The sequence below is a fragment of the Myxine glutinosa genome, chromosome 3 (assembly GCF_964187855.1).
Source record: "Myxine glutinosa chromosome 3, kmMyxGlut1.1, whole genome shotgun sequence".
NCBI classification, from domain to species: domain Eukaryota; kingdom Metazoa; phylum Chordata; class Myxini; order Myxiniformes; family Myxinidae; genus Myxine; species Myxine glutinosa.
Window position 1 is genome coordinate 33353564 of NC_136263.1, and position 72089 is coordinate 33425652.

General features: G+C 43.3%; 2 protein-coding genes across 2 annotated transcripts in view; both read right to left on the reverse strand.

Moving 5' to 3' along the window:
• Window positions 1-7978: 7978 nt before the first annotated feature.
• Window positions 7979-35364, reverse strand: LOC137416631 (uncharacterized). The gene is made up of 7 exons (XM_068102279.2): window positions 35200-35364; window positions 23901-23986; window positions 16602-16718; window positions 16337-16502; window positions 13168-13266; window positions 9848-9950; window positions 7979-8397 (listed from the first exon to the last, which is right to left on the reverse strand). Exons 1-7 carry the CDS (start codon window positions 35276-35278, stop codon window positions 8331-8333), a joined length of 717 nt encoding a protein of 238 aa, XP_067958380.2. The 5' UTR covers window positions 35279-35364; the 3' UTR covers window positions 7979-8330.
• A 24566-nt stretch (window positions 35365-59930) lies between these two features.
• LOC137416634 (fibroblast growth factor receptor 3) overlaps window positions 59931-72089 on the reverse strand; it is a 72051-nt gene continuing 59892 nt past the window's right edge. The window contains exons 10-16 of the mRNA XM_068102283.2: window positions 71416-71526; window positions 69980-70173; window positions 69640-69762; window positions 67249-67319; window positions 64130-64267; window positions 63320-63425; window positions 59931-61388 (exon numbers count right to left, since the gene is read on the reverse strand). Of these exons, the coding sequence (XP_067958384.1) occupies window positions 61212-61388; window positions 63320-63425; window positions 64130-64267; window positions 67249-67319; window positions 69640-69762; window positions 69980-70173; window positions 71416-71526 (920 nt within the window). The 3' untranslated portion in view covers window positions 59931-61211. The remainder of the gene's footprint in view (window positions 61389-63319; window positions 63426-64129; window positions 64268-67248; window positions 67320-69639; window positions 69763-69979; window positions 70174-71415; window positions 71527-72089) is intronic.

The window sequence follows — 72089 nt, forward strand, 5'->3', positions numbered from 1 at the left end:
ATGGTGTCAAAGGCAGCGCTGAGGTCGAGGAGGACGAGAATGTTGAGGTTGCCAGCGTCAGAGGAGAGGAGAAGGTCGTTGGTGATTTTGAGGAGAGCAGTTTCAGTACTGTGGTTGGAGCGGAATCCGGATTGGAATGTTTCATACAAGTTATTGGCAGAGAGATGATGTTTGAGTTGAGTGGCTACAGCGCGTTCCAAAACTTTTGACAGAAAGGGTAGGTTGGAGATGGGTCTGAAGTTGTTTAGGGTGTCAGGGTTTAGACCAGGTTTTTTTAGAATGGGGGTAACAGCAGCAATTTTGAGGGAAGGTGGGACGATGCCTGTAGACAGGGAGGAGTTTATTGTTGCAATGATAAGTGGAGAGAGAGCAGGGAGGGAGGCTTTGACAAAGCTGGAGGGGATGGGGTCAAGAGTGCAGGTGGCAGTTTTCATTCCTATGAGGAGTTCAGAGAGGTCAGTAGGAGAGATTGGGGAGAACCGAGACAGGGGATGGCAGGACAAGGGGGGGCAGGTGGTTGGAGGGGGAGCGGGTGCGGCGGTGGTCAAGCTGTTGTAGATGTTGTCAATTTTGCGTTGGAAGAAAGAGAGGAAGGAGATGCAGTTGTCTACTGTGAATGACTGGGTGGTGGTGTTCAGGGGGCGGAGGAGTTTGTTTATTGTCGAGAAGAGTGCTTTTGGGTTTCCGGAGCCAGAGTGGATAATTTGAGAGTAGTAGGCAGAGCGGGCGCGGGAGAGGGCATCTTTGTAGTGTTGTATGTGGTCCTTGTAGGCTTGGGAGTGAACTGTGAGACCCGTTTTATTGCGGAGTCTTTCAAGTTGGCGAGCACGAGTTTTCATCAGGTGGAGTTCAGGGGTAAACCAGGGAGCAGAATGGGTGAAAGAAACTGTTTTGGTTTTTACAGGCGCAAGCTGGTCAAGGCAGGAGGAGAGAGTGTGGTTGTAGTAGTCAGTGAGGTCGGAAGGGGTGTGGAGGTCAATGAAGGGAGAAGTGGACATTTTTTCAGAGAGGGTGGATGAGAATGAGGTAGGTGAAAGAGCGTTTAGCTTACGGAAGTTGATTGTGCGATAATGCCTTGGTGTTGGGGCGGGGATGTTGATGGTCAGAGTGATGGCTAAGTGGTCAGAGAGGGTGAGGTCAGAGCCATAGAGATGGTGCAAATTTAATCCAGTGGAGCAGACAAGGTCCAAAATGTGACCACGGATATGGGTAGGAAAGTCGACATGTTGAGTGAGGTTAAAGCAGGTGAGTAAATCAGTGAAGTCAGTGGTTATTGTGGAGTCAGTGGAGTCCATGTGGATATTGAAATCACCAAGGAGGAGGATTGAGGGGGAGAGGGAACATAGCTGGGTCAGAAAGTAGGAGAAGTCAGATAGGAATGATGGGTGTGGTTTGGGAGGGCGGTAGACGACAGCCATGACTGACTGCGTGTGACCAGAGAGTTTTAAAGCCAGGTGTTCAAATGATGGAGCAGATGAGATGGAGATGAGGTTGGTCTTGATGTCTTGACGGTGGATAACGGCAATTCCACCACCTCGGCCCTCCGAGCGTGGTTTATTGACGTAGGAATATCCATTGGGTGTGGTGAGGTTGAGTGTGTAGTAGTCCAGAGGTTGTTGCCAGGTTTCGGTGAGACAGAGAAAGTCCAGTTTGTTATCCAGGATGTATTCGTTCAGGATGAGGCATTTATTGTTGAGGGACCGGGTGTTGAACAGGGTGAGCTTGATGTTGTTTTGAACAGCAGGGATGAATTCAGGTGATTTAGCCAGGGTTCGTAGGCAAGAGGTGCGATCGTGTGGGTTGCTGTGACCAGGTGCGCTGGGACGAAGAGTGAGAGTGCGCTGAGCCGACCAGAGGACGGGGATGGAGTGACCTGATTGCAAATAAACAAACTTGCGACCGGAGCCACGGTGAATGTACCTGGGTCGTCGGAGGAGTCCATTTGATTTGATGGCAGAGATGCATGATGGGGTGGAGCGGGTATTGAGCAGAAGAAGCCTTGCGGCGGAGTACTTCAGAGCCATGCCAGGCAGGAGCGAAGGGACGAGTACGAGGCCAAGGTCGAGGAGGCAAAGCGGCAAACGCAGCGGCAAACGCAGCGGCAAACGACTGCAGCCGCTAATCAAGACCACAGCGGCAAACAAGGCCACAAGGCCACCGGCAAACAAGGCCACGGCCACAAACAACGGGAGCGGGCCTTTCGATTCCGTATTCCGTACCATCAAAAGCAGATTCCGTTATCCAGCCGGAGAACACGCGGCACGTGCGGGTGTGAAAAGGCAGGACAGGTGTGAGATGTCAGGTCAGAAAAGTAGAAGCAGACCCTGTACATCCATCCAGTCGGAGAAGCGGCGAATATGCAACGCCAGCGTCCTCTCGCAACCGAACCCCATATAATATACAGTAGGATGTTGCTTACTGTATTGCAAAATAGCATTTTATAAGGTAACATTTATAAGGTAAGCAGTTAAGATAGGAGAAAGTGGGATAAGTGGGAAACGAACATAATGGATTTGAAACTAGCTTGTTAATAGTAGAAAAACAGTTGTTAATGGTAGTGCATCAGATTTTAAGGAATCAAGTTCCGTAATGATCAATTTTGAAACTGTTGTTCTTCATTGTGTACGTCAGTTACTTAGATAGAAGTTTATTACATAAAAAAGAGAAGGTGAGTACAGGTAAGGTTTTGTTTTTTCACAAACAGCAGTTAAACATGTTGTTTGATTTGCCAGGTAGAATAGCAGAGACAACTAAGGTAAGTACTTGGGAGATGAAATAAAGGTGTACAGATCGATACATAGGGCTTGTGGGTGTAGGCACAAACATATTTGAATGTCCCAGGCAGTACCCTCTCATTCCTGTGGTTTTGTATTTCCACGTACATTTCACCCACTCTAGAAAGTGTGGCTTTTGTGGTCGACTGTGCTATCTCACTTGCAGAAATATCTGCAAATCTGTGAGTTTTGTCCGAGTTATTTTTCTTTTTGGGAGGCAGCTTGTGGGGTTTGGGAGTGATTGGGTCGAAGGTGGCACAGCTATTATTCTGAAGCCAGTAGTAGACCAAGTGGCATCTTCCTGCTTAAATTTTTCAGTTTATCAGTAAGGCTTGCATGCTTCTTCTTCTTCTTTCCCATAGAGCACATGGCTGTGCTGAGCATTGTTTGCAAGAGGTGCAGCTGTGCTGCTGATGCAATGCACTCCCTGTAGGTTAGCGCAGGAATTTGAAAATTGGCCAGTGTGCGGGCGATAGCTCGCCTACTCATCATGAAGGACACTGTGGGACCTTTAACGCCCAACAACTAATGATGACAGACAGGACGCCCAGTTTAACGTCCACCCGAGAATTACCCTGCTATAGAAAACTACAATGGCACTCGGTGGAGAGCATACCTGCGCCAGACTGAACAGTTTACGATTTGTACCCCACTGATAGGCCGTATCTGCATCGGACCATTCATCTTTGTCACACACCAAAATCTAATCGACTTGTTCTTGTCATCGACCCAACTCGTCCACAAATTTTTGTCATAACTCGTCCACAAAGTTTTGAAATATCGTGCTATAGATCGTTTTGGCCCCATCACTCAATGGAATGGTGAATAATCAGGGAAACAATTTTAAAATGATCATATTCGGATCTTCACCAAAATCAAATCAATCCGTCCTTGTCACACACTCAACCTCTTCACCAAATTTCGTCCAAATCCGTCCATAACTTTTTGAGATATCGTGCTATATATTCCTTTTTACCCCTTTCACTCAATGGTGAAGAGAATCACTTCAAAAACATTCTCGGATAAGGATTTGGATCTTCACCAAAATCGAATCAATTCTTTTTTGTCAAAACCCAAATCTGTCCGCAAATCTCATCCAAATCCGTCCATAACTTTTTGAGATATCATGCTATATATTCCTTTTTAGCCTCGTCACTTAATGGTGAAGAATGAATGAATGAATGAATGAATGAATGAATGAATGAACTTAATGGTGAAGAGAATCACTTAAAAACATTCTCGGATAAAGATTTGGATCTTCACCAAAATCGAATCAATTCTTCCTTGTCAAAGCCCAAATCTGTCCAGCAAATTTCGTCCAAATCTGTCCATAACTTTTTGAGATATTCTGCTCACAGACAGACAGACAACAGGCATGCAGAGGTAAAAGCATAACCTCCGTCCATCTTCGGTGGTGGTGGTAATAAAGATTACAAAAAAAAACGTTATCAATGAAAAAATTGGCAATTTCCAAGTCCATATAAAATAGGAATACCGTCTTTCTTACACTTAAAACTATAGTTTTGACTGAGTTTGTAGGAAAACTCAGGAAAAGAGTAAACTGAGTTTGTAGGGAAAAAAAGTTTTGTTGAGTAGCATGACTTTAAACGTCAAAGAAGGGCATAAAGGCGACACATGACAAAGTCGACATTGGCAGCAAGAAAATGGAATGCAATTACAAATGTACAACCACAAGCTTATGAGATGGGATAAAATGCATAGACAATCAACAGTGAATTCACCAAATATATATATACACATACAGAAAAATGAACAAGAACTCACCGATGGAATCGCAATACTGTTCCGAGAATATGAACATTTCTTTTCTGTCAAGTTTGATAACTTTTGCAGCTCAGCCCTCTTGGCAACGAAATGTAGGTCAGCATTATTATTCAAATGAAACATTGCAGGGCAGCATGAATGAAAGAAAAGTTGCTTTGCAAGCCTAATTCGAAATGCGTTGGCAATATATTGCACGTGAACATACATTGTGATTCATCATTGTCATTCTCTTATATTTAGGCATTATGTGATGTAGAGCTGCTTGCTGCAAATGTATTAATTGCCTGATGAAAATAGTACATTCCACAAATGAAAGCATATTCCATAGAGGCTATACCATTTGTACACATTCCTGATCCCCAAAACGGTGACACAAATAAAAGATGTTTTCATATTTTCTCGATAACAAGTGTGAGACAAAGAGCATTAGTAACAAAGCATTTCAAATATTGTCGTTATATATTGTTTGTTATGATTGTCCCAATATTGGTTAAATGTCCCAACGCAATGTAAATGTGTTATGAGCGTCAGAATCATGCGTTGTTATAAAATGTTGAGCCACATATTAGATACACATTGTTCAACATGGTAAACGCTCATGCTCCTGGTTGGATGTGAAAATTGGGCATTTGCAGCAAAATTTTCTTGGTTTTACCGTAAGTGATAAAATTGTATTGAATGAATGAATGAATGATCGTTTTAAGGCCATTTTTCCCCCCTAGAGCGGGGGTTAGCCTTGCGGGCCCCATGACAATCATGGTTCCCTGTTTGAGGCAATGTTTTTATGGCCGGATGCCCTTCCAGACGCCAACCCTTGGTCACGCTCTTGCGATGCGCAGGGATACGGTGCACCTATTCTAAACAGGGATCATTCATCCCAGCAAGCTGGTACTCAATTTGCCGACCTCGGAAGGATGACAGGCTGAGTCAACCCCTCTGGCGTTAATTCAGCGATCGACCGGGATTCGAACCCAGGATCCTAGGATCCCAAGCCGGCACCCTAACCGCTAAGCCAACACTAGGCTCAAGTGATAAAATTGTATTCTCCGGATTAAAATCTTTGAGTGAAAGGCTAGCTTTCCCATTGGCTGAAATCAACAGGATGTTGATTGAGATATAGTTACCGCCATGGCAAGCGAGGAGAAGCTGGCGTTGGACATTATTTGCTCCGACGAAGATGTGCTGTTTGAATCAGATGAAGGAGATAGACATCAACCTGACATCAAAATGACAAATCAGCACAGGCCTTTCTTTGTCCACTACATTGCTAAAGTTGAAAGGGTCTAATTAATGCAGCTACTGACTGATGCTAAGCTTGCCTCTCTGGTTCGTGATGACACTAAAGAAGGCACTTAGGCCCAAATAGTGAGAGATGAAGGGAGTTCAGGGGCTCCATGAAGTTCAGCTTATAGGACCAGGAGATATTTCTGCCATCGAGGTTAAGTCCATTGAAAATCTGACTGCCAGACTCCATGAGGAACCAACAACAACCAACAACGTGCATTTTAAGGCCATTTTCCCTGCTAGAGCGGGGGTTAGCCTTGCGGTCCCCATGACAATCTTCTCCATTTTGCCCTGTTTTCTGCATCTCTCCTTGTTAACCCCCTTGCCCGCATTTCTTCTTCCACCATCTTTAGCCAAGTCTTTCTCGGTCTTCCCCGTCCTCTACTTCCTTCTACATTCATTTCCATCACTCTTCTCAACCTGTCACTTTCATCCTTCCTCAACACATGACCAAACCATCTCAACCTGTTCCTCTTCACAGCATCAATCACAGGCAATATTCCCATCATCTTTCGCAATTCATCATTTGTCTTCCTCTCTCTCAACGATACTCTGCACATCCATCGAACCATTCGCATTTCCACCCTTTCCAGCCTTCGTTGCTGCTCTATGTTCATTACCCATGTCTCGCTTCCATACGATTCCATTATATCAGTCAGGCTGCAATGAATGCATATTAAGGCTGGTTTCATATGTGGCTTTTCAAGTTCCATATGTGGCTCTACAAGGACCTGATGGAAGACTTTGAGGATGTACTGTACTCATCAGTAAGCTGGTACTCATTTTGCTGACTTTGGAAGGATTAAGTTGATAACAGGCTGAGTCAACCCACCTAGTGTTATTTAAACAGCATGACAGGGGCTATAACTCAAGGCCCTAATATCTTAAGCCAGCCACCTTAACCATTCAGCCAACGCCAGGCTTACTTCAGGGATGACAATGTTGCAGAGCTAGTAAAGTACTTCAAGGCTGTCTTGGAAAACGTTGGTGTTGAGACGGACCAAGTGGCATGACAGGGAGACCTGTTGAAACACCAACCTTTATGACATTTCAACCACGGTAAAATACTTTAAATGGGAGACATACATTTACCAATAGTGACCCACAGTATTCAATATTGCCCTGATTCCTCCTGACTCTATATACAGTATTGAAAGATGTAAAGTGACTGAAAAAAATAACATAATTAGATATCTGCGATCACAAAGCAATCGCCAATGGTAAGCCTCCCCCAGCACCCACGTTCCAATGATGGCCATATATATTTTTTCAGACCATCATATGACCTTGACATTCAACATTGAGGGATAGAGTGTAAATGAAGAAATTGTGTCCCAATCTACAATATAACCATAAAACTCAACATCATGAAAATTGGAAGAAAATTATTCAAGTTATGATCACAAAGGTGTTTTTTTGTTAATTAGGTCACAATCCAAAAAAAGTAGGTCAAGGAGACTAATCAAATATGAGGTGCACAACTTCAGTCCAGGTACACTATTATGATGCAAGAACATCTTGGAAGACCAAGCAGTCTTTGAGATTTCACATCATCAAAAATCTAGCAAAAAAAATTGAGTAAAGACGAAACAAGACGTTTTTTGTTTTTTTTCAGACTGCCATTTGACCTTGACGTTTAACTCGGAGGGGTATAATGTAATATACCTGTAAATTCACCTTATTTTACTTCGGCTATGTAGAGGGCAATTTCGTTCCGATCAGACAAAAAATGGTCGGGTTATGGTAAAAAATGTAAAATTTATATAATTAAGTCATAACCTTAAAAATTATGTCAGGGCTAAAAATAATTATGTCAACCCCGTATATGTTTTATTCTCATTGTTTATGCAAAATTTAATTCCGAAAGTCACAGGTGCCTCCGAAATAGAGCTCGGACATTGGCAGAAAAAAAGGAAGAAAAACAAAAACCTAAATGGTGGTTTAGTTCTCCAAGAGGTCGAATAAACTCTAGGGAACCATTAAAATTGGGGGCAATAATTGTAGAAACAAACCCTATAACAGGTATAAGCCTCTCCTTATCTGATAGGCATAGGGGAAGGCTTAATTAAAAGTATTTTACAAAGCCATACAATTTTACACAGGTGTATGTATCTTCAGAAACAAAAGAAAGGCAATTAATTTATTATCAGTTTATTGTGAGTTAATTGGCAGCTGGTAAACATGTTGTGGATTTAAACACCATTTGTTGCTTTGTTTGATGATTTGGACATGAAATTCAAGAAACAATTCTGGCAAAACTTTTTTTTTTCTAAAGTTACATTTTGTAGTGTGGTTGTTGTTTAAAGTATCTAAACTAACTTCCATTACTGCATCAATCAAAATAATTTACATAAACATATCATTAAGTAAATAGATAAACCACTCATTTTGGTTCTTAAAGAATCAAAATTGCATTTCAAAATTTTCAACAAAAAGCCCGATTTTCAGGGTGTGAAATTGCTGAAACTACCACTTCATCATTTCTTCTCACTTAGCTGGTAACAATGCACTCGGCTGGAGTTCCTCTATGTATAGTTGCAGTTCTTCTTTTAACCTGGAAAAAAATACACATAAATTTGGTATGATCATTTCAACATGGAAGTATGTTAATCATCATCATACTAAATACACAATTTGGCATCTGTCTGTCCGCTGATTTTTTGACTGCGATACATTCCTTCATTACTTAACCAATCTCGACCAAACTTGACAGGACTAAGGGTTACACAATGAAGGTTGTAGCAAATTCATTTGCCCCCCTCCCCAAGGGGGATTTCTCCCCCAAGCAGGTTTTCCCCACCATTGCCGCCAATGGGGTTGTGTGTTGAGGTGTATATCTGTGTCAAGCTAGCTTTATCGTGGCGTTTTTCCAAGGACGCTTCTAATAAGAAAACAAATGATAATAGCATCTAGCTAGCGCTTGCCAAGCCAGCCGTTCCCTAACGGTTTTGAATGGAGTGCTTGCTCGAATGCTTAAACCACTTGGCGATCTCTCCACAAGAAACTTGGTAAATGAACACACACCCAATGTTATTGAGACCCGACCATAGATCTACGGTAATCTATGTACCCCAAAGAGGAATGACCCATCCTGCCACTCCTGTAGTACTAGTTATGAAAAAGAGAGAGTTCATAGAACACTTTACCCCACGCAGTCTTGAGAAAAATGACATGGAAGGGGTCTTTTAAACTTTTGATTTGTGTTTCCGAGCATGATCTACTTGTATATTATTTTTGGTCATGAACCTTGAATAACATGCGCGATGGTAACTATACGCTAGGCACCGCCATATTTGTCTGAATGCTGAATCTCACATTTACTCTGCCCTCGGGGTGTGACATGGCATGAATATTTTTTTTCCAAGTTCTGCTAAACTGAAGGTTTTTTAAAGTGCCAATAAGGCGATTTGTGTTCTACAGTGTTGTAGTATATAATTCAACTGAAATAAAATAAGAATTTTAAAGGCTGTAGAAAAAAAATAACTTTTTTGGAAGTTTACCACCATTTGTACAGTTTCTTTTACACCACCTTATTGAACACGACAAATCAGCTATCCCTGCATGGTGTTTGTGTCCATTATGACATCCCTAAAAACAGTAAGTTTCCTGTTTGGAATGATTTTCAATTTTGTTTGACTGCCAGACAGGCGGCCAGACTAAAACAACTACCATACTCCTCTGCGCGCATGTGCGATCGGGACGGGATTCCGTACAATTTGCCAAATTCAGAGCCAAAATACTGTTAAACTGCAGGTTCGTGTTTCGATTCATGTTCTAGTGGTCAAAATATAACATGCAATTCAAATGAAGTTGTTCCTCGATCATCGCGTGTAGACAGACAGACAGACAGACAAAATTAGTCAACTGCTTAACACCACTTTTTGCTTCACACGCATTGGGTAATGAAGTTAAGACTACAGAATCCACAAGTAATGTCATTAACTTTGCCAAGTGCAATCTTATCAAACTACGGTATGAAAAATTATACATGTAAAAATACTCACTTTAAATACTCAGGGTTTATTTCAAGCTCTTTGAAAACTTTTATCCTCTCTTTTTGAAGTGCTTCTGTATTCATATTTTCTTGTGAAAGTTCCATCTCCAATGCTGTTCATAAATTTTAAGAAATGTGAATTATGGTGAAAGTAAAATTCTTTTTTCATGTAGTAATGACATTCATAGGGCAAAAAATCCACAAAAACACATTTGTGTATGGAATTATTCAGATAATAAATGCATTTGAAAATACTGTGTGCCTGCTCAACGAAAGTCTGTATCATTGACTGGATTGCCGATGGAGATGCACAATCTTTTTAGCCGCGTCGCAAGACGCTGGTCATAGAGTGCCCTCTGCTGTTGTTCTTGTTCTTCTTGTTCTTGTTGTTCTTGCAGAGAAGACAAAACCTCAAAGCTCCACCCATTCTGGGAACCATAGCTCCACCCATTGTGGGAGAGGCTTCATATAAACAAATATCCACCATTTTATTAACTCGCATAGCTTTGAGGCCTGTTTTGTAGGCCCGTGGTGTCTTCCTCTCTCACACAGTTTTATTTCAAATCAAATTCGATATATCATTTCATTTTTCACAGTCGCTAACATAGTTTTAGACTCGGTTGAAGAAAATCCGATGAAAGTTGCCCTTTATAGAACGAAATGAATTCTCAAAGGCCTGTAACTTCAAGTCCATTGAGATTTATTTTTTTTAAATCGCGGCATGGTCAGTCATACACCGCCCGAAATAACAGACGGGAAAATGCCGAGATATATATATTTTGTTTAAATCGCGGCATGGTCAGTCATACACCGCCCGAAATAACAGACGGGAAAATGCCGAGATATATTAAAAATTCGTCCATTTGATGACAATCGTCACGATGAAATATTTAATTTATACGTCGTCACAATAATGTGGAGAGAGGAGCATAGCTTCGTTCATGTGCCGCCACACACGGGAAATTGCCGAGATATATATTTTTTTAAATCGCGGCATGGTCAGTCATACACCGCCTGAAATAACAGACGGGAAAATGCCAAGATATATTAATAAATTCGTCGCCACACACGGGAAATTGCCGAGATATATTTTCACTTTGCACAAAAATAACATCAAGTAATCGAATCAATAGGAATGTCCTGTGCCTATAACATCGACGTTATAGGCACAGCTGCATCTAGGCATTGTGTAACATCGACGCGGCTTTTGTTTTAATTAAAACTTTTTGTACTTGTTTTATTTTTTCTCAATATTATTATTATTGAGAAAAGCTATAGTGAAACAGACATGCAATGAATGGAACACAAAAAAAACTCGAACACAAAATAATTTACACCCTAGCAACTACCAGACATAAATCTGTCAAATATAAACCCAAACTAATAATTTATAAATAATAAATTCCCACTTACCATAACCTTCCTCCAATAAAAAGTATGTACAGTATAAGTCCACCAAAAAATGCTTTCATTTATGTGAGATGTAATTGGGAAAGTTGCCATTTTTGTACACAAAATATAGATTAATGGAAGAACAAGGTGATACAAAGAAAAAAGGCACTACTTATCATGAGTGTGGCAATTGGCCAACAGATGGATGCAACAAGTATGGAAGGGAATGAATGGGAAAAGAAGAAAGGCAGGTTGGGTTAGGTAGGATCAAAGGAAGTACAAAACATTCCGGGTGGGATGGGGGAAAAAAAGAAAAAAAAGGAAAGGATAGGAAATAGTTATGTATTTACAACTTGAAGCCCTGAAATGTGCAGACCCGCTTTATTAGATGGTCGGCCTAGGAGATGTCATGGCTGATTTGGAGGCCTACAAGTCCAACATGCAGTTTATACCATTGTTGTCTTGAAGTTCAAAATGCAATTATTCAAAAATAGCAAAGGATGAACTTGTATTATGATTTGACTTTAATACACATTATCTACAGTATTGAAAATAATTATGGAAAAAGGAAGACAGGGTGTAACTAGAACGGCACTCTGAAGAGCGCATACCTCCGCCAGGCTGAATAGATTACGTTTTGCATCCCACTGATAGGTCGGATCTGCATCCGGACCCTAACCAAAATCGAATCGGCTTGTTCTTGTCACACACCCAACCTGTCCACCAAGTTTCATCCAAATTCGTCCACAACTTTTTGAGATATGTTAAATATAGTTTTTGGCCCAATCTCTCAATGGTGAAGAATCACTTAAAATTTTCTAATATTCAGATTCGGATCTGGATATTCACTAAAATCTAAAAAAAATTGGCCTTGACACACACCAAACCTATCCACTAAGTTTCGTCCGAATCCGTCAATAACTTTTTAAGATATCCTTCTTACAGACAGACAAACAAACAGATAGGGGTGAAAACACAACCTCCATCCACCTTTGGTGGTGGGGGTAAAACTGCAAAATAAAACGTGATATAATCTCACCTCATGTGTAAAAATTAATTGCTCCATAGTACAGGCATGTTTTGATGAAGTACACTGTGATTGGTTGTGACGCAAGCAATCAGAAAGTGCAACACCTGTAAAAGGACTACAAAAAGTATAGGTATTGATATCATTGTGGTATGGTGAATACTATGACTCCTGGGAAGAAATGCCACATGACAACAACAACAGGCATTTTCAGGCCATTTTCCCTGCTAGAGCGGGGGTTAGCCTTGCAGTCTCCATGACAATCTTCTCCATTTTGCCCTATTTTCTGCATCTCCCCTTGTTAACCCCCTTGCCCGCATTTCTTCTTCCACCACCGTTAGCCAAGTCTTTCTCGGTCTTCCCCGTCCTCTACTTCCTTCTACATTCATTACAATCACTCTTCTCAACCAGTCACTTTCATCCTTCCTCAACACATGGCCAAACCATCTCAACCTGTTTCTCTTCACAGCATCCATCACAGACATGTGATCACAGACATTTTGCCACATGACAAACATATGGAAGTCAAAGTGTTAACTAGTGAAGGCTACTCCATGTAACAAATTGTATCCATCTCCATGCTTCAGCAGTTGCTGCATGCACGGCTCAGGATGGGCTGGAGGATGATACACAAAACTGGTGCTGTTATAAATAGAACCGTAAAGGAAGAAAACCAAGCTTTTCCAAAAATGATGCTAATACCCCCACGGTCTCTATTCTCTACGTGATCGAAGATAAAGTGGAGATGTTGCGAATGTCCAAGCCGAAAGTACAAGTGCTATCATTTCTTCAAGAACAATGAGATACATACGAGCACAAATGGTCTCAATAGATAGATAACTGCAGGAAAACCTTTGCTGGAGAGTAAGAGTCAGCAAAAATGATGCCAAGCATGACAATAAAAGGCTTACCTGTAAGTTGTTTTCTTGCATTTAAGAACTTGGCAGAATTTTCATCATGCAGCATCTTGACTGCACCCCAGTGATTGAACCGAGTCAATAGTCCATTACCTGTTTATATTTTGCAAATGGAACATTGTCAAATAATCTACCGTAATTTTAGGAATCTGGTTCATCAGATCTTAGTCATTTCCAGACATGTACATTGATAGCATAATAAATTACAATGAAAAGATTATATTTTCTTAGCCATTTTATACAGGTGTAATTCATATTAGTTTGAGCCACTGTTTGCTCCAATCGCAAACTCAACACAACATAACTAAAAATCTTTTAAGTTGCAAGTCCATTTAATAACTACATTGATAGTTCAGTAATAAACACATTATATCACCAACACCTACATGACTGGAATGTGCATGTACATGGAAAAACAAGAGGAGGATGGGGAGAGATCCCAGCATACAGTGCCTTCAGAAAGTATTCACACCCCATGACTTTTTTCACATTTTGTTGTTTCACACTCTGAATTTAAAATGGATTTGAATTGATATTTTTTGTCACTGATCCACACATGATACTGGAAAATGTCAAAGAGGAATTATATTTCCAGAAATCTTTACTAAATTATTTAAAATGCAAAGCTGAAATCTGTTGAGTCAATAAGTATTCAACCCCTTTGCTATGACACTCCAAATGGAGCTCAGATACATCCAATTTCCTTTGATCATCATTGAGATGTCTCCACAACTTGATTGGAGTCCACCTGTGGCCAATTCAATTGATTGGACATGATTTAGAAAGAAACACACCTTTCTATAAGGTCCCACAGTTGATAGTGCATATCAAAGCAGAAAGTCGACCATGAAGTTGAAGGACAGTCAGTAGAACTCCGAGATAGAATTGTGAGGAGGGATAGATCTGCAGAAGGGTATAAAACAATTTCAGAGTGTTGAAAGATCCCACGAGCACAGTGAGCTCCATCATTAGGAAATGGAAGGAATATGGAACTACCCAGACGCTTCCTAGAGCTGGCCGTCTGATCAAACTGAGCAACTGGGTAAGGACTTTGGTGAGGGAGGTGACCAAGAACCCAATAGCCACTCTGACAGAATTCCAGAGTTCCTTGGCTGAGAAAGGAGAACCTGCCAGAAGGACAGTAGTCTCTGCAGCACTTCACAAATCTAAGCTTTATGGGAGAGTGGACAGACAGATGCCACTCATGAGAAAAGGCACATTATAGCATTCCTGGAGTTTGCAAAAAGGCACGTGAAAAACTCCTACCATGATTGAGGCAAAATATTCTGTGGTCTGATGAGACAAAAATTGAATTATTTGGACTTAATGCAAATGCGACGTCAGGCAAAAACTGAGCACAGCTCATCACCAATCTAACACCATCCCTGCATGGAAGCATGGTGGTGGCAGCATCATGCTATGGGGATGCTTTTCAGTGGCAGGGACTGGGAGACTTGTAAGGTAGAAAAACAACAATGAATGGAGTCAAATACAGGCAAATCCTTGAGGAGAACCTGCTTCAGAGTGCAGAAGACCTCGGACTGTGGTGAAGATTTGCCCTCCAACAGGACAATGACCCCAAGCATACAGGCAAAGCAACACTGGAATGGCTTCAGAACAAGAACGTGAAAATCCTTGAGTGACCCAGCCAAAGCCAAGACTTAAATCCCATTGAGAATCTGTGGAAAGACTTGAAGAATGCTGTTCACCAATGCTTCCCATCCAGCTTGACATAGCTTGAGCAAATCTACATGGAAGAATGGGAGAAAGTCCCCAAATCCAGATGTGCAAAGCTGACACAGACAATAACCAAGAAGACTCAAATCTGTAATCACTGCCAAAAGCGCTTCTATGGAGTATTGACTCACAGGGTTGAAAACGTATGCAAATGAGATAATTCTCTATTTCATTTTAAATTGTTTTGTAAAAATTTCTAAAAATAAATTCCACATTGACAGAAAGGAGTGAGATTTTTTTTACTCTGTCTACCTGCCTGACAATCAAACAAAATAAAAAATCATTCAAACCAGGAAACTCACTGTTTTTAAGGATGTTATAAAGAACACAAACACCGACCTCTGAACTGTGACTCAACGACGTCTTATTACAGTGTAAGTGTAATGTATAAGACTGCTTTAGTAGAGCTAAATTTCCGGATTTCTTTTAAACAATCCTTAAAATCATTGTTTTAATTAAATAGAAGCATCTACTTGAAAACTGTGCAGGGTATGAACTCTATATGAACACTCCATGTTATATGAACTCGAGTTTTTAGATGTTTCTAATTGGTGGAGTAGACATTACTCTTAATTATTGGTTGACTTTCCATGAGTACACTTTTTACTTTTCAACAAAATAATTGATAGTGTGGTTGACAGGCAGGGTGATTCATCAATGTGTGTGCCTTCACTCAGATGGATGTTAAACTGGCATTCTGTCTGCCTGCATTAGTTGATTGACGTTAAAGACCCCAAGGTGTCCTTCGCGAAAAGTAGGCGAGCTATCTCCGGCAGCGTGAACAAATTACAAAATTCCTTGTCTAAAATCTGTTGGGAAGGTATTGGCAAACCACCCAGTATAACCGTTAACAAGAAACTGCTTCAGCAGTATTGAACCTGTCTTCGGGCAGAACACCAGAATATGTATTTATATACAAATTATTTTCTTGTCCATGTTAAAAGGATTCATATCTTAAATTTGTTTGCGTTAAAAGTAAGAAGAGGATTATTTCGTTGAAGATAAGTAATTGGTAGATTGAGTAAATGGGATGCAGATAGATGATAGACCAAATTGTCTCATGCTGTGTCTATGTTTCCTTATAATTGTATCCTTGAACCCCAAAACTGAACACATCACATCAGTTAAATTTTACCACTGGATAAAGTGGACAATGCAAGTAAAGTAAGGTGGAGCAAAATGGAACCACATCATTTGAAATTTCCTGCTGCACCATCATTAGAGAGCCCCCTGGTGCAGGGGTTGAGATGACTGACCATATAACAAAGCCGGAGGAGGTTTACGGTGAAAGGACAGAGGGCATCTTGTCTCACCTTTCCTGACTGGGCATCTTGCCCCACCTTACTCTCAACAATAAATAATAAATATGCCATGTAGGTGATTGATACATGGCAACTTACCAATTGATGCATGGCAACTTACCAACCTTTTTCAAGTTCTGCAATGATTCCCTCAAATTTCAGAAATTTCTCTTTCTGTCGTTGCTTCCGTTCCTCTCTTGCATTATTGGTCACATCATACTCTTGGAGAAACGTATTCAACTCGATGATAAACTCATCTTTTTCATCAGCCAATCTCGTTTTTTCTTCATCCTTACAAAATATATTTACAAATAAGTTTATTAGGAGAAGTGAAGTCAATTAGTTTGTGATACCTCAATGAAAATTAAAATGACTATGTGACTGTAATACCATTGTCTTCTTCAAATTCTGCACTTCTTTTTCAATTTCCTCTTCTTTGATTTCTACAGATTGTTGTCTTATTTCCAAAAGTTCGAAATCCATTTTTTCTTCACATAATACAAGTCCCTGTAGGAAAAAAAATGTATTATGGAGAAATCATATAAAACATATTTAATAGCTCTCTCTGGTTTATCGAAATATTTCAACTGTTATAAAATACACACAAACGATTTGTATTAAAATGTGAACCTTTTGAAAGTAAATTGCACCAAGACTCATGAAAGAACTGCAAACGAAAGAGCAGAAGGTGGACAACTATATATCTACTCGCGAGTTTGTTGGGAAGCCAAAAACAAACAAACAATGCAGAAACAGCGAATGCTAAACCATGAACCAATAAATTCCACATTCCTGTGCCACCTTCATTCGAACGTCAGGTATGGGCAGCCGGTTCGTGAATGACTTGGGCAAAAAACGGTGAATGGCAAACAATGAACCAATAACTTCCACTTTCCTGTGCCACCTTCAGTCGAACATCAGACATGGACGTTTGTGAAGGACATAGGCAAAAAACATGCCCAGTCTGAATGTTTCTATACCCAGTCAATGGCGAAACTGCAAATGGCGAATCCGCGGATGTCACGGGTGGAACCCCTCATGTCATTTCCTCATTCTGGCTTTGAACTATATATGACAATAAATTCATTATTATAACATTATTAAACTCAATATCTCTATATTTTCATTCCAAATAGCATCATTCCAATCACAAAATACAAAGTTAAATTGCAATTGCATTGAGATATTATCAAACCAGCTCATCATCGTCATCGTGTGTACTTCTGGATAGGGAGTAGCTTCGTGTCGTTCCAATTTCAAAATCACAATTTTATTGAGAAATTTATGAAATCTCACATCTACCTTATGACACACGCTGGGACTCCAAAACGTTCCACCGAGGGTTTGGTAGGGCTAGCCCCAAAACTGAGGGAGTAGTTTCAAGACGGATGGATGCACAGACACTCCTGTTTTATAATATGGATACTAGCATGGATCAGCTCGCTGCGTTCGCCTCACCACATATCGCTACAGAGGCACAGGCTTGCTTTTAACTGAGGATAATAACTGTACATGTGTTGCTATGTTGTCATGATTTACACCAATCATAATACAAACATTTATTTCGTCTTAAGGGTCTTAAGGGATTTTGCAGTAAGATCCCGAAGATACAAAAGACTCCGAACACCCTTAAAGATCCCAAAGAATCAAAATATCCTGACCCAAAATTTCCCGAAGACCCCGGAGACCCAAAAGACCCCAAAGACCGTTAATGACCCCAAAGACACCGAAGACCCAAAAGACCAAGAAGACCTAAAAGAACGAGAGGACCCAAAAGACCTTTAAAGACCCCAAATACCCCAAAGACCCTTAAAAACCCAAATATCCCAAAGACCCAGATGACACAAAATACCCCAAAGACCCTTAAAGACAAAAAACACCCCGAAGATCCAAAATACCCTGAAGACCTAAAATACACCAAGACCCTTAAAGACCCCGAAGATCCAAAAGACCCCGAAAATCCAAAAGACCGCGAATATCCAAAAGACCCTGAAGACCCAAAAGACTGAGAGGACCCAAAAGACCCCAAGATCTTTAAGACCCCCAAGACCCTGAAGATCCCTTTTACATTTAAGACCCTTTCAACACTTTAGACACTTTAGATCCATTCACTCTTGAGACCTTTTATACCCTTTAGACCCCAAGAACCATCAGATCTTTACACTCCTTAAGTCCCTTTCGACCCCTTAGGGCTTAGACCCACCATTTAGACCCTTACACCCTTCAGACAGATTACACAGCTTGGACCCTTGACCATTTAGAGCTTTAGACCACTTAGAACTCTTTAGATTACAAATAAATAATATCACCAAAAACACAAATACATTTGTCCAAAATAAATGTGTGTATTATGATTGGTGTGAATTATGACAACACAGCAACTCACGTACAGTCGTTATACTCAGTTAAAACAAGCCCGTGGCTCTGCAGCGACGTGTGGTGAGATGAGCCGATCCACACTAGTGTGTGTGTGTGTGTGTGTGTGTGTGTGTGTGTGTGTGTGTGTGTGTGTGTGTGTGTGTGTGTGTGTGTGTGTGTGTGTGTGTGTGTGTGTACAGTCACGTGAAAAACTTTTTCAACATATTTCAACATACAGCTATTTGATCTTCATTTCAACAATATTGACAGATAAAGGTGATATAAAATAACAAATATCATGAAACATTTACATTTTGTAGTCCATTGTATAATATAAATAAACATAAATGCAAATTTCGCATGCGGAAAACGTAAGTACACCCTTGGCTCTAATAGGTGGTATTGCCCCCTTTGGCAGAAACAACCTCAAGTAGGCGTTTCTTATAACTGTCTACCAGTCTCTGACATCGACTGGGAGAAATTTTTGCCGACACCTCCATGCAGAATTCTTTCAGCTGTGTGATGTTTGAGGGGTTTCTTGCATGCACAGCTCGTTTCAAATCCCCCCACAACATCTCAATGGGATTTAGATCCGGGCTTTGACTTGGCCATTCTAGAACCCTCCATTTCTTTCTTTTCAGCCATTTCGTGGTGGATTTACTGGGATGTTTAGGGTCATTGTCATGTTGCAAGGTCCACCTTCAGTTGAACTTCAACTTTCCGACAGATGGCCTCACATTATCCTCAAGCACCCTCTGGTACAATGAAGAATTCATAGTGGATTCTACGATGGTGAGCTGCCCAGGCCCTGATGCAGCAAAGCTGCCCCAAACCATAATATTTCCACCACCATGCTTTACAGTTCAGGTTCTTGTGGTCAAATGCTGTCTTTGGTTTTCGCCAAACATGTCTTCTGGTACTGTGGCCAAATAGCTCTACCTTTGACTCATCTGTCCAGAGCACATTGTTCCAGAAGTGCTGGTCTTTGCCGAGGTGTTCATTGGCAAACTTTTGTCTTGCCCTGATGTTCTTTCTGGACAGCAAAGGTTTCCTCCTGGCACACCTCCCATGTAGGTCAAATTTGTGCAGCCTCTTTCTAATGGTAGACTCGTGCACTTTGACATCAACAGTGGCAAGAGCTACCTGTAGGTCCCGTGATGACATTCTGGGGTTCTTAGAGACCTCTTTCAGCATCTTGCGGTCTGCTCTCGGGCTGAACTTGCTGGGGCGGCCTGGCCTGAACAAGTTGGCAGTTGTTTGGAATCTTCTCCACTTGTAGATGATCTTCCGGACAGTCGAATGATTGATTTCAAATTGTTTGGAGATCTTTTTAAATCCCTTCCCAGACTCGTAGGCATCTATAACCTTCTTTCTTAAGGCCTTAGAGAGCTCTTTTGATCTAGGCATGGTGATGCCGCACACTTCAACAACAAAGAGCAAACCAAACTAAATGTCTGAGGTTTAAATGAGACAGGTTCCTCCAAGATCCTCTCTGACGATGTTCTAATCATTTGCACCTGAGCTGGTGCACCTGATTCTAATTTTAGGTATTTGAAGTAGTGATAAATGTAGGGGTGTACTTACTTTTTCCACATGCAAAATTTGCATTTATGTTTATTTAAATTATACAATGGACTACAAAATGTAAATGTTTCATGATATTTGTTATATTATATCACCTTTATCTATCAATATTGTTGAAATGAAGATCAAATAGCTGTATGTTGAAATATGTTGAAAAAGTCAAAACTTTCATGGGGTGTACTTACTTTTTCACGTGACTGTATATTACATTATACCCCTCCGAGTTGAAGGTCAAGATCAAATGGCGGTCAAGGTCAACCGTGGTCTACTTCTTTTCCTCCTGCTTTTTTCCCCTCAACCTATCCTCTCTCTTTGCTATTCTCTCTTCCCCCTTCCGCACCAAGTGTCCAACCCATCTCAGACAGCATTTCACCAAACTCCCCGTCAAACACATCTGCATGCCAATCTCATCCTTCAGTTCATCCATTCTCCTTCACTTCACACTCTCCACTCCCACAATCCGCCTGAGCCAGGTGTTCTCGCAAACCTGCAGTCTCTGTTGTTGTTTCTCTGTCAGTGCCACCATCTCCAGACCGTAAAGGTAGGCCGGTATTACACATGATGTCAGAACCTTCCCTTTCAATCTCCTTTATATATTTATGTCTGCCATTACTCCCTCCATCCTCCTCCACACATTAGCACCCACCTGAATACTCCTTTGCACTTCTGCCTCGGACTTACCATTGCCGGTCATTGTTCTCCCAAGATACTCAAACCTCTTTCCCTGTCTGTTCTCCCTCTCCAACCTGATTTTCATTTATTTTTCTCTGCTGCCGGCCCACATAACCTCAGCTTCCTTCCACTCCTCCAGTATTTTCAGCATCTCCCACCCACTCTCCAGAACAACAGCCAGATCGTCCACATACAACATCCTCCCCAGAATACCGCTCATGTTTACCTTCCTTCTTACCAGCTCCATCACTATAATAAAGATGAGTGGACTGAGAGCGCCTCCTCAAACCGATGTTCACACTGAACTCCTCAGACATTCCAGGACCAACTAAAACGTGTCCCTTCGTTCTCTTGCACATTCCTTCCACCAACCTAACTTCTGCTACCGGCACTCCCATACATCTCAGTGTCGTCATCACCGTCTCCCTCGGGACAGTGTTGTAGGCCTTTTCCAGGTCCACAAATTCCAATGCAGTTTCACCTTGCACATCCCACCTGTTCTCCACCAACTGTCTCAGCGTGAACATCCCATCTGTCGTTCCCCTAGACTTTCTAAACCTTTGCTGCTCTTCTCCAATCTCCATCTCCACACTCTGCCTTATCCACACTCCTCCCATCGAGAATCCTCTCCAGCACCTTCATGACATGACTAAGGAGCGTAATGCCACTGCACTTCCCCAGATTTTGAACATCGCCCTACCCCGCCATATCGGTACAATTAACCCTGTCCTCCAATCCTCTGGAATCAACCCCTCTCTCATACATACCCTCAACAGCCTCTTCGTCCAAATGACTGTGACTTATCTTGCTGCAATTATCATCTCTGTACACACCTTATCAATACCTGGTGCTCTTCCCTATTTCAACCTCTTGAATGCCATCCTCATTTCCTTTTCCATGATCTCCACTTTCCCCTCCACATAACGCGGTAGCTCCAGATCACCGTTGCTTCCTTCCCGGTTAAACAGCCCTTTGAAATATCCTTTCCACGCCTTCAATACTGCCCCCCTCTCTGTCACTAGCCGACCATCACCATCTTTAATCACCACCCCTTCTTCATGTCCTTGGTATCCTCATCCCTGTCACGAGACAATATTTTGATAATGTTCTTCCCACCATCCTCTTCCAATGTGTACACCTCCTCTTCCATATCATTCCTCACATTATCCATAGCTCTTCTTGCTGCTTTCTTCTTCTGCTCAAACAGGTGCAGCAAACCCGCATCCAGCTGTATCCCCTCTATCCTTGATCTTCTCTATCCTCTTCCAAACCTCCTTCTTTTCACCAAATGCCTTTGCTACTTCCTCCGTCCACCATACCGAGCTTATATCCATCAACGATGCACCCTTTTTCTTGACGTCCTCCACACAAAACTTCTGCAATTCCCCTAAACGCTTCTCTGTAGTACTTCTTCCACTCTTACTCCAAGCCTTCCGCTTCTTCGCTAAGTTGCTCATACCTAGCCCTCATTCTCTCCTTGTACTTCATAGCCTTCAGAAAGTATTCACACCACTTGCCATTTCACATTTTGCTGTGTTACAGCCTGAATTTAAAATGGATTAAGTTGAGATTTTTTTGTCACTGATCCGGAAGGCCAACTTCACAAATCTAGGCTTTATGGGAGAGTTGCCAGCCACTCCTGAGAAAAAAGGCACATGACAGCATGCCTGGAGTTTGCAAAAATGCACATGAAAGACTCTGAAGAGACAACTTTTTGTTCTGTGAAGAGACAACTTTTTACATTTGTCTTGTTTCAATCCAAGGGTTGGTTGTTCTGCTTTTGTTTTCTTTGTGTAGCCCCCACCTTGAGTGGCCTTCTGGCTTTGTGGCAGGCAATATCCCATAAAAAAAAAAATCAAATAAAAGATTTACTTTCCAACAGGACAATGACCCCAAGCATACAGCCAAAGCAACAATGGAACAGCTTCAGAACAAGACACGAAAGTTCTTGAGTGGCCCAGACATGAATCCCATTGAGAATCTGTAGAAATATTTGAAGATTGCTGTTCACCGACGCTCCCCATCCAACTTGACAGAGCTTGCGCAAATCTGCAAGGAAGAATGGGAGAAACTCCCCAAATCCATATGTACAAAGCTGATACAGACGTACCCAATAAGACTTGGAGCTGTAATCACTGCCAAAGGCGTTTCTGCGAGGTATTGACTCGGGGGGTTGAATACTTAAATGTAGATTATATACGTCTGTTTTTTATTTATAATTATTTTTTAAACATTTCTAAAACAAAATTTCCACTTTGACATTATGGGGTATTATGTGTTGATCAGTGCCAAAAAAAAATCAATTAAACTCATTTTAAATTCAGGCTGTGACACAACAAAATGTGAAAAAAGTCAAAGGGTGTGAATACTTTCTGAAGGCACTGTATGCATAGATATACCAATAAATCAAAGCTGTCCTGTACTCTTGCCTCATATTCTTTTGATCTATTTTTTTTTAAATTTTGGAGTACCGGTATATAGCAATAATAACAAATTTGACTTCACTGTTTCAATACTTATGGAGGGCACTATATATACACATGTGTCTTCCATTTATTCACTCATCAAGTGCATAACAAAACCCCAGGTTAAATGAACTGTCTCCACAGTACATTTAACCTGGGGTTTTCCCCTTCCAGGACTGTCTCCCAAGCAATCACCAATTTGTTATGAGCAAGGTTCTATCGGCTTCTCTAATATTCGAAATAGTTCATGCCTATTATACAACTATCTGCAATTTTATAAAATCTCAGTTCTGTCTCGATTGCTGAGTTGTACTGTGACTTGGACTTGACCGAACACTGCACTTACTGGTGTTCCCATTTCTGCTTGCAGTCACATTCATATCAATATAGGATTCGATGTTAAGCCAATACCAATTAACAATGAATAGGCCTGCAATTTGACAACATTGAAAACAATAAATATTTGTTATGATAGATACAGTATCGATGATTCTTAAAGAAAAATACCCATAGTAATAATTTACCAAAATGGAATCTTTGCATAGCATTTTCGTCTGACTAGTGAAAAGAAATATCCATGACCAAAGTAAACATAATCCTCCAAATGTACCATTTTATCCAATGTTTCTTCTGATGTAGAAATGTCCTCGTAATATTTTTGAATCGTGCCTCGAATATTCTGAATCTTGTTTTTCACTGCAATGGAGGCAGAGTGGAGGATAAAACAAATAACATCCCATACTATCTACCAAAATGAGTTCACATAAACAGAAACCATTCTCAATTCGAAATTATCTTACACAATAATACATTAGAAATTTGATTCCCAACATCTTTCCTGATAATAGTGAGTGCGGCATTCAAATTTGTAAAACATAACAACAAAACAAAACACTAAACTGTAAGCATGGTTGGTGTGTATTGCTCAACCACTGTTGTGTTTCTGTGCAACAATGTAGGCTGAGGGAAGAGCACAGAGACAGATATTAAAGCAGGTAAAGTATTTACAATGGGACCACAGTTGTATTCAACATGCAAGGGAAAGAATGAAGAGGAAAAGAAGAGAGGGGAAAACACAGTAACCTGCAAGTAAGATGGTTGGGTTATGTAGGATAAAGGGGGGTGGTAAAGATCATGGGCAGGGATGGGAATAACATGAGATCACAGTGCACCACATAATTGAAGTCCTGGAGAGAGGGTATTTTGAGGTTGGTCATGTCCCATTTATTAGCTCCCATATGATTTTGATACCCAAATTGAGTTAGGGGTGGATATCACATCTTTGGGATGTAAGAAACACGAAAGCAGAAGGTGACAATTTTTGGACACTAATAAGGGCGTCAGGCGACCCCTTAGTGACCTTGAACTCTGTACAGCTACTGTATGTTGATGTGGAAATGGGCATATTACAGCAATGAATGATCTGATTGAGAATATGTAGCATCGCTTTTGGGATGCTCAATCGATTGAGACATGTTCCAAGGCCATGCAGGGTCAAGGTCATGCACTAAGGTCAAGGTCAACCCCAAAAACTAACATTGTTTACTCTCATAACATTTTTTTTCAGATCTTCAGAGAACCTGGTGGATTCCTCATCTCTAATCCTCTGTAACTGTTTACACAGTCTCGTCTGAGAAGAAATCAGAGAAATTAAGACGAATGTCTGATAATATATTTCACTAATATGTGTCATATGTAAAGAAGGAGGATATGTGAAGAAGGAGGATCTCCCGACCACCTAGTGCCTGATCGTGTTCTTGATAAGATACTCTTCCTGATCAAGAAATATGCTGAGAAACGTGTTGCATTAGGTGAACTTCATCTCAAGCCTATTGCTGACCAATAGGGCAAGCTTATTGCATGCTGAACTTAGCCTGGTTAGGTATCATGCACATTGTCGGAAACAAGTGGTGCACAGGCTTAGTTGAGCGAGGAGAAAAAAAGAGGCTCTGTTCTCCTACTGACATGACAGCTCCACCTAAAGTTGGCCGGCCATCTGTCTCTGACGATCGTGGTCGTCCACAGCGTGTTTGTGGTGTGAAACCTAAAGAAAAAATATGTATTTTTCCTTGTCCATCTGAGGACAGGCTGGTGTTGGTGTCTGGTGCCTGGTAGCCTGGTGTTGGCTTAGCGGTTAGGGTGCCGGTTGGGGATCCTTGGATCCTGGGTTCGAATCCCGGTCGATCGCTGAATTAACGCCAGGGGGGTTGACTCAGCCTGTCATCCTTCCGAGGTCGGCAAATTGAGTACCAGCTTGCTGGGATGAATGATCCCGGTGTGTACCCCGGTTTAGAATAGGTACACCATATCCCTGCGCATCGCAAGAGCGTGACCAAGGGGGCGTCAGGAAGGGCATCCGGCCATAAAAACATTGCCTCAAACAGGGAACCATGATTGTCATGGGGCCCGCAAGGCTAACCCTCGCTCTAGCGGGGAAAATGGCCTTAAAACGATCATTCATTCATTCAATTCTTGTCCATCTGAGGGTAAAGAGGACCTCCACTTGTTGAAAAGTGACAATAGAGAACAAACATTTTTAGTATAAAGCTTAGAACAACAGATGACCGTAATAGAGCATGTTTGTCTAGTTTTAATGACAGCAGTGATGCGGAAAAATAGTATCACTCTAGCTGTGTGCAACATGCGATACGTGCACTTCTTGGGGAAAATGAGACCGAAACTGATCTTGAAATCAGGCAGCGTATATCTGACATTCAGCTAATCATGTTTCAAATATTCCCTCTCTGAGGACAAAAAAAATCAAAAATTCTCCCTGAGAATTAAAAAATTGAAATTGAAAACCCATTCCACTTGGATGGCCAAACAGAGGTTTTGCGTTGGAGAAAAGGCAATCAAACTGCGGGAGGAGCGGCAGCTTCTTGCAAGATTGATCCAGCAGTTGATGTGATCCAGCAGTTTCGACCAGAGTTGGTGCCAAGGCTGCCAGTCGCCATCGGCCACTATGAGATGTCGGTGATCTCAAGATCAATGTTTACCATCGATGGATCGCTGCTCATCCCAACCGATAAAGGCAAATATCATGCATGCCGTTGAGGCTGCACCTTTTCCTCCCAAAAAACAGCTATCAACTGAGAATTCAGAGGAAATGTTAACTGTGAATATTGATTAACACATGGAAGAAGTAGGGGAGACCGAGGAGGCGATGTTTGGTGAAATTTATCTCAGCAATGAACTTGAAAAGGTGATTGTACTTGATGCGATGGTAGTTTTCCAAAGCATGAAGAAGACACCAGGAATGATGAAATTTTTTCATCTCAAGCCAACTTTCGTGAAAGGATCAATTTGATTGATTAAGGGCTATGCACAGGTGTGGGTCCTATTCAATTGATACCTGGAGATATCTCGGAAACACAAAATGCGAGCCAAGCAAGCTTTAAAAAATCTGCAATATTATTCAAGGTCCACAATGAAATGGGCATCGCAAAAATGTCACTAAAAGAACTCCTCTCAAACTCAAAAACAAAATCAGAGCTCACCGAGCTACTGAGTGAGGCTCTCCTGGAGAAATTCAGAGAATCTACGCAGGAACTGATGGCTTCATATCAGGACAAAGTCAAGTCAACCCGGCCAGGCCTCCTACTGGAAGACATGATGAACCACACCCATGGAGAGGCACAATGATTCCTCTATACATGGTCAATAATGTGCGAGAGTCAAAACTCAAGGTTATTGATGTCTGGTCTCCAGATACTGACATTCTTATTCTTCTCATTGACGTGACAGCAAATGGCCATTTGGGTCTATACACTAAACTGCATCTTTTGATTGGAGAGCAAAATATAGAGCAAATGATGCGCATGATTGAGTGATGGCATTCGGACTTGAAAACTCAAGGGGCTTAGTTGGCCTGCATCATTTCACCGACGCAGACTGGGGTGGAAAATTTGTCGGCGTGTAAAAAAAATTGGGTTTCTGCCAACCTGTCAATGCCCCACAATGGTGCAATCGTGCAAACATTTGTGAACAGGGGGAAAAGGCCTTCATATTTGAGGCTCTTGGAGGTCAAAGGCAAGAAACATTTATTCCAGAGAAGTATCTCCCATTGAAAGATTTGTCTGCAAAGTATTGGACCAAGTGGCATGCCTCCAATATGTGTCCAGAAAATGATATCCGTGGTGCACCTCTTGGGGCAATATGGAAACACTTGAATTCATTGGTCAATAGTATGCTGAGTGCTAATAATAAAATCGACAATCCCAAAACTAACCAGTTTTTGATTAATATGCATTTTAATTAAGCTTCATAAAAACAGCGCCCTCTATTGGCCAATATTGGTGAATTGCATAATCCCCTCCCTTCCAAACCAATCCCTACTCCAATCCTGTCCCCCAAAGCCTAGTTTGCATTATTAAAAGTAATTTTATAACAAATTTCAGCTATCATAAGGAACATTCCTGTCGTTATAATTTTGATTTGATAAACTTTGTATTATAACTATATAATTTGTGTTGTGTTGTACATACATGTACACCTACAACCTACATGTAAGTAACATTAATGTTCTCAGAGAAGAGGTCTTTGAGGAGGGCAATGGATACAATGTTCCCATCCCAATTACTGCACTTTGAAACAACTCGTACCCATAAGAAAATAGTCCTTCCGTTTTTCCTTTCAAATTTACTTTTTAGCTCACCTGGAACATAGTTCCGGGAAGCTTATGGGATGGTGCGTTGTCCGTCCGTAAACACTTGCAACTTGTTCTCCAAAACTGCTGATGGGATAGTGACCAAACGTGGCTAAAATATTTGGTATGTTGGAGCTTACCTTTGTCACGGCATTTAAAAAAAATCAGGTTCTAAATGGGTCTATGGGGGGGGGGGTGGGGGAGGTTGCCCCCCAGAATAGATATTTGACTTTTTCTCAGAAAATACACACACAATTCCGATGAAACTTGACTGCAACCTTCATCAACCATGATGTACCAAACTTTGCTCACAGCATAAAAAATCGGGGTCGAAGGGATACTACGGGGCAGGGGCGGGGGCAGAAGGGTGGGGAGGTTTGCCCCCCAAAATAGATATTTTCTTTTGTTCTCAGAACTACACACACGCAATTCTGAAATCATCACCATCATCAGTATATGGGAAAGAAGGATATTCCTGTAATCATCGTAGTCTTCTCAAGAATGTCTGGAATACTTGACATACTATTTGTGCATACCCCCAGGAATACCTTTGGCTACGGCTTCCCCCTTCGCTCCCACCTTTTGTTCATATGTGTGTTGTACCGTCCACCAAACAGTGATGACTCCATCTACATCTCGCTGTCTGATAATATGGACCAACTTCTATCTACCCATCCCAACTCTCTCTTCCTCATATGTGGTGATTTCAATTGTCACCATGCCAGTTGGCTGGGTGCGGGTACCTCTCTCACCAGCCATGGCTCTTCAGCAAAGGACTTCTGTGACTCACTGGGACTGACACAATCTGTCAATTTCTCGACCCGGATCTCAGTCAACGAAGCATCTTCTCTTCTGGACTTGGTTATGACTAACTTCCCTGAAAATGTCTGCTGCTCTTCTTCTGCTCCAATCGGTCCATGTGCTTGTTAAAGCAGACATCTGTCTGACCATTCTCAGAGAGCCTCCTCAGCGTCGACGAGTCTGGCATTTCACTCAGACAACTGGCATGGTCTTCAAGCAGCCATCAATCATCTGGACTGGTCTCCCATCTCTACCGCCTCTGACATCAACTCATCCTGGGAATTCTTCCAAAGTAAATTGCTCTCTCTCATGCACAGATTTATCCCATCTCGTCTTCAGTTGTCATACCCTTCCTCCCGTCCATGGTACACGGAATCTTGTGGTGAGGCTATTGCCCAGAAACAACTTGCTTTCGTCTCCTGGAAAGCAAATCCAACGGAAGGAAATCTCATTTCCTTTCACAAAGCCCGAAACAAGTGTGTGTCCACCCTCAGGAGAGCCAGGAAACAATATCTCTCCGTTCTCAGGACAGAACTCTCTTATCTGTCTCCCTCTTCCAAATCCTGGTGGCGTCTGGTCAAATCTGTTTCTGGTGTTTGTTCCCCCTCCATCCCCTCCCTCACCTCAAATGGCCACATGGCTGACTCCGCACGTGAAAAATCTGAATGCCTCAACCTTGTGTTTGCCTCTAAATCTTGTGTCCAAAACCCATCCCTCTCTGTACCCACCGTACCCAGTCGTACCCAGCTGCTCCTGGATTCTGTGTCCTTTCCTCCTGACAAGGTGGAAAAGTTTCTGTCAATCCTCGACTCTAATTCTGCAACTGGACCTGACGGCATCAGCCCACGGGTCCTAAAATCCTGTTCTTCCGCTCTTTCACTCCCTCTCCCTGTTCTCTTCACCCTCTCTTTTGCTCAAGGTCATCTGCCATCTGCTTGGAAATCTGCCAACATCACCGCTTTGCACAAAAAAGGTGCAAAAACATATCCCAGCAACTACAGACCAATCAGCCTTCTCCCAATTATCAGCAAAGTCATGGAATCCATCATTGCTTCAGATATGAAATCTTTCCTCTTCTCCAATGGCTTGATCTCTGATCATCAATTTGGTTTCAGACCTGGTCACTCTACTCTGGACATGCTGCTTCTGCTTTCTCAACAATGGATGGAGGTCCTCAATGCCAAACAGGATATTAGAGCTGTCTCCCTTGACATATCACGTGCCTTCGATACGGTCTGGCACCCCGCTCTGCTCACCAAACTCTCCTCTTTTGGTATCCATGGAAATCTCGACGCATGGCTGGCGGACTTCCTCTCTAGTCGTAGTCAACGTGTGGCTGTGGCCCTGACTGTGTTTCTCTCATCTCCTCTTCCTGTTCAGGCTGGAGTTCCCCAAGGCAGTGTTCTGGGCCCTGTGCTTTTTCTGGTCTTCATCAATGATCTCTCTGACTCTCTTGAAAATCCTCTCTATCTCTTTGCTGATGACTCTCCTCTCTATCGCTCCATTCTTCATCCCTCAGATCGGCAGTCTGCAGCCTCCTCACTCTCTGCAGACCTGGACAAAATCACAGACTGGGCAAACAAGTGGAACATGTCTTTCAATCCTGACAAATCTCACACTCTTATGATGTCTCTCCGAAAAGACCGACTGGACAACCCTCCCATCCACTTTCTGAATAATCCTCTCCAAGAAGTTCTGTCACTCAAGCTTTTGGGTCTCACTATCTGCCAGGATCTCTCCTGGGAAAACCACATTTCAAATCTGGCCTCCAAAGCCAGTCGCCGACTGGGCATCCTCCGTCGTGCGAAGTCCTTCCTTGGCACACCTGAGCTCCTCACCACATACAAGGCTTTCATCCACAGCCCAATGGAATACTGTTCTCCCCTATGGGCCGGTGCTCCTGCCTCACACCTAGCTCGGCTTCACACTGTTGAAACCAAAGCTTTCAGAATTATTGGAATCTCCAGCGATGAAGCTAACTCCAAGGGCCTCTCACTCACTCACCACAGGCAGGTTGGTGGTCTTTCTGTCTTCTACCGACTCCTCTCCGGCCTTGCTCCCCCAGCTCTCTCTGTTCTCTGTCCCCCCAATATTCCTTCAGGTCGCACAAGATCTGCCTGCAACCCTCTTATGGTTAAACTGCCAAAATCAAGACTCTCTGCTCACCTTCACTCCTTCATTCCTCTTTTCTCCCGCCTCTGGAACAAACTCCCTCACTCTCTTCAATCCCACTCCACCCTCCAGGTCTTTAAAACAGCTGTTCACCACCATATCTTATCTTCCCCCAGCCAAAACCTTGATCTTTTCTACCCCCGCTAATTTCACCCCAATTCCACTTTTCTGAAATACCAACTTCTGTCCTGGAAGTCCTTGGTGTCCTTGTATTTTATACTTCTCCCCCCCCCCCCCCCCCCTTCCCACGCCTCCTCCCCCCAAGCCCTCTCACTCCCACACATCTCCCTGCTGTCAAATGTTGTGTGCTCTCAAGTGTTTGTGTGCTTCCCCTTCTCTCCCCATCTTGTCTTCCGCTCCCTCTTTTTATATATTTTGCTTGTCTGGTTGATTTGTTTGTGAAGTAAATGTCAGCTCTTTCACGAGCCTCGATTCAGTATACAAAAAAAACAAAAAAAAAAACGTTGGGGACTGTCGGTCAAGACCATTGATTCCACCAATGAATGTCAAGTTTGACCACAAAAGATTGAATAGATTTTCCTTCAACCACACTTTCAGGGAGATGGTTCCAGTCCGTCCCAATCCTCCGACTAAAGAACTTGCTTCTGATACCCAGTCTCGACCTGTGTCTGTGCAGCTTGAATGCGTGCCCTCGGGTACTTTCTCTGTTGGTACTTCGCCTGCCACGATCTCGTAAACTGTGATCTTGTCACCTCTTCTTCGTGTATTGTGCAGAGAGTGGAGATTTAGGCCTTGTACTCGATGCTCATACATCATCCTCTTCGCCGCAACCTCTCGATCTTGTCCCCGTCCGTTTTGTATCTCATATTCCAAAGGATATTGCCATAATTGAGGAGTGGTATAACCAGGGGTGACTGAACTACAGGGAGAATCTCTTTTGTCAAATTCCTAAATGTCCTTTTGATAATTCCAAGGATCTGGTTTGATTTTAGTAGTCAGAGGAATTTGTGGAATTTGTTCCCTTCCCTTGTGGAATTGGGTGGTCCATCTTTATTTTATTTTTTTGAAATGTCATGTTCTCACCCTCCAGAACTGTTCCAATACCTAAAAAACACTGCTGGTGAAATAAAAATGAAATTGAATAATATTTATGGGTAGCTCATTGCCATCAAAGTTTCCCCATATGGTCTTCCACTAACGTCTTACAATACCATGGACACTGAAACAGTTTCTGATTGTCGCATACTTTTACAGGAATTTTAAGTTGAGTTATGAATACCCTGCATGCCTTGTTGATGTTTTATGAAGCAAAATATGTTTTGAGGGGTCTATGCAGTATGCATTGTACCCTATAGAGTAGGCTGGTCGGAGCATGTGTGTTAATTGAACAAGGACTGGGCACCGAACTGCTATTTCTTGCTTGTCACCACCACATACTTGAAATTGTGATTGGAGCAGTGTTTGTGAGCTGCATGGGGCCCTCCTCTGGACCAGAGATCTTAATCTTAACTGTGTGTAATCTTTCTGGGTGGAGTTCCTGCAAAAGGAGTCCGGTTCATGGCCCCAGGCCATGCACCATGCCCGTTGGATGTCAAAGGTCATCTATAGCCTGAAGGTTTGGATGTTCAGAAGTCAGTTCAAACTCACTAGCAAAGAGCAGAAAGGACTGAGAGACATTGCCATCTTCACCATCCGTATTTACATCAGAGCATGGATGACAGCTCCTCTTGCGGCTTCTGCCCCAAACAGTGATTTGCTTCTTCTAAAATCTCTGTTGCAGTACAAAGATGTAAACCAAGCAATTTCGAAGGCAGCAACCATGAAACTAGCAGGCCATCTGTGGTACTTATCAGAGGACCTGATTGGTCTTGCATTTTTTGACAAGAATGTGCCTGCAGCTGTGAAACAACAAATGATCCTCGCACTGGAGAATGAAGGACAAGGAGATCTTCCGAAGCGCATCCAAGTTGATCTGGGAAATATTCAGGAAAGTGGTTTGGAAGACTTTGTTACACAGAAATCCCGCATGCTTTTTGAAAAGATGGACCTTCCTGACAGTTTTCTGGAAGCAGACCCAGAGACTTGGGAAGACCGAGACGATTTTAAAGCAGCGTGTGAGACTGTGAAGGCCATGAAAGTGGTAAATGACCATGCGGAACGAGGAGTTGCACTAATTCAGGAGTTCAGTGGACTGCTGACACATGATGAAGATCAACTTCAGTTCCTGCTGCAGGTTGTGCAGGAACACAGGAAAACATTCCCTGACAGCAACAAGAAGACCCCTAACTGGAAAAGACTGAATAACCAGCTGGTAGATGTGTTTAGAATTTGTATGTACTGTATGTGTAATTTGTGTATTGCGTTATATACCAATTTCACCTGTATAGTGTATAGACTATATATACTGAAATTTCAAGTTAGTTGAGCTACCTCTAAATATTAAAATAGATCCCTAAAACTTCACACACAGTGTTTTTATGACCAAAGGAATTATGGATGGTGAGAACATTAAAAAGTTGTTACAATTTTTTTCTCATATTATTCTGGACCACCCAATTGTGGAATTTGAACTCTGAATCTATCACCACCTCAAAGTCCTTCTGTTCTTGTACTTCCTGGAAGTCTATTCCACTCATCTGATAAGCAGTCAATGTGTTTGATCTTCAGACATGTAGTACTTGGCATCTGTTTGAGTTGAAACGGAGTTTCCATTTGTCTGAACATTTTTTGCTTCATTCAAATATTCTTGCATCGAGTCCTTTTGACTTTGGCTTTTTACTGGACCAATGATTTTTGTGTCATCAGCACAGTTTATGAGCCCATCTGATATACACTACATTACCAAAAGTATGTGGACACCCGAACATCGAACATCTCCTTCCACAATCATGGTCATTAATAGGGAGTTTGTCCTCCCCTCCCCTCCCCCCCCCCCCCCCTTTGCTGCGATAACAACCTCCACTCTTCTGGGAAGGCTTTCCACTAGTTGTTGGAACATTGCTGCAGGGATTTGCTTCCATTCAGCCACAAGAGCATTAGTGAGGTCGGGCACTGATGTTGGGCGATTAGGCCTGGCTCGCAGTCGGCATTCCAATTCATCCCAAAGGTGTTCGATGGATTTGAGGTCAGGGCTCTGTGCAGGCCAGTCAAGTACTTCCACACCGATCTTGACAAACCATTTCTGTATGGACCTCACTTTGTGCACGGGGGCATTGTCATGCTGAAACAGGAAAGGGCCTTCCCCAAACTGTTGCCACAAGGTTGGAAGCACACAATTGTATAGAATGTCATTGTATGCTGTAGCATTAAGATTTCCATTCACTGGAACTAAGGGGCTGAGCCCGAACCATGAAAAACAGCCCCAGACCATTATTCCTCCTCCACCAAACTTTACAGTTGCCACTATGCATTCGGGCAGGTAGCGTTCTCCTGGCATTCGCCAAACCCAGATTCGTCCGTCAGACTGCCAGATGGTGGAGCGTGATTCATCACTCCAGAGAACGCATTTCCACTGCTCCAGAGTCCAATGGTGGCAAGCTTTAAACCACTCCAGCCGACGCTTCGCATTGCACATGATGATCTTAGGCTTGTGTGCGGCTGCTTGACCATGGAAACACAATTCCTGAAGCTCCCGACAAACAGTTGTCGTGCTGACATTGCTTCCAGAGGCAGTTTGGAACTCGGTAGAGTGTTGCAACCAAGGACAAACTATTTTTTACGCGCTACGTGCTTCAGCACTAGACGGTCCTGTTCTGTGAGCTTGTGTGGCCTACCACTTCCTGGCTGAGCTGTTGTTGCTCCTAGATGTTTCCACATTCACAATAACAGCACTTATAGTTGACCGGGGCAGCTCTAGCAGAGCAGAAATTTGACAAACTGATTTGTTGGAAAGGTGGCATCCTATGACGGTGCCACGTTGAAAGTCATTGAGCTCTTCAGTACGGCCCATTATATTGCCAATGTTTGTCTATGTTGCATGGCTGTATGCTTGATTATATATATACCTGTCAGCAATGGGTGTGGCTGAAACAGCCGAATCCACTAATTAGAAGGGGTGTCCGCATACTTTTGGACATGTAGTGTATCAATGATATATAAGCAGCACGACACGGATATAATAATCATCTATCTATTATTTTGTCAGCACCATCATCTATAAATAGTTTCCACCTCAGCACAAGATAGAAATTTCTTTCAGCTCTTTCTGGAAAAAGGCAAACACTTGAAACTGCACTAGAAGTAGAACCAAATGCACTGTTTTCTCGGAAAATATGTTATTAGCAAAATCATTCCGTTATTTTATATATAGGCCTAGTCTATTCATCCAAACCTTCAGTGAGTTGAAATCTGCCATCCAGTGCTCTTTGTTCAGAATGAATTATTTCCTCAAAAATCGATTCAATGTTCATCGTTGGTCGGCGTTGGCGCGAAAACACGTTGAAACGATTTCCACAGAGAAAAGGATTTGATTTATCAATCAATTGGTAAATTGATTTATTGTGGTCCAAAATCATTAAATTTATTAGCCCAAAATAATTTTAAGCAATCATTTAACAAGCATAGATGAGAGAGGAAAAGGGGGAACAAACAAACAAATTATTAATCGAACAAAATTCCGAAGGCTCTACCGCTGATTATTCTGCCATGGCCAGCGTAAAATGTACATGTTTATTTTAAATGGAGATTGGAGATATAGAACTTTAACACCGTAGGAAGCCATTTGGCCGATAAAACTTGCGCTGTATCAACACGGTTAAACATAACTCTAACAATCAACTTAAATTAACTTCGGGAGGAGTGGTGATGAGAACTGTGGGGCAGACAGACATCAGCAGCAGGACGTTGGCACAATAAGCGTTTATTGTGTCACAATGTGGTGCATCCTGATGTTGATGTAACTTGCACAGATGCACTTTATGGGTGTAGACACATGGTTGCTTTCGGGTGTGCTTTCCTTTGTAAATGGTCTCATGAAGGCCAACAAATTGGATAGATTAGTAGACACAAGGGTATAGGACTATAGGTTCAAGGTGGCTTGTTACCTGGGGACTTGAGTATTCCCTGGAAACACCGTTCCATAGATTCACAAACTTTAACTATGCTTTGTGATGCCATAACCAGACAAGCAGGGTTCCAGTCAAGCTAGTGGGTATGCCGTCCTTATTGGGAGTACCAAGATGGCGGCCGGTGACTTTGTTTTTGCAGCAAATCGGTCATTCAGGACACGACAAATTATATATACCAGCAACGGTACCCGCCCTCCGGGCGGGGCTTCAATTGGGGGGCCCAAATGAAACGGCAAAATATCAGAAATTGAAGGCTTTTTTATTTTAAACAATTTATATAAACATCCGTTAAATCATATCACACACAAATCATAAAAATCTAAACCGTATTTGTAGAATTTCAATAAAAGCCACATCACTGTTCATATTGGTAAATATTATTCCATGGTGTTTGGAAAAACCGGAAAATTGAAAAAAAAAAATTAAACCACTATAGTCTATTTTACTCCAAGGGGCCCAGGATTACCCACCGAAAATTTCAATGTGATCGGTTCAGCCGTTTTTGTGGTACCTGGGAACGGAGAGACGGACAGACATTTGGTGAATTATAGTAAGATACATTTTTCGATGTTTTTCATCTTTTTAGCCGCGTCGCAAGACGCTGGTCATAGAGTGCCCTCTGCTGTTGTTGTTGTTCTTCTTCTTGTTCTTGTTGTTCTTGCAGAGAAGACAAAACCTCAAAGCTCCACCCATTCTGGGAACCATAGCTCCACCCATTGTGGGAGAGGCTTCATATAAACAAATATCCACCATTTTATTAACTCGCATAGCTTTGAGGCCTGTTTTGTAGGCCCGTGGTGTCTTCCTCTCTCACAGTTTTATTTCAAATCAAATTCGATATATCATTTCATTTTTCACAGTCGCTAACATAGTTTTAGACTCGGTTGAAGAAAATCCGATGAAAGTTGCCCTTTATAGAACGAAATGAATTCTCAAAGGCCTGTAACTTCAAGTCCATTGAGATTTTTTTTTTTAAATCGCGGCATGGTCAGTCATACACCGCGCGAAATAAGAGACGGGAAAATGCCGAGATATATATATTTTGTTTAAATCGCGGCATGGTCAGTCATACACCGCCCGAAATAACAGACGGGAAAATGCCGAGATATATTAAAAATTCGTCCATTTGATGACAATCGTCACGATGAAATATTTAATTTATACGTCGTCACAATAATGTGGAGAGAGGAGCATAGCTTCGTTCACGTGTCGTCACATACGGGAAATTGCCGAGATATATATTTTTTAAATCGCGGCATGGTCAGGCATACACCGCCCGAAATAACAGACGGGAAAATGCCGAGATATATAAAAAATTCGTCCATTTGATGACAATCGTCACGATGAAATATTTAATTTATACGTCGTCACAATAATGTGGAGAGAGGAGCATAGCTTCGTTCACGTGTCGTCACATACGGGAAATTGCCGATATATATTTTTTTTCAATCGCGGCATGGTCAGTCATACACCGCCTGAAATAACAGACGGGGAAATGCCGAGATATATTAAAAATTCGTCGCCACACGGGAAATTGCCGAGATATATTTTCACTTTGCACAAAAATAACATCAAGTAATCGAATCAATAGGAATGTCCTGTGCCTATAACATCGACGTTATAGGCACAGCTGCATCTAGGCATTGTGTAACATCGACGTTATAGGCACAGCTGCATCTAGGCATTGTGTAACATCGACGCGGCTTTTGTTTTAATTAAAACTTTTTGTACTTGTTTCTTTAAATAATGTGTGTGGTGCAATAAAATAGGTCTACTGGATCCAATGGATGGGTGTGATGGAATCATGGGTGTTTTTGGAATAATGCCTGTGGTGCATCAGATGAATGTGGTCGAATAATGGGTGTGGTGCAATAATGGTTATTGTATGTGACAATAACTGCGTGGCTCCTGTGACGGTGCATAATACACGTGAAGGATCCATGGGAAGTCGGGAATGTGAACCAAACACCTTTGGCCGGCAACATGTTCAATGGACGCAGATTCGTTAACTGCCGATTGTGTTGAATGTGTTAGACGCGCACACAGGTATAAGGTATCGCACACAGGTATGAGGAATCGATGGCTTCATCCTTGAACCTGTCAATTTCAGTTCCCTGTATTTAGTTGTGAATGACGTATGCCGCCATTGTGTTTGACATCATGGAATAATGTGCACGTCTGTACGACACAGGGAATTGTGTTCAAACAGATACATTATGGAGTGGTCACTGTTACGGACTGCCAGGATGACTGTTTTTCGGTTTGTTTGTTTGTTTGTGAACAAAATATCTCAAAAAGTTGTGGACGGATTCGGACGAAATTTGGCAGAGATGTAACGTATGTGACAAGGACAAAATGATTAGATTTTGGTGAAGATCCGGATCCGGCTCCGGCTAGTAGAAATTTTTAAAATGATTCTTCACCATTGGGAGATAGGGCCAAAAAACGATACATAGCAGGAGATCTCAAAAGGTTGTTGACGGATTTGGACGAAACTTGGTGGACAGGTTGGGTATCTGACGAGGACGATTCGATTAGATTTTGGTGAAGATCTGAATATGGATTCGGATATGAGGATTATTTAATTTTTAAGTGAACTCAAGTCAACTCTCACTTGAGTGACTCTCACTCTCACTCAAGAACTCTCACTCAAGAATGAACTCTCAAACCTGTCTCCTTCCTCCAAATCCTGGTGGCGTCTGGTCAAATCCGTTTCTGGTGTTTGTTCCCCCTCCATCCCCTCCCTGACCTCAAATGGCCACACAGTTGACATCGCACGTGACAAAGCCGAATGCCTCAACTCTGTGTTTGCCTCAAAATCTTGAGTTCCAAACCCATCTCTCTCTGTTCCCACCTTTCCCAGTCGAACCCAACTGCTCCTGGACTCTGTGTCCTTCTCTCCTGACAAGGTGGAGGAGTTTTTGTCTAACCTCGACTCTGATTCTGCAACTGGACCAGACGGCATCAGCCCACGGGTCCTAAAATCCTGCTTTGCCGCTCTATCTCACCCTCTCTCTGTTCTTTTCACCCTCTCTTTTGCTCAAGGTCATCTGCCAGCATCCTGGAAATCAGCAAACATTACCGCTTTACACAAAAAGGTGCAAAAACAGATCCTTGCAACTACAGACCAATCGGCCTGCTCCCAATTATCAGCAGAGTCATGGAATCCATCATTGCTTCGGATATGAAATCTTTCCTCTTCTCCAATGGCTTGATCTCTGATCATCAATTTGGTTTCAGACCAGGTCACTCTACTCTGGACATGCTGCTTCTGCTGTCTCAACAATGGATGGAGGTCCTCAATGCCAAACAGGAAATCAAAGCTGTCTCCCTTGACATATCACGTGCCTTCGATACGGTCTGGCACCCCGCTCTGCTCACCAAACTCTCCTCCTATGGTATCCATGGAAATCTCCATGCATGGCTTGCGGACTTCCTCTCTGGTCGTAGTCAACGTGTGGCCCTGAATGGGTTTCTCTCATCTCCCCTTCCTGTTCAGGCTGGAGTTCCCCAAGGCAGTGTGCTGGGCCCTGTGCTTTTTCTGGTCTTTATCAATGATCTCTCTGACTCTCTTGAACTATACTCTCTGCCGCTCCATGCCTCTTCCCTCAGATCGGCAGTCTGCAGCCTCCTCACTCTCTGAAGACTTGGACAAAATCACAGACTGGTCAAACAAGTGGAACATGTCTTTCAATCCTGACAAATCTCACACTTTTACAATGTCTCTCCGAAAAGACCGACTGGAAAACCCTCCCATCTACTTTCTCAACTATCCTCTCCAAGAAGTTCTGTCGCTCAAGCTTTTGGGTCTCACTATCTGCCATGATCTTTCTTGGGAAAACCACATTTCCAAGCTGGCCTCCAAAGCCAGTCGCCGACTGGGCATCCTCCGTCGTGCGAAGTCCTTCCTCGGCACACCTGAGCTCCTCACCACATACAAGGCTTTCATCCACAGCCCAATGGAATACTGTTCTCCCCTATGGGCCGGTGCTCCTGCCTCACACCTAGCTCGGCTTCACACTGTTGAAACCAAAGCTTTCAGAATTATTGGAATCTCCCGCGATGAAGCTATCTCTGAGGGCCTTTCACTCACTCACCGCAGGCAGGTAGGTTGTCTTTCTGTCTTCTACCGACTCCTCTCCAGCCTTGCACCCCCAGCTCTCTCTGTGCTCTGTCCCCCCAATATTCCTTCAGGTCGCACAAGATCTGCCAGCAACCCTCTGATGGTTAAACTGCCGAAATCTCGGCTCTCTGCTCACCTTCACTCTTTCATTCCTCTTTTCTCCCACCTCTGGAACAAACTCCCTCACTCCCTTCAATCCCACTCCTCCCTCCAGGTCTTTAAAACAGCTGTTCACCACCATCTCTTATCTTCCCCCATCCAAAACCTTGATCTTTTCTACCCCCGCTAATTCACCCCAGATCCACCTTGTTTGAAATTCCAACTTCTTTCCTGGAAGTCCTGGCAGTGTCCATATGTTTTATACCTCTCCCACCCCCCCCCCCTTCCTATGCCCCCACCCCCAAAGCCCTCTCCCTCTCACAGATCTCTCGATCTCTCGATGTCTCTCGGTCCCTGCTCTCAAATGTTGTGTTCGTGTCCTTCCCCCTCTCTCCCCATCTTGTCTACCGCTCCCGATGTTATATGTTTTATGTGTCGGTTTGTCTTTCTGTGTGATTAATGTTCGCTCTTTCACGAGCCTCGATCTTGTATACAAAAAAAAGAAAAAAAAAAGTGATTCTTCTCCATTGGAAAATAGGGCCAAAAACGATACATAGCAGGATTATGTCAAAAAGGTATGGATGGATTTGGACGAAACTTGTTGGACAGGTTGTGTGTGTCTGACAAGGAAGAATCGATTCAATTTTGGTGAAGATCCGGATCCGGATCCACCTAGTAGAATTTTTTAAGTGATTCTTCACCATTGAGTGATATGGCCAGCCAGGTGGAGGTATGCTCTCTAATGTGCCGTTCCAGTTAAACGTTGCGATCTCGTCAGGGAAGGCTCAACAGCGGTATTAATTACATCGGTTTCCTTCACTGGGTTAACACTACATATGATGAACTGTAAAAATGCTATTAATGTAGGTAAGAATGACTGGATATCAGATGAAGAACATGGGAAAATGACATTACGAATCTCCATTACATAATGCGTGACCCAGGAAGTCGATGCCATCATTGGTTTCCTAGCAACAAATGCATCATCGAACTCCTTGTGTCATTGATGAAAACACAACAACTAAAAGTGACAAAACAGGGGTACACACCTGGTACCTTTCATCATTAGTTCCATGATGGTGTGTAAAGTATTGATGGCAAGAATAAATAATAACGATTCCTTTACTAATTCACCTTCAATCGAGGATATCACAACGACAAGGATGTATCATTGCCTTTGTTGACATAACTTTGAGCATATTATTGTGATTACAGTGCATTCAAAAAGTATTCAGACCCCTTCACTTTTTCACATTTTGTTATGTTGCAGCCTTATGCTGAAATCGTTTAAATTCATTTTTTCCCTCATCAATCTATACTCAATACCCCATATAATGACAAAGAGAAAACAGGATTTTAGAAAGTTTTGCAAATTTATTAAAAAGAAAATACTGCAATATCACATTTACATAAGTATTCATACCCTTTGCTATGAAACTTGAAATTTAGCTCAGGTGCCTCCCATTTCTCTTGATCATCTTTGAGATGTTTCTACACCTTGATTGGAGTCCACCTTTGGTAAATTCAATTGATTGGACATGATTTGGAAAGGCACACCCCTGTCTATATAAGGTCTCACAGCTGACAATGCACATCAGAGCAAAAACCAAGCCATGAGGTCGAAGGAACTGCCTGCAGAGCTCAGAGATAGGATTGTGTCGAGGCACAGATCTGGGGAAGCCAACAAAAAAATTTCTGCTGCATTGAAGGTTCCCAAGAGCACAGTGGCCTCCATAATTCTTAAATGGAAGAAGTTTGGAACAACCAGGACTCTTCGTAGAGCTGGCTGCCCGGCCAAACTGAGCAATCGGGGGAGAAGGGCCTTGGTAAGAGAGGTGACCAAGAACCCGATGGTCACTTTGGCTGAGCTCCAGAGATCCTGTGTGGAGATGGGAAAACTTCCAGAAGGACAACCATCACTGCAACACTCCACCGATCTGGGCTTTATGGCAGAGTGGGTAGAGCGTTCCATGTTCGTCGTTAATTGAGGCCAATGGTGATTTGGGCATCGAACTTATGAAATAATATTTATCAAACATTTGGAACATGCCTTTCAATCCTGACAAATCTCACACTCTCATTGTCTCTTCAAAAAGACCGTCTGGACAACCCTCCCATCTACTTCCTCAACAATCGCATTGCAAACACTTTAGCCAGCATTGGAAACACTTTAACCAGCATTGCAAACACATTGGCCAGCATTGCAAACACTGTAGCCAGCATTGCAAACACTTTAGCCAGCATTGCAAACACTTTAGCCAGCATTGCAAACACATTGGCCAGCATTGCAAACACTGTAGCCAGCATTGCAAACACTTTAGCCAGCATTGCAAACACTTTAGCCAGCATTGCAAACACTTTAGCCAGCATTGCAAACACTTTTGCCAGCATTGCAAACACTTTGGCCAGCATTGCAAACACTTTAGCCAGCATTCCAAACACTTCAGCCAGCATTGCAAACACTTTAGCCAGCATTGCAAACACTTTAGCCAGCATTGCAAACACGTTAGCCAGCATTGCAAACACTTTAGCCAGCATTGCAAACACTTTAGCCAGCATTGCAAACACTTTAGCCAGCATTGCAAACACTTTAGCCAGCATTGCAAACACTTTAGCCAGCATTGCACACACTTTAGCCAGCATTTCAAACACTTTGGCCAGCATTGCAAACATTTTAGCCAGCATTGCAAACACGAGCCAGCATTGCAGACACTTTAGCCAGCATTTCAAACACTTTGGCCAGCATTGCAAACACTTTAGCCAGCATTGCAAACACGAGCCAGCATTGCAAACACTTTAGCCAGCATTGCAAACACTTCAGCCAGAATTGCAAACACTTTGGCCAGCATTGTAAACACTTTGCCAGCATTGCAAACACTTTGCCAGCATTGCAAGCACTTCAGCCAGCATTGCAAACACTTTAGCCAGCATTGCAAACACTTTAGCCAGCATTGCAAACACTTTAGCCAGCATTGCAAACACTTTGGCCAGCATTGCAATCACTTTAGCCAGCATTGCAAACACTTTAGACAGCATTGCAAACACTTTAGCCAGCATTGCAAACACTTTAGACAGCATTGCAAATACTTTAGCCAGCATTGCAAACACTTTAGCCAGCATTGCAAACACTTTAGCCAGCAATGCAAACACTTTAGCCAGCATTGCAAACACTTTAGGCAGCATTGCAAACACTTTAGCCAGCATTGCAAACAGTTTAGCCAGCATTGCAAACACTTTAACCAGCATTGCAAACACTTTAGCCAGCATTGCAAACACTTTGCCAGCATTGCAAACACATTATCCAGCATTGCAAACACTTTAGCCAGCATTGCAAACACTTTGGCCAGCATTGCAAACACTTTAGCCAGCATTGCAAACACTTTAGCCAGCATTGCAAACACTTTAGCCAGCATTGCAAACACTTTAGCCAGCATTGCAAATACTTTGGCCAGCATTGCAAACACTTTAGCCAGCATTGCAAACACTTTGCCAGCATTGCAAACACATCAGCCAGCATTGCAAACACATCAGCAGCATTGCAAACACTTTAGCCAGCATTGCAAACACTTTAGCCAGCATTGCAAACACTTTGGCCAGCATTGCAAACACTTTAGCCAGCATTGCAAACGCTTTCGCCAGCATTGCAAACACTTTGGCCAGCATTGCAAACACTTTAGCCAGCATTGCAAACACTTTAGCCAGCATTGCAATCACTTTAGCCAGCATTGCAAACACTTTAGCCAGCATTGCAAACACTTTAGCCAGCATTGCAAACACTTTAGCCAGCATTGCAAACACTTTGGCCAGCATTGCAAACACTTTGGCCAGCATTGCAAACACTTTAGCCAACATTGCAAACACTTTAGCCAGCATTGCAAACACTTTAGCCAGCATTGCAAACACTTTAGCCAGCATTGCAAACACTTTAGCCAACATTGCAAACACTTTAGCCAGCATTGCAAACACTTTGGCCAGCATTGCAAACACTTTGGCCAGCATTGCAAACACTTTAGCCAGCATTGCAAACACTTTGGCCAGCATTGCAAACACTTTGCCAGCATTGAAAACACATTATCCAGCATTGCAAACACTTTAGCCAGCATTGCAAACACATTAGCCAGCATTGCAAACACTTTGTCAGCATCGCAAACACATTAGCCAGCATGCAAACACTTTAGCCAACATTGCAAACACTTTAACCAGCATTGCAAACACATTAGCCAGCATTGCAAACACTTTAGCCAGCATTGCAAACACTTTGGACAGTATTGCAAACACTTTAGCCAGCATTGCAAACACTTTAGCCAGCATTGCAAACACTTTAGCCAGCATTGCAAACACTTTGGCCAACATTGCAAACACTTTAACCAGAATTGCAAACACATTAGCCTGCATTGCAAACACTTTAGCCAGCAATGCAAATACTTTAGCCAGCATTGCAAACACTTTAGCCAGCATTGCAAACACTTTAGCCAGCATTGCAAACACTTTTGCCAGCATTGCAAACACTTTAGCCAGCATTGCAAACACTTTGGCCAACATTGCAAACACTTTTGCCATCATTGCAAACACTTTAGCGAGCATTGCAAACACTTTGGCCAGCATTGCAAACACTTTAGCCAGCATTGCAAACACTTCAACTAGCATTGCAAACACTTTAGCCAGCATTGCAAACACATTAGCCAGCATTTCCAACACATTAGCCAGCATTGCAAACACTTTAGCCAGCATTGCAAACACTTTAGCCAACATTGCAAACACTTTAAACAGTATTGCAAACACATTAGCCAGCATTGCAAACACTTTGGCCAGTATTGCAAACACCTAACCAGCATTGCAAACACTTTTGCCAGCATTGCAAACCAACAAATTAGCCAGCATTGCAAACACTTTAGCCAACATTGCAAACACTTTAAACAGTATTGCAAACACATTAGCCAGCATTGCAAACACTTTAGCCAGCAATGCAAACACTTTAGACAGCTTTGCAAACACTTTAGCCAGCATTGCAAACACTTTGGCCAGTATTGCAAACACTTTGGACAGCATTGCAAACACTTTAGCCAGCATTGCAAACGCTTTCGCCAGCATTGCAAACACTTTGGCCAGCATTGCAAACACTTTAGCCAGCATTGCAAACACTTTAGCCAGCATTGCAATCACTTTAGCCAGCATTGCAAACACTTTAGCCAGCATGCAAACACTTTAGCCAGCATTGCAAACACTTCAACCAGCATTGCAAACACTTTGGCCAGCATTGCAAACACTTTGGCCAGCATTGCAAACACTTTAGCCAACATTGCAAACACTTTAGCCAGCATTGCAAACACTTTAGCCAGCATTGCAAACACTTTAGCCAGCAATGCAAACACTTTAGCCAGCATTGCAAACACTTTAGCCAACATTGCAAACACTTTAGCCAGCATTGCAAACACTTTGGCCAGCATTGCAAACACTTTAGCCAGCATTGCAAACACTTTGGCCAGCATTGCAAACACTTTGCCAGCATTGAAAACACATTATCCAGCATTGAAAACACTTTAGCCAGCATTGCAAACACATTAGCCAGCATTGCAAACACTTTAGCCAACATTGCAAACACTTTGGCCAGCATTGCAAACACTTTGCCAGCATCGCAAACACATTAGCCAGCATTGCAAACACTTTAGCCAACATTGCAAACACTTTAACCAGCATTGCAAACACATTAGCCAGCATTGCAAACACTTTAGCCAGCATTGCAAACACTTTGGACAGTATTGCAAACACTTTGGACAGCATTGCAAACACTTTAGCCAGCATTGGAAACACATTAGCCAGCATTGCAAACACTTTAGCCAGCATTGCAAACACTTTAGCCAGCATTGCAAACACTTTGGCCAGCATTGCAAACACTTTAGCCAGCATTGCAAACACTTTGGCCAACATTGCAAACACTTGCCAGCATTGCAAACACATTAGCCAGCATTGCCAACACATTAGTCAACATTGCAAACACTTTACCCAGCATTGCAAACACTTTAGCCAGCATTGCAAACACTTTAGCCAGCATTGCAAACACTTCAGCCAGCATTGCAAACACTTTAGCCAGCATTGCAAACACTTTAGCCAGCATTGCAAACACTTTAGCCAGCATTGCAAACACTTTGGCCAGCATTCCAGCTGCTTTTGGCCAGCATTCCAGGCCAGCATCGCGAGATCTGGAGATAACGTCACGGATTTTCGAAGCTCCACACAGTCTCAACGTTTTCAAAGTTGTCTGTTCACAATTGTATTTTGTTGAAACTGTATTTATCTTTCGGTGTGTGAACCTATAGTGTGTCCCTTGGAAGTTTCTTGGTGTTTATCTTTCATAAATTATTCGTTTCTGTTTGTCGTGCCGCGTGTAAGGCCTTGCAGCCTCAGGCTTCCCCCGTCGAAGTTTGTTTCTTCCTTTGCTGGTTTTGCTCGGTTTTTTGATTTTCCCTTCTCCCCCAAACTTCACCGAACATCTCCTCTTTGTCTAACGTTGTAACCCCCACCCCTTACCCCCCCCCCCCCAAAAAAAAACCTCAAAAAAAACTTTTATTTCCTTTTCTCCTCGTGTGCTTTTGTCCCATCGTGTGCTTTTGCCTCTGTCCACGTGCGCTGTCCCGCCCCGCCCCCATTATCGCCCTGCCTTCCACCTTTTGCCCTGTTCAAGTGACTCGTGGTTGTCCCTCTAGGCTCCCTCTCCCCATTTGGTATTTTTGTGAATATAAAATTGTTCTTCACGGTTCCGTTTAAATATGTTTAAACTTTCCCCTGGAATGTTTCATTCAGTCGTATATTACAACACGCTGTTTTTCTGCCTATTTAAAAGGCCCCTTTCAATTTTCTCTTCAACTCATTCCATTTCAAAAAAATATTCCATCTCTTATAATTCTTTCTCACGACATGCTCTAAATTCTCATTCATTCCACCCCTCATCCATCGTTCTTAAACAGATCGCTAACTTGAAAATCACAACAAACCCAATTTGTTATAAATGTTCATCTTTCATGAATCATCCACTTTCTAAACTCCCCCCTTGCCCCTCCCCTCCAAATCTCCCCCCTTGCCCCTCCCCTCCTAAACTCCTGCCTTGCCCCTCCCCTCCTAAACTCCCCCCTTGCCCCTCCCCTCCAAATCTCCCCCCTTGCCCCTCCCCTCCAAATCTCTCCCCTTGCCCCTCCCCTCCTAAACTCCCTCCTTGCCCCTCCCCTCCTAAACTCCCCCCTTGCCCTTCCCCTCCTAAATCCCTTGCCCCTCCTGTTCAAATCTCCCCCCCAACCATCCCTCCCAAATTCTCCCTCCTCCCACCTTCTTCTCAAAGCTGCCTCCTCCCGAATTCGTCTCCCTTCTATCTCAAACCTCCACCTCCCCCAACCTTCTACTTTCCTCTACCCCCCCCCCCCTCAAACAACCCCTCACTGTGCCTCATCCCATCACCATCAAACCTTTCGTCCTCCTCATCCTTCCCTTTCTTGTAACTCTTCTGAAATCTCTGACACACTATCAACTGCTCTTCCTACCTCCCCCTCTCATCCTTCATCTGACCCTACCCCTCCCCTGTCCTGCACCCGATGCTCCCCCTCTCTCCTCATTAACGGTATGGACCTCAAACATCCGGGGCCTTCGCTCAAACCTGATTGATCTTTCCATTCAGGTTGCTTCTGACAATCCAGACTTGATCTGCTTAACAGAAACTTTCCTCCTTCAAGATGTCTCTGATTCCTTTATATCTCTTCATGGTTACTGCCTCCTCCGGTACGATAGACCTGAGCCTCGTCCTGGTGGTGGGGGTGGCTATCTTTATCAAAAACTCTCTTCCTCACTCTCCCTGCACTGCCCTCTCTCCACCACACCCCCAGGAGTACCTCTGGCTATGGCTTCCTCTCCCCTCCCACCTTTTGTTCATATGTGTTCTGTACCGTCCTCCAAACAGTGATGGCTCCATTTACATTTCGCTGTCAGACAACATGGACCAACTTCTATCAAGTCATCCAAACTCTCTCTTCCTCATATGTGGCGACTTCAACTGTCATCATGCCAGCTGGCTGGGTGTGGGTTCATCTCTCACCAGCCATGGCACCTCAGCAAAGGACTTCTGCGACTCATTGGGACTGACACAATCTGTCAATTTCCCGACCCGGATCTCAGTCAATGGAGTATCTTCTCTTCTGGACTTGGTTGTGACGAACTTCCCTGCAAATGTCTGCTGCTCTTCTTCTGCTCCAATCGGTTCTTCTGATCATGTGCTTGTTAAAGTGGACATCTCTCTGGCCATTCTCAGAGAGCCTCCTCAGCACCGACGAGTCTGGCATTTCACTCAGGCCGACTGGCACGGGCCGCAAGCAGCCATCAATCACTTGGACTGGTCTCCCATCTCGACTGCCTCTGACATCAATTCTTCCTGGGAATTCTTCCAAAGCAAACTGTTCTCTCTAATGCACAGATTTTCCCATCTCGTCTTCAGTTGTCTTACCCTTCCTCTTATCCATGGTACACTGAATCTTGTGGTGAGGCAGTTGCCATGAAACAACTTGTCTTTGCCTCTTGGAAGGCAAATCCAACTGAAGGCAATCTGAGGTCCTTCCACCAAGCTCGAAACAAGTGTGTGTCTACCCTCAGGACTGCCAGGAAGCACTATCTCTCCACACTCAAGATTGAACTCTCAAACCTGTCTCCTTCCTCCAAATCCTGGTGGCGTCTGGTCAAATCCGTTTCTGGTGTATGTTCCCCCTCCATCCCCTCCCTTACCTCAAATGGCTGCACAGTTGACACCGCACATGACAAAGCCGAATGCCTCAACTCTGTGTTTGCCTCAAAATCTTGTGTCCCAAACCCATCTCTTTCTGTTCCCACCTTTCCCAGTCGAACCCAACTGCTCCTGGACTCTGTGTCCTTCTCTCCTGACAAGGTGGAGAAGTTTTTGTCAAACCTCGACTCTGATTCTGCAACTGGACCAGACGGCATCAGCCCACGGGTCCTAAAATCCTGCTCTGCCGCTCTATCTCACCCTCTCTCTGTTCTTTTCACCCTCTCTTTTGCTCAAGGTCATCTGCCAGCATCTTTGAAATCAGCAAACATTACCGCTTTAGACAAAAAAGGTGCAAAAACAGATCCTTGCAACTACAGACCAATCAGCCTGCTTCCATTAATTTATCAGCAAAGTCATGGAATCCATCATTGCTTCAGATATCAAATCTTTCGTCTTCTCCAATGGCTTGATCGCTGGTCATGAATTTGGATTCAGACCAGGTCATTCTACTCTGGACATGTTGCTTCTTCTGTCTCAACAATGAATGGAGGTCCTCAATGCCAAACAGGAAATAAGAGCTGTCTCACTTGACATATCCCGTGCCGTCGATACGGTCTGGCACCCAGCTCTGCTCACCAAACGCTCCTCCTTTGGTATCCATGGAAATCTCCACTCATGGCTTGTGGACTTCCTCTCTGGTCGTAGGCAACGTGTGGCCCTGAATGTATTTCTCTAATCTCCCCTTCCTGTTCTGGCCGGAGTTCCCCAAGGTAGTGTTCTGGGCCCTGTGCTATTTCTGGTCTTCATCAATGATCTCTCCGACTCTCTGGAAAATCCTCTCTTTCTCTTTGCTGATGACTCCACTATCTGCCGCTCCATTCCTCATCCCTCAGATCGGCAGTCTGCAGCCTCCTCACTCTCTGCAGACCTGGACAAAATCACAGACTGCTCAAACAAGTGGAACATGTCTTTCAATCCTGACAAATCTCTCACTTTTACAATGTCTCTCCGAAAGGACCCACTGGAAAACCCTCCCATCTACTTTCTCAACAATCCTCTCCAAGAAGTTCTGTCGCTCAAGCTTTTGGGTCTCACTATCTGCCATGATCTTTCTTGGGAAAACCACATTTCCAAGCTGGCCTCCAAAGCCAGTCGCCGACTAGGCATCCTCCGTCGTGCGGTCTTTCCTTGGCACACCTGAGCTCCTCACCACATACAAGGCTTTCATCCGCAGCTCAATGGAATACTGTTCCCCCCTCTGGGCTGGTGCTCCTGCCTCACACCTAGCTCGGATTCACGCTGTTGAAACCAAAGCTTTCAGAATCATTGGAATCTCCTCCGATGAAGTTAACTCCGAGGGCCTTTCACTCACTCATCGCAGGCAGGTTGGTGGTCTTTCTGTCTTCTACCGACTCCTCTCCGGCCTTGCGCCCCTAGCTCTCTCTGTTCTCTGTCCCCCCAATATTCCTTCAGGTCGCACAAGATCTGCCTGCAACCCTCTTATGGTTAAACTGCCAAAATCTAGGCTCTCTATTCACCATCACTCCATCATTCCCCTTTTCTCCCACCTCTGGAACAAACTCCCCCACTCCCTTCAATCACACTCCACCCTCCAGGTCTTTAAAACAGCTGTTCACCACCATCCAAAACCTTGATCTTTTCTACCCCCGTTAATTCACACCAGATTCAATTTTTTGAAATACCGACTTCTTTCCTGGAAGTCCTAGCAGTGTCCATGTGTTTTTTTTTTTTTTACCTCTTCCACCCCCCACAACACTACCCACGCCTCCTCCCCCCAAGCCCTCTTCCTCCCACATATCTCCCGATGTCCCTGCTCTCAAATGTTGGACTTGTGTGCTTCCCCCTCTCTCCCCATCTTGTCTCCCGCTCCCTTTATTTTGTCTTATGTGTCCGTTTGTTTTTTTGTCATTAATGTTAGCTCTTACACGAGCCTCGATGTTGTATACAAAAAAAAAAAATAGGCTATATTGTTTTTCCAATTTCAGCTTTGGTCTCCAGCATTTTCAGGTTTGGACTCCCGCATAACGTTATTTTCCCGGGTACCGCACAAACGGCGGCACCGATTGCAACCTGACGAATGAAAACACACAGTTAAAAATAATGACCTCAGACAAAGACCTTTTATAAGGGCATGGGTTGAATCCCTGTTTGAGAGAATGCCAACCCCCTCCCCGCCATCAATGTCATCTCTCCAACTCACAATCCCATGAGATATGCGGAAAGGACGACCCAACACCAATTATCTTCTTTTTGATTCGTATATAAACATCATCTATCTATAATTCCAGTAATCTCTGTGTGTATGTGTGTGTGTATGTGTGTGTGTATGTGTGTGTGTATGTGTGTGTGTCTGTGTGTTTGTCTGTGACCGCTGTTTCTCGACAACCACGGGTCCGATATACTTGAAACTTGCCAGGTATATTGCTGGGGACCTGAGGATGTGCCTTTTCAAGGTTTCATATTAATCGGAGAAGTAGTTACCGAGCTATGGCGATTTATTTACCAAACTCCGCAAGCCGTTCGCTTTGGCTTTGCGAATGGACCAAACCATTTCATGTAAATAGAGGGGGGGGATTGTCACCGTACTCGCAAGCCGTTCGCTTTGGCTTTGCGAATGGACCAAACCATTTCATGTAAATAGAGGGGGGGATTGTCACCGTACTCGCAAGCCGTTCGCTTTGGCTTTGCGAATGGACCAAACCATTTCATGTAAATAGAGGGGGGGGGGATTGTCACCGTACTCGCAAGCCGTTCGCTTTGGCTTTGCGAATGGACCAAACCATTTCATGTAAATAGAGGGGGGGGATTGTCACCGTACTCGCAAGCCGTTCGCTTTGGCTTTGCGAATGGACCAAACCATTTCATGTAAATAGAGGGGGGGGATATAATTTTAGATATATATATAGTACGGGCACGCCCTAGTTAAAAGTAAATAATGACCTCGGCCAAAGTTCAAACGACGTGGGTTTAATCTCAACATGAGAGAATCCCACATAGCTATTTTGGTAGTGTATAAGCTAACAGATCGCTGTCTCCATCGATCTTGCCAAGGCCGTAACACCTATTGGCTCAAAATCCTTTTAACTGTTGACTTGGTAATTTATACAATGAAGGAAACATTAACAATGTTGTTAAAAGTTTATTTTGTGATTAATTTGTGATTGGAGATATGTTGTTTGGAATGAAAAAGAGATATCGAGTTCAAGTGAATGACGACATGCCGTGATGGTTTCTACATTCTAAACGTGAAATTCGCGGATTGCCAGATGCAGATTCGCCACGGACCCACGATCGATGTTTCGATGAACGTACCCATTTGTTTGTGAACGGATACGTTTTTCATGGAAGTCCTTCACGAACTTGCTGTACATGTCTGACATGCGACTGAAGGTGCTACAGGAATGTGGAATTTATTGGTTTCATGCGTTAGCATTCGCCGTTTCTGCATTGTGTGTTTGCCTCCCACCCATGCGTAGCACGGGTACCGTACCTCACTAGTACATATATATATAATTGTGATTCTTGCTGTGTCTGTCCGCCAACGTCGTGGTCGCCCGTACGCTCCACAATATGGTAAAAGGCTCTTCGGAAAATGTTTCTAAGGTGAAACTTGAAAACGTCACACCTTGCAGATCTTCAATATGTAATCCTAAAAAAAAACAAGTTTGCTACTTTACGCCTGGGAAGGCCTTATCTTGTCTTATTCTGTCAAGTTCTTGCACAACGATTTAGGAATCAATACAAGCACAAGTAACGACCTTTTGTCCCATCATGCCTCTGTCATATCATATTGACTTCACAGCAATCACAATCCGGGTGAAGGCCTAATTCATGCTCGTGATAGAGTTAACTACAATTCGAAGTATGTGACCAGCATATCACGACACGATGTTGTCCTCTTTTTGAATGATGATGTAGGATCTTCGATATCCACAACCTAAATGCATATATGTGGTGTGTATATCTTCACGTCCCAATCTAACGAAGAGCCATCTTTAAGATACAGTACTATCTGCTGGTACTGCACCAGTACCACGGTTAATCATTCTGACTCAGTTATAATTTTTAACCCACACGAGAGAACACGATGAATGACATTTGCTATACCAATGAAGTTAATTTGTTGCTAAGGAAAGATCCCACAGATTGAAGGATTTACAGAAGAGCAGTAGCCAGAAATGTTGTCAATTTATTCTTCCTTTCTTTATACGCAACGCGCGGCTGCATGTTTGCAACATTGCTGTAGTTAAGATGGCTGTGCATCTGATGCAGCTCCCCCTGTATGTTAACGCATGAATCTTTGTATTTCGTTCAGGATGCCGGCGATAAGTCGCCTATTCTTTGTCGAAAGACACCGTGGGAGTCCCTAAGATTAACCCCTAGATTGCTCGAAGGTAAATCATTATGTTTAGTACTAAAGTTAAAGTACAGATTATATCATTCATTTTCTAACGTGCGAGTACAGGTAGTTGCAGGACCGCGAGGCACGTGTGTGTACTCTGTTATTAGTCCCCTACCGGTGTACACCGGAGGGGACTATAGGTTTGCACGCCGTCCCTCCGTCTGTCAGTCCGTCAGTCCGTCACGCAAAGAACAGCTTTCCGGACTTTTTTTCTAAACGCTTAATGCTAATGATTTCAAACTTGGCACATGGTTTCCTCATGATAAGTTACAGATCAAGTTCGAACTTCACGACGTTTCGATCATTTTTGACAAAGTTATGCACTTTGAACTTTGGTAATTCTGATAATTCTGATGATCCTTAACTCAGTGCCATTTTAAGTTTTAATTTCCTTTAAAAAACATTTTCTCTGCAATAATTGGACAGATTGAGATCAAATTTTCACCGTAGGAGGGACTTGGTCTGTAGAATATTTTGATGGTAATTATGATGTGACAGGTCACGTGTTTCGGCCGCCATATTGTTTTTCATGAAAACACGAAAACCCCTTTTTCTCTGCAACGGCTGAACAGATCGAGGCCAAACTTTGCAGGCAGAATCACATACCCATGACGAACAAAAAAGTCAGCGAGCATGACGTCATGCATCACATGGTTTCAGAGTTATGACGTTTTTAAGCATGAACCTTTAAAACCGAGCCCCTCCCTCATTTGTGATCCAATCGAGGGGAAGCTTCACAGATCTGTTCAGCGTGTCAGTCTACTAAAATGTTCTTTTGGAATTTGCGATAGGTCACGTGGTTTGGCAGATATCGTTAATTGAACGAAAATATAAAAAAAAAAATGGATATCTCTTGAATCGCTATTACCTCAGACCGTGAGTTTGGAATTATATAATTCACACAGTGCAATACGTGCAGGCCGCTCCACGGAGCGACCTTGCGGGCTTATCAATGAGGCGAGGCGTGACACACGTGTCTCAGCATACCTCAGATCAAGTTTGAAAACCAGCATCAACCGTGCATAAATTTGCATATTCGATCATTTTTGACAAAGTTATGGCACTTTGAACTTTGGTAGGGGACATGTATTGCAGCACAATACTCAGAATGCTTGTTCTTCAAAGTATAATGAACCACCTTTAGAGGCAATTTTCCCCCGCAGAGCAGGGGTTGGCCTTTTTTGGGCACTGAGGTCCCCTTTTTGAAGCAATGTTTTATGGCCGGATGCCCTTCCTGCCACCAACCGTGTTAGTCACCTCTTGCAACACACAGGGAATTACCAGTGAACTGGTGCTCAATTTGCCGACCTCGGAAGGATGACAGGCTGAGTCAACCGCGCTGGCGTTAATTCAGCGATTGACCGGGATTCAAACCCAGTATCCTAGTATCCCAAGCTGGCACCCCAAACGCTAAGCTGGGATTCGAACACATGATCCTAGGATCCCAACCGCTAAGCCGGGATTCTAACCCAGGATCCCAACCCGGCACCCCAAACGCTAAGCCGGGATTCGAACCCAGGATCCTAGAATCCCAACCCGGCACCCTAACCGCTAAGCCGGGATTCGAACACAGGATCCTAGGATCCCAACCGCTAAGCCGGGATTCGAACCAAGGATCCTAGGTGTAATGAAATTGTGCCTAAGTTGAACCCAGGTGTTATGCGGTCTCTGTCGGCTGTGTGGCAGTTATAAGAACTTGGACAGACAGCGCTACGACTCATTCCTGTGACATTTATCCTGTGTAATGCTGTGCATACTTAGATGGTGCGTATTGCTCTTTGTTCCAGGCTTGCTTGTACTAGTTGCAAATCCTTTACTGATTCCTATGAATGCTGAATATTGATATGTTGCTTGATGATTGTCTTACAGGTATTGCTATATTGCTAGAGATCGATTCAGAATTAAACTCACAATCTGGGACAATGTTGTAACGCTCGTTTTTACAACAATTAATTCTGAATCCCTCTCTTGTCTTGAACGGGATCACCATGACTCACAAGTTGATACAAGTTCCGATCTTCGGAGCTGACCCTCAGGTGCCGGACGCGTCTGCCCAGCCCCTGCATTGGCTGAGTCTACTGACCAGATATCTGGAAGCGCAGGAAGGGCTCACAGGGGTAACCAAGCTCGCGGTGCTGAATTCCCGCGTGAATCACACAGTATTCACGTACATATCCCAGTGCGGTACGTACGACGCCGCCGTGGAGGAATTGAGACGAATCTACATCAAGACTCGGAGCATGGTCTATACTCGATATCTGCTCACGTCTCGGTGACAAGACCAATCGGAGACCATCGATCATGTTGTTCAAGAACTTCGCCGATTAGTGAAGGACTGTACTACTGAAACACGAACATATGAACAAGTATGTGATGATTTAATGAGAGATTCTTTTGTTTCTGGATTTTATTCCCCTATCATTAGATAGAGATTACTTGAAGAACCAGATTTGACACTTGAAAAAGCTCATAAATTATCGCTCGTGTACCATCAAGCTCAGACTCAAGCCGAAGCGTACGATCGACCGTACGTCACTGCGGGATTAACCGGCGCAACATGACCGGAGAGAGCTACCGCGGAGCAAACAGATGCTGCACCTTCACCGGAATCGGGGCCAGTGGATACTCTCGAGGACCTCGCCCCGAGTGTGACAGCTGCCGCCGCGGCCGCTCCCTCAGCCGGAAGTAACGCTAAGTGCTTTTTCTGCGGGAACCGGAATCATTTAAGGGCAGTTTGTCTGGCAAAAGAAGCGACGTGTCATTCGTGTTCCCGTCAAGGGTATTCGAGCCGAAAGGACACTTTGCATAGGTTTGTCGCTCGTCACGGGGCCGGTGAACTTGCTCGACTTTGAATGTGATTCTCTCTCCGCCCGAGAGACAATCGGCGCCCCACGCGACCTTAATTGGGGTCCCATCCCCGCGCGGGCCCAGCACTGCTCGCACGACCTTGACTAGGATCAACACGTCGACGAGACAATCGGCGCCTCACTTGGCTCGAACGCCCTTGACGGGGATCATCTCCCCGCGCAAGCCTCGCTCGGCTCGAATACCCTTGACGGGAATTATTTCATCGCCCAAGCCACGTTCGGCTTTGGCTTCACAATCGACGCTAGCTGGCGTCGGGTCTACACGCGTGGCTCGAGCACCCCCTCTGGACGACTCGACGACTACAGGACCGCCTGGACTGTCCAGCGCTGTTATCCCACTGATGATTGAAGGGCAGAACGCAAATGCCTTAATCATTATGGGATCTACTGATAGTTATGTCGATTTACGACTCGTTCAGAAGCATGGCTGGCTGATTCTCGGGACAACACGCAGGATTTTCATGGCTTCCCAAGGGCTTTAGCTCCGCACTCGAGGGGAATGCCGACTGAAGCTCGTGATTAATGGCCATTTCCGGATGTGCACTTAATGGTCTTACCAGCATTATGCGCAGAAGTGTTGTTGGGACATGATTTTCTCCGTCGGCATGGGCGTTTGGAAATGGAATTTGGTGGTGCTGATACTCTTGCTGTGTGTGCTCTTGCAGGGATGAAAATTGAACCACTGTCGCTGTTTCCCAATATGACTACTGACTGTACACCGGTTGCTGTTAAATCGTGACGCTATTCGCGGGCTGACACGCAATTCATTGCTGAGGAGACTGCGCGGCTATTAAAGGAGGGCATAATCAAACTTAGTCGATCGCCTTGGAGGGCCCAAGTTTTGGTGGTGCAGACCGACACGCACCGCAAACGCCTGGTAATCGACTATTCACAGACGATTAATCGGTTTACACAATTGGACGCCTACCCGCTCCCAGGAATGGATTATCTGGTTCGTCAGGTGACACAGTACTCGGTATACAGTACTTTAGATCTCCGTAGCACATATCATCAGATTCCAATCTCGGAGGCTGGTCGCATCTACACCGGGTTTGAATCCGGACAGAGATTGTACCAGTTCACCCGTCTGCATTTTTGGGTCACCAATGGGGTTATCCTGCTTCCAAAGGGCTATGGACGACATTATCGCTAAGGAGGGCTTAACCGATGTCTTTGTTTATCTGGATAATCTGACGGTTTGTGGGTACGATCAAGCTCATCATGATGCTAACCTAAAGCGCTTCCTCGAGATTGCGCACAAGTACCGTCTGACTATGAACGAGGCTAAATGTCGTTATTCCGCTCAAACGATAGATCTCCTGGGGTACACCGTGACCCACGGCACTATCACTCCAGACAAGGAGCTACTACGACCTTTGCTCGACATAGCCCCGCCACTCGATCGAGCTTCTTTGAAGCGTGCTCTCAGGCTTTTTGCTCATTACTCGAAGTGGGTTCAAAATTTTTCTGAGAAGCTTCGTCCCCTTGTGGATTGCAAAGAGTTCCACATGGCTCACGCTGCTAAGGCCGCTTTCCATGGCCTGAAGTCCGACATAGCTGGCGCTGCTGTGTCATCTATTGATGAAAACAAGTCCTTTGTTTTGGAAACCGATGCGTCGGATCACGCGATAGCTGCTACACTCTCTCAAGGGGGGCGACCTGTGGCCTTCTTTTCAAGGATCCTCTCCCCCGTGGAACGAAGACACTCATCTGTTGAAAAGGAGGCATACGCCATCATTGAGTCTATCAGGCGCTGGCGGCCATATTTGCTTGGCCGATGTTTTGAGATCATTACAGATCAACAAAGTGTTGCCTTTATGTACGACACTCGTCATGCTCAGCGCATTAATAATGAGAAAATCACTCGCTGGAGGATTGAGTTAGCCAATTTTTGTTACACTATCAGGTATCGTACGGGGCGGGATAACCTCGTAGCAGATGCATTATCACCGGTGTGTGCGAGTCTCACCTCATTTGAGGACCTGCGCGTTCTTCATGACACATTGTGCCATCCCGGCGTGACGCGTTTACCCCATTACATGTGCAATCAAAATTTGCCCTACTCCATTGAGGATATTCGTCGGCTATGTCGCACTTGTTCCATTTGTGCTGAACTCAAACCTCGTTTCTACAACCCTCGGATGGGTACGCTAGTCCAGGCTACCCGGCCGTGGGAGCGCTTGGCCATGGACTTCAAAGGGCCCCTGCCACCTTCGTGTCTACCGTCTTGTCCGGGAATACCGGCTTCGGCTTCGGGTAGTTCTCGTTATCTTCTCACGGTAATTGATGAGTTCTCCAGATTTCCCTTTGCTTTCCCGTGCATGGATATGTCTGCTGCCACAGTTATCTGGTGTCTGCAAGAATTGTTTTCTATGTTTGGGAATCCGGCCTATGTGCACACTGATCGTGGAGCGGTGTTCCTATCCCAGGATGTGAGAGCATTCTTGCTTCAGCGTAATATCGCTTCCTGCTATACTACTCTGTATAGGCCACAGGCGAATGGACAGGTGGAACGATTTAATGGCATTATATGGAAAGCCATTACTCTGGGCCTTAAGTCCCAAAGTCTCGGACTCGACCGATGGACCTGGATGGTACCCGGGGCGCTCGGCTCGATCAGGACTTTATTGTGCACTGCTACTAATCAAACTCCCCACGACCGTATGTTTAGTTTTTCGCGACGTTCTGGCGGTTCCCATCCTTTGCCGGGCTGGCTTGCTGAGCCCGGACCGGCTTTCCTCAAACGCGCGGTTCGCTCGAGTAAATACGACCCCCTCGTTGACAAGGTCCGTATCCTCCAAGCCAATCCCGAGCAGCCCGAGGGCTGATGCCCAATGGACGTGAGTCTACAGTCTCGGTGCGCCATCTCGCCCCATGCGGGGATACTGTCGGGCCGGACTTCGGCACGGTTAATCCGACAATGGAGAACCTACCGTCTACCCCACCACCACACGCGCCAGATCCGGATGGCTTTGTGGAGCCACCGCCGTTACCCGAGTTAGGCGGATATTCTGATGCGGGGGAATTCGATCTCGTGGTTGGGGCTCCTGACGTCTATCAGACGCACGCCTCCCCGATCGCTATGGCTGGACTGACTCACACGGACTGCTGCTAACTGATGTTTCTACGCTGCTATGACTTGCTAGCTTGATTTCCGCCACTAGGGGTAGTGTAGTTTTAACGCCGGGGAGAATGTAATGAAATTGTGCCTAAGTTGAACCCAGGTGTTATGCAGTCTCTGTCCGCTGCGTGGCAGTTATAAGAACTCAGACAGACAGTGCTACGACTCATTCCTGTGACATTTACCCTGTGTAATGCTGTGCATACTTAGATGATGCGTATTGCTCTTTGTTCCAGGCTTGCTTGTACTAGTTGCGAATCCTTTACTGATTCCTATGAATGCTGAATATTGATATGTTGCTTGATGATTGTCTTACAGGTATTGCTAGAGATCGATTCAGAATTAAACTCACAATCTGGGACAATGTTGTATCTCTCATTTTTACAACACTAGGATCCCAAGCCCGCACCCCAACCGCTAAGCCGGGATTCGAACCCAGGATCCTAGAATCCCAACCCGGCACCCCAACCGCTAAGCTGGGATTCGAACCCAGGATCCTAGAATCCCAACCCGGCACCACAACCGCTAAGCCAACGCCAGGCTTCTTCAAGGTATAATAAATAAGAAATTATCACGATCATTGAAAACAAACCCAGCAGCATAAAACTGTAACATTTTTATTTTAAACTATCAATAAATTAGATGTCGGGTCTCTCCCATCGACATTTAACATTTCCCTTAACAATGTTTGGAATGTACATACACAGTAAGTATAAACAAGACTTTAAAACAGGAACACTGTTCAGGTTGTCGTGATGTTTGCGATGCTTACATCCAAAGTCCCAACAAAAACAGCTCATGCTCATCCGCACCTCTGGACCGACGGCTGTATATATTAAAATAGGTGTATACGATCATTTGTGTAGGTTAAATAATAAGCTATATGTCCGATGCATGAACGACGGTTTGGAGTTAACAACACGTGACTGTGTTTTACATTCTTACCGTTTTTGCTCCAAAAACCACGGCAGGAATGGCCGCTTCGATTTGCAAAAATAAAACTATTAGACTCATTTCCATGTACAGACTATAATGGATTTGTAATTATTAATGTTTAGTACAAAATTAATAATATATTATATATTTATACATTTACAAGGTGGCGTTTTGAGCCTTATCGCGTAAATGGATTCGAAGAAGCATCGGTCGGGCTTAGCCCGACATCGGTTAGTCCCAGAGATCTGTGTGGATTACGGCGACAGGTGACCGCACCTTGAGGGAGAGTGCACATTGAAAAGAAAGGAAAAACTGAAAATCTCATGTTCCTCACTTTCATTTATCTTCACCCGTGACCACTCAACCCCTAGTCCTCTCAAACCAGGCTATGTATAAAAAAAAAAAAAAAATTAAAACCTAAACCACCTTTGCAGCTCAGGCTCAGGTAAATATAATTTAAAGAAAATAAAGATTATATATACTTTAAACTCTTTTTGATATGGCTTAGCTGAGGTGGAAAGCAATTCTGAGTTGTTATTTATTTTCTCTTTTTTTTCCCCCGAGTCACGATAGGTCCAAAATGGCGGCTTCGATTGGTCCAAAATGGCGGCTTCATACAAAATGCTGGTGAGCTTGAGATACTGAGGCAACTCAGACCACAGATGAGGTGGTGCCGTGATTTAGCATTCTCCATCGGCCAGACGAGTAGGGATGTCAAACTGACTCGCCAGACTCGTCCCGAGTGAGGAGAGACCTGGCCGCATGCGGCTACGTCATAAGGCAACAGGAGATGGAGAGGCGATTAAGGCAGATTCAGCGGAGATAGAGAAAAACATGCGGTGTCCCTCGGGTTGCTGGGTTATCAGGGCAATAGGTGTGTGGAAATCTTTGCAGAATGAGGTGTAAAAGGATAAAAATGGATGAACGTGAGGGATTTGGAATCGGGCTAAGTTTGTATGGTTTCGGAAGCTGGAGTGTCTTCTGAAGAAGGTTCTTGAGGGAAGGGGGTATCTGGTGGAGGTTCATGAGAGAAGACGGAGTCATCGCCCGAGGAGCACGTGCTGTGGCTGTCCGTGAGGCTCGGTGAATACTGTTCCAGCGGAGCACAAAGATCCAGGTATTCCTGTGGGAAATGGTATGGCAGGGAAAGTAAACTGATTATTTGTGTTTAAACACTGATGGAACACTGCACACAACCTCTATGATATAGTATATATATATATATATATATATATATATATATATATATATATATATATATATATATATATATATATATATATATATATATGTATATATATATATACATACATACATACACACTACATGACCAAAAGTATGCGGACACCCCTTCTAATTAGTAAATTCGGCTATTTCAGCCATACCTATTGCTGACAGGCATATATTATTAAGCACACAGCCATGCAATCTCCATAGACAAACATTGGCAGTAGAATGGGCTGCACTGAAGAGCTCCGTGACGTTCAACATGGCACCGTCATGGGATGCCACCTTTCCAACAAGTCAGTTTGTCAAATTTCTGCCATACTAGAGCGGCCCCGGTCAACTGTACATGCTGTTATTGTGAAGTGAAAATGACTATGAGCAACAACAGCTCAGCCGCAAAGTGGTAGAGCACACCAGTTCACAGAACGGGACCACCGAGTGCTGACGCACGTAGCGCGTAAAAATCGTCTGTCCTTGGTTGCAACACTCACTACCGAGTTCCAAACTGCAGATGGAAGCTATGTCAGCACAATAACTGTTCATCGGGAGCTTCATGAAATGGGTTTCCATGGCCGAGCAGCCGCACACAAGCCTAAGATCATCATGTGCAATGCCAAGTGTCGGCTGGAGTGGTTTAAAGCTCGTCGCCATTGGAGTCTGGAGCAGTGGAAACGTGTTCTCTTGAGTGATGAATCCCATTTCACCATCTGCCAGTCCAACGGAGGAAACTGGGTTTGGCAAATGCCAGGAGAACGCTACCTGCCCGAATGCATAGTGCCAAGTGTAAAGTTTGGTGGAGGAAGAATAATGATCTGGGGCTGTTTTTCATTGTTCGGGCTAGGCCACTTAGTTACAGTGAAGGGAAATATTAATGCTACAGCATACAATGACATTCTAGACGATTGTGTGCTTCCAACTTTGTGGCAACAGTTTGGGGAAGGCTCTTTCCTGTTTCAGCATGACAATGCCCCCGTGCACAAAGCGAGGTCCATACAGAAATGGTTTGTCGAGATCGGTGTGGAAGTACTTGACTGGCCTGCACAGAGCCCTGACCTCAACCCCATAGAACACCTTCGGGATGAATTGTTACGCCGACAGCGAGCCAGACCTAGTCGCCCAACATCAGTGCCCGACCTCACTAATGATCTTGTGGCTGAATGGAAGCAAATCCCCGCAGCAATGTTCCAACATCTAGTGGAAAGCCTTCCCAGAATAGTGGAGGCTGTTTTAGCAGCAAAGGGGGGGGGGGGGGGGGCAACTCCATGCAGATTCGTTACTACATATTAGCTTTCTATAATCATAAAACGATCATTCATTCATTTCATTCAATCATAATGTTACTATAATTAGAATTCTTCATACTCCATACATACCATACATATTAGCCCATGATTTTGGAATGAGATGTTCGATATTTGGGTGTCTATATACTTTTGGTCATGTAGTGTACATTATATATATATATATATATATATATATATATATATATATATATATATATATATATATATATATATATATATATATATATACATATATATATATATATATATATATATATATATATATATATATATATATATATACATATATATATATATATATATATATATATATATATATATATATATATATATATATATATATATATATATATATATATATATATATATATATACATTGGTAAAATAAACAAATAGCACACTGAGCAGTAAAATAATTTAAATGTCAATTCCTTATATATATATATACTGTATATATTATGAGTTGTATGAATTATTGAAGGGGAATGGAGGACAGCTCAGTCTTGTGCAAGATGTTTTTCACCTCTTGAGCAGTGAGGCTGAGAATACGATCAAAGCTCTCCACAAGCTGTTTGAACGTAGGCCTTTGTGATGGCGCTGCAGCCCAACAAGCACGCATGATCACATATCTGCAGGCAGGTGAAATGACCGTCAGCAAAACATTGTGGAAAGGCAATGAAAAAGTGCAAACATTCACATATATTTTGACTCCTGCACCACAAACAATCAGGCACATGATGTGTGGAGCACTTTTTCTGATACGAAAGTAGGTACCGAAGTAGTTTGCAGGATAATGCTTACATTTTGGGGTGACTGGTCATTTATTTGCAGACAGATGCTCAGCATGGATTTGGAATTTGGTCAAAAGGCACCAATACACAATTTATTTATTTGTGTGCATCACATGACTGCTGGTTTGCATCATTGTTAGGAACACAGCTGTGCTGCTAATGGAGTTCGGTGGGGCAGGATAGCTCGTCTCCTCTTTGCGAAAGATACCTTAGGATCTCTAACGTACACCAACTAAGGTAAGCGAAGGACCTGTCATGATAGTGACGTCAAAATGGCCAATATTTTGGTCAATAAGTGCCAATGCATTGGCGCTTAACATGATGGGAATGTCGGCATTTCATATCATGAACAACATTGTCCAAGTTGTTACTTAATGCTGATATCCCTGGTCAATAATAGCTGCTCAAGGGGCTGATGTCCCAATGTACCCCATTTCCCCCATTGTTACGCAATTACACCTACACACGAGGGTCTCTAAGAGTATGTTAGACCTGAATGCACTTTACTTGAACAGAAACAGGAAGTGGTTTTAAATACGTACAGTTCTTTGGGACAGTTGCTTGGCTTGTCCATTCGGTGTCCTTCTTTGAGAAGCTTGAAAAGCTCTTCAACAGGGATTCCTGGGTAAGGTGAACCACCGAGTGTAAAGATCTCCCACAACAACACTCCAAACGACCAGCTGTCATTTCAGAGAAAAAAGAAAGAAAGTGGGAAGGTCATCTGAAGGTCATTCATTGAGCCACGTTAGGTTTTTACTGACAATCTGATCGTTGCAATGCAATTCTCTATAGACAAGCTTAACTTTCTAAATATTACACTCCAAATCCTTAACACGGTTGCCTTCAGGTGGCTTTGAACTGACAACCTACATGCTACCACTGTATCCAGATTACAGGAAACTGTAAAGCCAAATCACAAATGTAGAGCCTCTTTACCATAGTGTTCAGGGGGATCGGCACTCGAAATATGTGTCTACCTAATTTATGCCAATTCTGCTTCTAGCCTTTTGCTGTGTGGTAACTCAGGAAGCAAGTGCTTCACTTAGTGTTCTTCGATGCGTGCAGAGTACTTTTTAAAGCTGAAGTTAGTCTACAGTTGCAATACTCTTGTATGAAACAGGTACAATGCAATGCAAATTATCAAGTAGTTAGATATACAGTGGGGTGAAAAAGTATGTCTACTGAAATCAATGCCAAGCTTTTTTTCAAACACAAATTTGTCATGATATTGAAGATATGCATCGTATTTTTAAAATTACCTCCACCATAGGTGGATGGGGGTTATGTTTTCACGCTTGTTGTCTATTTATTTGTGAGCAGGATAAGTCAAAAAGTTATGGCTGGATTCGGACAAAACTTGTGGATGAGTTGGGTAGATGACAAGAACAAGCCGATTACATTTTGGTTCAGGTGTGGATGCAGATCTTGCGTATCAGTGTGATACAAAACTTAAACTTTCAGTCTGGCGGAGGTATGCGCTCTATTGAGTGCCGTTCTAGTTTATTACCCCATGCACGTGAGGCAAAAAGTGTGGGGAGGTGGCACACTATGTTCTACATGCAAAATATGTTCATATAAAGGGGCGCACTACATATATAGGTTAAAACCTGTCAGTACGTAAAGTTTTTGAACTGTATGAATCAAATTGGCGCCCCTTTATACGAACTTTTCTTGAGCATTACTTGGTTCCTCCTAAGAACACAAGGGTAGTCCAGCATGCACACGAGTTTTTTTGAATGTCCATTATTTTCTATCACCTGGTATTTTCCACAAGCCATGAATGTCCCTTCTTTTCTATTGTTTGGCATTTTCTACGGGCTATGGAATGTCCCTTCTTTTCTATAGTTTGTCACATGACATATACCATATAAAGGGGCCTTTTCTATGCCCCTGGCATTTCCCCCCAACAATCCATTAAGCCATTGGGCCAGCAGGTTAAATCTTTGTTACAAGGATTTTGACTGAGAAGCAAAAACGATGGCACTTAGGTGGAATTTGTTTTAAAAGCCATTAACTAGACCTATTGGCCGATGTATATTCCAAGTTTCAGCTAATTTCAATGTATAGTCCTTGAGATATGAGCGCCAACACATTTTGGGCGGACGGACGGACAGACACCAAGGTGATTTTGAGAGTTTTCTAAATACAACTCAAGAATGTGGAAACAGAAGTTGCTGAAATTTGGAACATATTACCTCGACGTACAAAGCATTTACTTCTGAAATTTGCAGCCGATTGTGTCCAGTAGAAGCCGAGAAATGAATTTTCATCCCTGTGTTAAAGTTGCATACAGAGAAACCATTCCATATAAAGGGAGGGGCGCTTTGCGCCTCTATTGACTGTGTTCTATGAACAATTTAGTTATAGTTATTATTGACTGACACTTTACCTTAACAGAATAAATGAAAGGTGAATACATTTGAGAGACATCGAAAATGACGTGAGCAGTCTGACTATGCTCAAGCATTACAACAACACAACACTGTTTGGAAAAGATTGACTCAAACATAATCCATAAACTAATTAAATCAATCCAAAATGGAATTGAGGCAGTTCTCAAGTCAAAAGTGGGTCACACTGATTATTCATTATATGTGAACACAGATTTGAATTTTCCTATAATAATAAGTGTTGTATCCTTAAGAGTTCATGGAAATCCCTGGAAAGTGTTTCTGATTTTGTATTACAATGATTTATTTTGTTATCACGCCTCAATTAGTAAATTTCCTACTGGACTCGTACTTTTGCACCCCACTGTATATCTGTTGGAACCCATCTGTGGATCGGTCCCATCGGCCGATGAGTCTGACCCGTTTGCGGATCCGCAGATGGGCGACCCATCTGTGGATGCACGAGAAATGACAATGCAGACCCATCGGCTGATGGGTCTGCGCCATCTGCGGATGTGTTGTTCACCTTGAAGGAATGTGTATGCATCAATGGTGGATGAGTATGTTTATTTGAACCTAAAAATAAGCAATTTATGTCATAAATGTTTATAAAGCAGTCCGTGACATGTGGTTTGTCGATAACCGTTTGTCGATAAGATAAAAATAAGATAATGTCGCTCCATTTAAAAACGCTGGTCTACTTCGCTGGTGGCACTGGCAGACTCAGCTCTCCATTGTTTATATATCAATTCCTGGCATGCCTTAATCACCCCAAAGCTAAAGATGAAGGTGTGGCTTCGTAATCGGGGCATTGTCAATTATATAAACACAATAACGCATTATGTGATTCTATGAGGCCCTCAGTGTGATTCTATGAGGCCCTATGTGATTCTATGAGGCCCTCAGCGATGGGTCTGACCCGTTTGCGGATCCACAGATGGGTCGCCCATCTGCGGATCCGCAAACGGGTCAGACCCATCGGTCGATGGGACCGATCCACAGATGGGTTCCAACATATCTATCAAATAGATGCAAATTTTGAATGCTTGTTGCATCATTACTGAGATGCAGCTACCCTTCTGATCCAATGCCTGAGTAGTTTATGTGATGGATTTGGAATTTGTCCAGGGTGCACAACTCTTTTCAAAAATTTTCATTGTGTCTTTAATAGCCACAAGCCACTGCAGGGCAAACCCAGAGTTTGAATGGTTATTAGCATGCTGAAGATCACTCCTTAGAGCACAATTAACTGTTTGATATGTCAAACTCACACGTCACACTGATGTGTGTAGACTCGGTCAAACAATGCCTCAGGAGCCATCCACTTGACTGGTAAGCGACCCTGTTGGATACACGGCATTAAAACAGACCCACACTCAAACCCCACACTTGCACACTATCCTGAAGAAGCACGTCTCTTTGAGGAGACCAGGAGTGACGCATGGACATTCCGAATGCCACAAAGAGTGTGTTATATGATTAGTTGCAAACCGTTCTTACATAAGAGGAAAGTAAGCATATGCACCTCTGTACCTCAAGGCATAAGACAAGACAAAAAAAACTATGGGGTGAAGGGAACTATGGGGCCAAGCAAGACTATCTGCCATTACTTTATAAAATGTTGTCTTTAGGGGAACAAAGCAAGTGTTTTTCAGGCTTCATACACATGACATTTGATCCTTGATAAGTTGGCCTTTTCTCCAAGCACAGCTAAGCCTAATTGTGCATTTTGCAGATTAACTTAGAAATGGTACGAATTAAATTATTAACTTCAAATGTAATGTGCTACTTCAGACTATTCCAGGTGAAACTGCCAGATGTTGGTCTCTAATGCCTTTTGTCCTGATTCTGTCAATCTCCATTGAGTGTTAGATGATGTGTCAATCTCCATTGAGTGTTAGATTATGTGTCAATTTCCATTGATGAGACCCTGAGACAACCAGTGAGCTCCTACCATGTGTAGCCACCACCTGAGAGTGAAGCGCATGCCTTTTATTTACATTTTCTAGGGATGACAAGATAACCTACAGGTATGCACACCCACCTCTAAGCTGTCTAGCCTGTGTTTTAACTCCCTTGGATGGACGTTAAACAGGCGTCTCGTCTGCCAGGATTCGTTGGTGGACGTTAAAGATCCCAAGGTGTCCTTCGTGAAGAGTAGGCGAGCTATCACCTGCACCATGTCCAAATACCAAATTCCTGCTCTAACCTACAGAGAGGGCGATGCATCAGCAGCACAGTTACACCTCAGCTAATGATGCTACCCTAAAGCCTTGTGCTGCATATGAACGAAGAAGAAGATTTCCATTATCTATGGAATTGAGGCATATGGATGATTGCAGCGAGAGGGAGGAAACACAGCAACAGTTCTAAATGATGTCCACAAGAGCACATGGTCCAGACAAGGACATACAGACTCAGCAAAAGAGCACACATGAAGGCACACAATGAGATGCGCAAATAGATTACAGGAAGACACTCTTTTGGTTACTTGTCTTCTCTATCTCTGTCTCCTCAGTCTCAGCCTGAGCTCATTAAATAAACTCTCTGCCCTTCCTAATGATCAAAAACCCTTAACTGTTTGTGCTATCTCACGTCCATCCCTGGAAGATAGCCGTAGCAAGCATGGCGGACGGAGTCATGGGTGGAGCCACGGTAAGTTTCAGTGAGGGTTAGCCCCAAACTTTTTCATGCACAGTTGAAACGAGAATTAATTTATTAAGGTACATATAGTACAAAAATCTTAAGGTACATACTTAAGGTACATATAGTACTTAAGGTACAAAATCACATGTCCAGGGTTTAAGATGTGCACATGTTTGATTAAGTAAGGAAATACAAACTGTACTCCTCTTGAATATTTTACCAGTAGCACAATTGACAAAGATACAATTACTGAGGGTCGAGGAGTACCAGCTGAACCTCGAATCCTATCCAGGTTCCTCCTGATGACTCCATCTTTGTTGTCTACTTTTTTTTCTTTTTTCTTTTGGTTCCTTCTGATGACCCCAATGCAGTATTTGGTTTTCTGTTTCATTAGAGTAAATTTTAATTTTAATGATGACAAACAACAACAACAACAGGCATTTTAAGGCCATTTTCCCTGCTAGAGCGGGGGTTAGCCTTGCGGGCCCCATGACAATCTTCTCCATTTTGCCCTATTTTCTGCATCTCCCCTTGTTAAACCCCTTGCCCGCATTTCTTCTTCCACCATCTTTAGCCAAGTCTTTCTCGGTCTTCACCGTCCTCGACTTCCTTCTACATTCATTTCCCTCACTCTTCTCAACCAGTCACTTTCATCCTTCCTCAACACAAGACCAAACCATCTCAACCTGTTCCTCTTCACAGCATCAATCACAGGCTCTATTCCCATCATCTTTCGCAATTCATCATTTGTCTTCCTCTCTCTCAATGATACTCCGCACATCCACCGAACCATTCACATTTCCACCCTTTCCAGCCTTCGTTGCTGCTCTACGTTCATTACCCATGTCTCGCTCCAATAAATCAATTTACCCAATAAAGCAATTTTAATGACAACATCAAGTAGAAATGATTCTGACAGTGACAGAGGAATATTGCAACTACAGTACAAAATTGTTCTTTTAGGTTTACATGTTATCGAGATGCTTAGGGAAGTGCTAACACTTGTAACTACTTACATTGGTTGTCTTTTTGTAATAGTCGATGTTATGTACATCCCTGGCAAGGCCGAAATCAGCGATCTTCATGACATTTTCCTCCGTGACGAGCACGTTCCTCGCTGCCAAGTCTCGGTGAATACACTATGGATGGAGAAACAGGTATTGGGTTTGTACATCTGGTTAATGTATATGTGCTCAATGTGAAAAGCACAAACTGTAATGAAATATATGACATGTGACCACCGTTTGGAAAGAAATTTTGAATTTTTTTTTTTTTCCTTTTGAAAGGAATAACAACAACACGAGAACAAGATTGAGAACCTTTTGAAAACGTGAAAAAATAGCTCATGTGGCCTACCTTTTTTGAAGCCAGGTACTCCATTCCCCGTGCCACCTGGTACGTACAAGATACCAGGTCCTTGAAAGTGAGCTGTTCACCCAGCTGTTCAGGTCTAACATCAAATGAATATCCGATGCCAGATGGGCGGCGTGCCCGGAGGTATTCTCGTAGATTCCCTTTTGACGCGTATTCTACAATGACGTACAGAGGACCTGCACACAAGGAACGTACTTAATGAAATCCCAAAAGAACTGTCCTAGTGTTAGAAACCTTAAACATGAATCATACTCGATATAATTAGAGAGTGTCTGTTTGTTGTTTGTTTGTTTCACTTGTATGCACTCCTGAACCAATGGACGGATTGAGTTGAAAACTGCAGTTTGCACTCGGTCGGGGTGTGCACGGGGTTTTAGGCAGTTACAATTGTTTTTTTCCAGAAGGTGAACCTGCCATGCTAAACATGTTTTATTATTAGCATTATGGTGCCAGAGAGAAAACACCAAAGCAGAGATGCGGAGCATGATGACCACTGTGAAGACTGCCACGCCAAAAAAAAAAAAAAAACTCATACTGCCGGAGGTTGGAACCGCCACGTCAAACTTGTGTTTTAACATAACGAGAAGTGTTTGTGTGTTTGACTTATGATGCACTCATGAACCGCTGGATGGAATGAGTCGAAAGCTTGCTTGGTGGTCTTTCTGTCTTCTACCGACTCCTCTCCGGCCTTGCTCCCCCAGCTCTGTCTGTGCTCTGTCCCCCAAATATTCCTACAGGTCGCACAAGATCTGCCAGCAACCCTCTGATGGTTAAACTGCCAAAATAAAGACTCTCTGGTCACCTTCACTCATTCATTCCTCTTTTCTCTTGCCTCTGGAACAAACTCCCTCATTCTCTTCAATCCCCACTCCTCCCTCCAGGTCTTCAAAACAGCAGTTCACCACCATCTCTTATCTTCCCCCATCCAAAACCTTGATCTTTTCTACCCCCGTTAATTCACCCTAGATACACTTTTTTGAAATACCGACTTCTCTCCATCTTGTCTCCCGCTCCCTTTATCATATGTTTTATGTTTTACGTGTCAGTTGGTCGAGCAGAGCTTGGCCTGAGTCTTTCATGAACTGGATGGCCAGACTTGACGTTCGACTAAGGTTAGGGCAAGAATATGTAACTCGGTAGTGGTGCCAGCGATAGCTCGCCTCCATGGGATCTTTAACGTCCACCAGATGAGACGCCTGATTAACATCCACCCGATGGATGGCACATGCATTGATGAATCACCCTGCCTCTGAAACACCAGGATTACAGTTTATATCTGTGACAAGATTCAAACCCAGGCTAGGCAGCTTAGAGGTCAGTGTGTGTGTACATCTAGGCCATCCTGCCAATCCAAAAACAAAGATCTCTGACTTCAGCAATTTTAAACCCAAGATTTCAAAAATAAATGAGTATCTTACCATCTTGGGTGCAGGCCCCAATAAGGTTGATGATATTTTTGTGTTTTCCAATAACCTTCATCATCTCCATCTCAGATACCAGGTCTGATAATTCCTTGTCAGTGGCGTCATCTGTGAGGAAATGCAGTCGGTCTGCGTAAATTTTATGGCAGTAGCAATCATGCAAGAAAAAACAGGCCTTAAAGGTTCCAAGGGCTTATAACTTAACATGTGTAAAGACTGGATGCAAGATGGCTATCACATGCATAAACATCTTCAACACCTGGATCCCAGAAGTGAGATACTTTGAGATACCTTTGAGACTATGACCTCATTTGCCCACAACATTATTCAAACTTGATACCAAGTGAGTTTCTCAATATAAAAGTGCCACCACTCTCCAAAACAAATGAAAAGCATGCACTGTGATAATTGTGTTGTCATGTTGCTTTACCTTTGGTTACTTGAAGCTAACTAAACAAGCTCTCTCTGTAATTGTTTTGCAGAAATGTTGTTGTTTTATTAAAATTTTCATCAAAAACATCAGATTTGAATACATTTTTACCTCCATCCACCTTATGTTTTCACCCCTGTCTGTCTGTTTGTCCGTCTGTGAGCAGGATATCTCAAAAGGTTGTGGACGGATTTGGACGAAATTTGGTGGACAGGTTGGTTGTGTGATAAGAATGAAATGG

Coding starts and splice junctions, on each gene's coding strand:
- LOC137416631 (XM_068102279.2), bottom strand. CDS start 35,278: ATGAACATTGAATCGATTTTTGAGGAAATAATTCATTCTGAACAAAGA. Junction 23,987..35,199: donor CAGATTTCAACTCACTGAAG/GTTTGGATGAAT, acceptor CCTCCATTGCAG/TGAAAAACAAGATTCAGAAT. Junction 9,951..13,167: donor TGCAAGAAAACAACTTACAG/GTAAGCCTTTTA, acceptor ATTTATGAACAG/CATTGGAGATGGAACTTTCA.